This window comes from Chrysemys picta, unplaced genomic scaffold, assembly GCF_011386835.1.
Source record: "Chrysemys picta bellii isolate R12L10 unplaced genomic scaffold, ASM1138683v2 scaf342, whole genome shotgun sequence".
NCBI lineage: Eukaryota > Metazoa > Chordata > Testudines > Emydidae > Chrysemys > Chrysemys picta.
The window spans coordinates 240-67336 of NW_027053049.1; the positions used below are offsets into that span (position 1 = coordinate 240).

Here is a 67097-nt window from a genome sequence, read left to right on the forward strand (position 1 = left end):
GCACCCGCTAGAAGAGTGAGACTGGGACCCCAGCCAATTTCTCTCAGACTGACCCCGGCTGGAGGATGAGTCTCTCTATCTCTTTCTGTGTTCCACACCACGCCCTGCAATTCTGTTGGGCCAGGCACGCAGCGAGGACTCTGCCCACTGTGCAGCCACCAATGGGATTGGAAGGACACAAGCCCTGCAACCAGAAGGACAAATGTGTGTGTCTCTCTCTCCCTGTCACCTACTCCCTCCTGGGGGAAACCCAGCAGCTGATGGGGGAAAAGTTGAGCAGCTGCATTAGACTCAGGAGATTGGGGCGGGGCCCAGGCCTCATTCCCATCCTGTGGCCATTCGCTGGCCTGGCACAAGGAGCCTGGTGGGGAATGAAAGGGAGAGCAGGTGCTCCTGGGAAGGGAGATGAATTCACCTCCATGAGCAGGAGCGAGCCAGCTTGTCTCCGGAGCAGCTCCACCCAGCTCGTTAGCCAGGTTAATTAATGACAAGCTTTGCCTCATCCCAGACTTATGTTCTTAGGACAGGGTGCTATCACTCTTGGGAAGGGCAGGAGAGTCCCCCAAGTGCCCTCTGCGAGACTCTCCTGTCCCACAGGGCCGCACCCAATTCCTAGTGGTCTGGTGTCTGTGTCACCCGAGCCACCATCCAGAGTTGCTCCCATCACTGGCAGCCTGGGAGGCCAAGGACTGACGGGTGATGGCGTCTGACCAGGCAAGGCTGAGGCACATGGGCAGGGGACGCTTGTCCTGCTGCTGGCAAGGCTGGACCCCTTCTGGAGAGAACAGGAGGATTCAGTCAGCAGTAGGGTTACCATGTCTAATAAATAAAAAAAGAGGACCCTCCATGGGCCCTGGCCCCGCCCATTTCCCCACCCCTAGCCCCGCCTCAACTCCACCCCTTCCCCGCCCTAACTCAGCCCCCTCCTTCCTCCCACTCCCAGCCATGGGGAAAGGGCTGCCCCAGCGCTACCGGCTTCACGGTTTGCCGGGCAGCCCCCAGACCCTGCGCCCCCGGCCGGCGCTTCCCCAGCGCAGCTGGAGCCCGGGAAGGGAAGTGCCTGGCCCGTGGCTCGGGGTCCGGAGGCAGGGGGGGCTGCCCGAAGCCAGTAGCGCTGGCTCGGGCAGCTCGGCTCTTAAAGTCTGAGAGGGGAGGAGCGGAGCAGCTCAGCTGGAGCCCGGGAAGGGAAGTGCCTGGCCAGCGGCTGGGGGTCCGGAGGCAGGGGGGGCTGCCCGAAGCCGGTAGCGCTGGCTCGGGCAGCTCGGCTCTTAAAGTCTGAGAGGGGAGGAGCAGAGCAGAGCAGCCGCGGGAGGGGAAGTGCCCGGCCGGCATTTTCCCGGACATGTTTGGCTTTTCGGCAATTCCCCCCGGACGGGCGTTTGATTGCCGAAAAGCAGGACATGTCCGGGAAAAACCGGACGTATGGTAACCCTAGTCAGCAGGGGCTGCCGATCCGTCCCATTCACCAGGGCTGCCATCCTGCGGCTTCAGCATTAGTGGCTGGGGTGACTTGGGGAAAGGTCTCAACCTCCCCACATCCCACTTCACTGCTGCCAGAATCCCTCCTGCTCCCCCCGCTACAGTCCCCTCCCTACCCAACCTGGGTGGGGCTGGAGGAGAGGGGTCTGAGAACTTGAGCTGTGGATTGGAGGTGGAACAGCTGTCAGGGGCACTGAGGGGGAAGTGGCAGGAGCTCCCCGTACAAGGAGGGGGGTTGCCACTGGAGGTCACTAGGAAGGACAACAAGACTCCATCGTGGGGGTCAGGAGGGGGAATCCATCCCTCAGAGGTGGGCAGGGGCTGGGTGGAAATGCTGCTGGTTCCAGGGGCCGTTAATCCCCCCTGATTCCTCGGAGGCGTCTGAGTCTCAGACAGGTTCTCGTTCCCTTGCAGCAGGAGGACGTCACGGCCAATGTGATGCGCCAGCTCCGTATCATGCGGCACTTGCGCCAGGTTCCCGAGGCGCTGCAGGGCCTGTGCCTCTGAGGCCACCAGCAACTCCCGCTCCCTGCTGCAGGTACTGCTCTGGCTCTCTGTAAATGGGGAGCTAGTGGAAGGGGAAATGGAGCCCCCTGGCACTCACAGAAACCCTCTCCCCTCTCTGTGGAGCAGGGTCCTTTCCTCTGCCCCCAAATTCCTTCATCTGGGACAGGAGCTCTTTCCCTCACACCCATTCCCCTCTCCCCTTTCCTTGATCTACCCCCATCCCATTCCCCCTGCGCCCAGGCAGAGCTCTGCCTGCCCCATATGGTGCAGAAAGGCCTGTGATATGCAGGGGGTCAGATTAGATGCTCTAACGGTCTCTTCTGCCCATAAAGTCTACTCATTTCTGAGAAACCGAGTGTAGCATTGGGAGCAGCCTCTGCTGTTTTACTGTCTAGCCGGCTTGCTTCCTAGAATGAACACTCATTGAGCGGGGTGATCCACAGAGAGTAGCTCTGTGACATACTGGTGGAGCCCCCCAGCCACCTCCACCTTGCCTGCCTCATGGGGGTTTGTGTCAGAGGACACCTTCTCCTTCTCCTTTCTTTCTAACTTCTTAGGGCCCTGGCCCCTCGTTCAGCCACTCAGCAATTTCCTAAGCAGGCCGTGTCTTTTGATGTGGCCTGCTTCTCTGCCCCCAAAACAAAGAACTCTTGCTCCCATCTTGGCCTTAGGCCACGCTTGTACACTTTCTCATGCCCTTCTCCCTGGGCTAACCTTCTCAGCACAGCCCAGGCATGCTCTCCTTCTCTGCTCTTTTTGTCCATGGGCATAGCAGATCCTGGGTTGATTTCCCTTTGCAGGATCTCTCACAGGTATTGCTGCTGCTGCATCTGTAGCTCCACCTGCACTTCCTTCTGCGTCTGTTGGTTTTCTAGGAGCTGCAGGAGAAACCCCTAGATCTGTTTTGGCTGCTTAGCCAGTCCCTGGAACTGAAGTGGGAAATCCAGCGACCAGCTTGGTCCCTTGATACACCTGCTTGGGGGAGGGATAGCTCAGTGGTTTGAGCATTGGCCTGCTACACCCGGGGTTGTGAGCTCTATCCTTGAGGGGGCCATTTAGGGATCAGGGGAAAAAACTGTCTGGGGATTGGTTCTGCTTTTAGCAGGGGGTTGGACTAGATGACCTCCGGAGGTCCCTTCCAACCCTGATATTCTATGATTCCTTCAGCAACCAAGACTTCCCTCACGGATCACAGGGGGAACTCAATCCTGCCAACTATGCTAATCATAAATTAATCTACTCATCGTTAGGTGCCCCCCGGCGGCCAGGCATGGCATCACAGCCCTCTCGCTGGGCTAGCGTCCCCCATCCATGGTCGCTCCAGCACCACGGCAGTTTCTCTGCCTGGTAACTCCGGCCAGGTCACCACCTTTAGTCCACCCTTCTGGGGCCCAGCTTGCCTCACACTAAAAGTTCAAAGAGGTCTTTCCACAGACAGAAGTCCTTCTGCCATCGCTGGGGCACTTGCTCAGCCTGTAGCCCCCTTGCTGGGCTTGGGAACCCTCTCCAGGTGCGTGTACGCCGCCTCCTCTGGGGCCGGTAGGGGAACCCAGTCCCACCCTGACATTGATAGCAGCCCAGGGCCCTGGACCCAACAGCTAGGTCTGCTCCTTTCTCTTTGCTGCACTTTTCCAACCTCTCTTCTCAAGTTCCCCTCCAGGCTTTCCTTGCTGCTCTGAACTTCCTACCTCGTTCTCAATCCTGTTGCTACCCCGGTTGGGCTGTATCACCACTGAAGTCTGGCTCTTTAGGGGGGCGGATATGGTGCCTCTCAGTTCGGGCTCATTCTGTAATCAGCTTTCTGTGAGTGCCAGGGGGCTCCATTTCCCCTTCCACTAGCTCCCAATTTACAGAGAGCGAGAGCAGTACCTCCAGCAGGGAGCGGGAGTTGCTGGTGGCCTCAGAGGCACAGGCCTGCAGCGCCTCGGGCACCTGGTGCAAGTGCCGCATGATACGGGAGCTGGCGCATCACATTGGCCGTGACGTCCTCCTGCTGCAAGGGAACGAGAACCTGTCTGAGACTCAGACGCCTCCGAGGAATCAGGGGGGATTAACGGCCCCTGGAACCAGCAGCATTTCCACCCAGCCCCTGCCCACCTCTGAGGGATGGATTCCCCCTCCTGACTCCCAGGATGGAGTCTTGTTGTCCTTCCTAGTGACCTCCAGTGGCAACCCCCCTCCTTGTACGGGGAGCTCCTGCCACTTCCCCCGTCAGTGCCCCTGACAGCTGTTCCACCTCCAATCCACAGCTCAAGTTCTCAGACCCCCTCTCCTCCAGCCCCACCCAGGTTGGGTAGGGAGGGGACTGTAGCGGGGGGGCAGGAGGGATTCTGGCAGCAGTGAAGTGGGATGTGGGGAGGTTGAGACCTTTCCCCAAGTCACCCCAGCCACTAATGCTGAAGCCGCAGGATGGCAGCCCTGGTGAATGGGACGGATCGGCAGCCCCTGCTGACTGAATCCTCCTGTTCTCTCCAGCAGCGCCGGCTTTAGGAAGGACGGGGCCCAAATCGAACATTTTTGGCGGGGCCCCGGCAGGGATGACTAACAAAAAAAATAATGGAAAAAAAAGCCTTTAATTTCTTCCATGTATTATTTTACTTTCCATAACTATATAAAAAATAAAATTATATATTCTGTACATTGCATCATATATGCTGTTGATCGGTTATTAATGAGCTCCGTTTCTCGTGTGTGGTCCCCGCCACTCCCTGGGGGTGTGCTAGGGTGACCAGATGTCCTGATTTTATAGGGACAGTCCCGATTTTTGGGTCTTTTTCTTATAGGATCCTATTATCCCCCACCCCCTGTCCCGATTTTTCACACTTGCTGTCTGGTCACCCTAGTGGTGTGCACATGTGTGGGTCCCAGCTGCTCCCTGCCCCCCTCATTGAAGCAGGTGTGCAGGGTTACTGCCCTGGGAACTGCAGGGCACCAGTGGACATGGGGCTGGCTGGAGGCTGGGCAGGGGCTCACTGGAGGTAGGGTCTGGCTGCAGGCAGGGCAAGGGGTGCAGGGCTGGCTGGAGACAGGGGTGTGTGGGGCTGGCTGGCTTTGGGCAGGGCCGCAGGGGGGGCGGCAGGGGTTGCCTGGAGACAGGGCAGGGGGTGCAGCAGAGGCTGGCTGTGGGCAGGGGGTGCAGGGCTGGCTGCAGGCAGGGCAGGGGGGCGGGGGCTGGTGCGGGCAGAACAGGGGTGGCGGGGCTGGAGGTAGGGCAGGGGTGTAGCAGGGGCTGGCTGCGGACAGGGGGTGCAGGGCTGGCTGGAGACGGGGCTGGCTGCGGGCAGGGCAGGCGGTGCGGGGCTGGTGCGGGGACGGGGTGCAGCAGAGGCAGCTTTAAATAGCCCCCGAGTCCCCCGCTATCCCAGGGCTCTGGGGGCTATTTAAAGGGCTCAGGGCTCCCCTGCTTCTACCGCCCCGGCCCTTTAAATAGCCGCGGGAGCCCTGGGGAAGCAGCGGGGCTCCAGTGGCTATTTAAAGGGCCAGGGCGGTAGAGGCAGCGGGAGTCCCAGACTTTTTAAATAGCCCCCAGAGCCCCGCAGCCCTACCCCAGGGCTCCAGCAGTGGGGGTCTGGTGGCAATTTAAAGGGCCTGGGGCTCCGGCCCCTGCTGGGAGCCCTAGGTCCTTTAAATTGCCCCCTGGGGAAGCCGGACCACCCTGGTACAGCGCACTGGCTCTTGCCGGTACACCGTACCGGGGCTTGGGCCTGGGGCCCGATTCAGGGGAATTGGTTGAATTGGCCTAAAGTCGGCCCTGGTGGGGGTATGGCCACAGAGCCGCAGGGAGGGGAACCCTGAGGTGTGGGGGCTGGGTGGGTACTGGGAGTTCCTCCTGAAGGGACGGGGGTTGGCCAAGGTCACTCAGCCCCGGGGTGTGGGAGGGGGGACAGGCTGAGGGCACTCAGAGCCCCAGGAAGTGGGGGGGGGGCTGAGGGGAGGGACTGGCCAGGGGCACTCAGAGCTCTCGGGGGAGGGCTGTCCGGGAGGAGGGCACTCACAGCCCCAGGAGGTGTGGGGGGAGGAGCACACAGGATTTCAGGAATTCCCTGGCAGTGAAGAGCTGCTGGCGGCAGGGAGGAGCCAGCCGTGACAATCCCCACTTGGAATCCCTGGCTGGACTAGAGGGTATGGGGGCCCGTGGCCAAGCTGCAGCGGAAGGTGACCTGAAGAAAATGCCTCGGCCTCCAGCTAGGAAGGGCCTGGGCCAGACAATGACCCACCACGCAGTGTCCCAGCTCCCTGCCCCACACCTGTGGGGCACGGCCCCTCCTCTGTAGGGAGGTTGGCATGTACCTTAGTGCTGCTTCCTCCATCCCCAAAGGCCTCTCCCAGCCAGTCTCTGGCAACCCCTGCCGTTCAGTATGCACATTACCCTGCTGTGACATACCGGGGGGGGGGGGAACCCCTCGGGGATGGGGGGGCTGTCACACAGCTGGGCAATTTTACCCGGCTGGGCAGGAGTGACTGTGTCCCTGGAGCTGGGGTCTCAGCCCAGGTGTCTCTCTGCCCTTCCCCCCAGTAGCGCCCCACATTGAGTTCCAGCCCCACATTCACACCCACAAGTGCTGGTGGGTTCCAATCCCAGCTGAACACCCCCACCCGGCCCTAGTGCGGAGCAGAAGGGCCCAGCGCTGCCCCACAGACCCTCTGGCTCTCCGAGCCCGCTCTTACCCATCACCGCAGCACGTCTGGCCCATGCTGAACGCTGCTGCTCTGTGCAGAGAGGCTGGCACTTCTCGCTCCTGCCGTACGAGGAGCAGGTGCTGCTACCGACTGCTCCCCCTAACCCCCGCCCTGCTGCGCTCTGGGGATGCTGCCCTGCTGTGGAGCTCTCAGGTATCTTGAACTGGAATTTGTTTGGAGAGAAACTGCTAAGGAGCCTTATCAGCCCCGAGCAGAGAGTACCTGGGAGCCTGCCTGGGTCGGGCGGGTCTGGTACAGCCTCCCCCCAGATAAGGCTCTTCCCTGGACCTGCCACCCATTGGAATCTGGAACGATTCCCTCCGAGGTAACACCCGGGGCAGCCAGGGCAGGGTAGGGTACGGCCTGCTCCCCTGGAGCGTTAGGGCTTTCAGGAGTCAGAGGTGCCAGCAGAGCAGGTTGTACGTTAAAGCAACGAAGGCAGTTGGGGGGCAGAGGAATTGGGTGCTTTGCCATTGCACTTGATCAGCTCAATTTGAAAATTCTTTCAAAGGAAATCCAGATGTATACATCTGACTGGGGTACATGTACACACATACACACGCACACTCACATGTGCACACACTCATGTGCACATACACGTACACGCATACATACACACATGTACACATACACATATGTACAGATGTACACATACACGCACACACGCTGTCCCTGGAGCGCCCCAGGATGCGACTGACGGGGTGGCTGGCTATTATGGAGGCAGAAGGGGGTTGGGAGAAAATAATCAAGAAGAACTTTTGCTGAAAATGCAAACCTAAGCTGGAAATCTGTGCAGGGCTGGGTCAGCGAAAATGATCTTTTGAGCTGTTCTTATTAACTGTGGTCCTGTACTTCCTGGTTTGCGTCGGACCCAGGCAGGAGACTGGGCTGCTCTCAGCTGTAGAAGCCATTGGAATGAGCCAGGTCGGAATGAGCCAGGCCCTCAGAGCCTTCTGCCACCAATCGCCCCAGCAGTCACTGATCCACACCAAACCACGTCCTTCCAGTCAGGCAGTTTCATATGCACACGTCAAACCCTTGGTTTGCCACTCAGACACCACGGTGATGGGCACAGTAAGGACCGAGAGACGCTAAACAGGCAGACAGACAAGGAAATAGTGGCCCTGCCTACAGGTGTGTGTGTGGTGCAAATGGATGAACACCAGTTGCTGGCTGAAGGCACAACCTTAATTCCCACATCCCCTGTCTGTCAGCTATCGTTCGCTTGGCAGCCTGAGCTCCGATTTCTAACGCAGCGTTTTGCTCTGGCCTATTGTGGTTCTCATGTCCGGGGGCGCCTTGGCCCCTGGTATCAGGAGCGGTGCTAAGGAGGCTGCTTTTCAAAGGTCCTTAAGTAGGGTTGCCAACTTTCTACTTGCACAAAACCAAACGCCCTTGACCCAACCCCTTTCATGCCCTTCCCCAAGGCCCCACCCCCACTCACTCCAGCCCAGCCCACCTCTCTCAGTCGTTCGCTCTCACACCCTCACTCACTTTCACTGGGCTGGAGCTGGGGGTTGGAGTGCAGGGAGGGGTGAGGGCTCCAGTGGGGATGCGGGCTCTGGGATTGGGCTGGAGATTAGGGGGTTGGGGTGCCAGAGGGGGATCCGGGCTGGGACAGAGGGTTGGGGTGCGGACTCTGGGAGGGAGTTTGGGTGCGGGAGGGGGCTCAGGGCTGGGGTAGGGGATTGGGGTGGGGGTGTGGGGTCTGGGAGGGATTAGGGTACAGGAGGGGGTTCCGACCTGGGGCAGGGGGTTGGGGTGCCGGGTGTGAGGTCTGGGAGGGAATTTGGGTGTGGGAGGGGGTTCCGACCTGGGGCAGGGTTTCTGGGTGCGAGCTCCGGCCAGGCGGCGCTTACCTCAGCCAGCTCTTGGTCAATGGCACACCGGTGCTAATGCAGGCTCCTGACCCCTGGTCTCCCTCCGCTGGCAGGCTCTGAGCAAGGCCTGCCCAGAGAACATGGATGACGAGCTCTCGATCCTGCTGACAGCACCCCCCAGCACAGACAAACTCCAGCACATCTTGGAGGTGAGCAGAATGGGGAGGGGCCGCAGGGGTTTTACCTTAGCCCTGGGGACTCCTAGAAAGAAGAGACTGGAAAATCCATATTTCTATTAGATCCTTCCGAGTATGCATTGGTGATATAAACTCACTGGGTGACCTTGGGGTAACTCACTTCCCCCTTACGGCATCAGTCTTCTCCACTATCAAATCTACACTGGGGAAGAAGGACAGAAGCCCCGACAATCACCTTCACCTCTGGGTGTCTGGTCCTGGGAGCCGAAACCAACTGGACTATCTGCCCCATCTCCTAAACTGCCCTGTCTTTCCCTCCTAGGGCCTTGTCCTTAGTGCTCAGCCTGGCCCCTTCCCAGCTTGTCCCTGACCTTTAAAGGACTCTCCAAGCCCCTCCCATGCCTGCTTCCCTTGGGGTCTCTCTCCTGGCTGAGTACAGGCTGCCCTTCTATCTCTCAGCAGGCCTGGGTCCTAGTCACAGGCTGCGTCTTGTCACGTGACCCCCACACTTATTCCCTTCACCCTAGGGACCTGCATCACCTGGGCCAGGTGCAGTTGAGCTCCAACCCCTTTCCCTGCCATCTCACCCTGGGACAGGTTGAAACTGGTAACCTGTGGGTAACAGTAACTGGTTGCTCCCAAAGGTGCTGAAGACACAATGGAAGAGGAAATCCTTTGGCCTGGATTGAAATTATTCCGACTGAAAGTGAATGAGAGAAAATAGGTCCAGAGTTCTCTTCCTAGCAGCAGAAAATGTAGCGATTGATAGAGGTTCAGGTCAGAAAGGACCATTATGTGCATCTAGTCGCCCCTCCTGTATAACTCAGGGCTAGAATGTGACCACGTGGTTCCTTCAGCCAACCATAGCATGGGACTGAGTCAGAGCATGTCTTTTGGAACGACATCCACATGCAGGAGAGCCAGCTGGCTACCAGAAAATCTCTCTTCTGCAGTGACGTGGGGTTAAGGGACACGGGGGAAAAGACATGGTGGCTGTGACTAAACTTAGAGCAGCAAGGCCAGGAAAACCAGGGTTAGGTCCCAGGCCTGGCTATCAGATCTGCTGTTTTCTATTCCTGGCTTTGGGACCATGAGCGAGTCTCTGCACCGCTGGGTGCCTCGGTTTCCCCAGCTGTCAAGGAGCTAATCAAGGTTTTGTTTCTTCTCCCCATTTTACAGGGTGGGAAACCGAGACACAGTTGGGACCTGTCTACACTACAGGTCTGTCGTGCGTTTGTAATCTGCTGACCCCCACATGTTGTTCAGAGCCTATGGACAACACAGCTCCTAAAGGTACGTTTGTTCTGTGCTTATCCCCTCTGTACCAGCAGGGCTGGACAGCATTTCTCACTGTGATGTGGGGAGCAGGTCCTGGGTACTAAGGGTCTGAAGAAGCTCTCAAGGACTAATTTTTTAAAATAATTGTTATCAATGAATTGGGAGAAAACATACAATCACTGCGGATAAGATTGAGGGGTGACAAAATACAGGCAGAGTGGTAATTCCTGATGGGGAGAGGGCAGTGATACAGAGCGATCTGGCTCATTCGGCCAGCTGGACCCATTCAAAGAAAACAAGTTTGAGCAGAGCCCAATGCAAGGTCCTATACGTGGCAACAAGGCATGCCGGCCACACCTCCAGAATGGGGACGTGGATCCAGGAAAGCAGTGACTCTGAAAAGGATTTAGGGGCCAGAGTGGAGAAGCCACTCAACATGAGCTCCCAGTGTGATGCTGTGGTGAACAGGGCTAAAGCCATCATTAGACGTAGGAGCAGAGCCGTGAGTAGGATAGGGAGGTGACACAGCAGCAGTGAGACTGCTATTGGAATACTGCCTCCAGTCTTGGTGTCCTCCTTTGAAAAAGATGGTCCTAGAAATTGGAGCTGGGGCAGCAAAGAGCCATGAAATGTTCTGAGGGCTGGAGAAAAATGCCTTCTAGTGAGCTATGGAAAGAGCTCAACCTGTTTAGCTTATCAAAAGAAGATTGAAGGGGACTTCATTGAAGTGTTGAAGTGCCTTAATGGAGAGAAAATACTAGGTATTAAAGGGCTCTCTAGTCTAGCAGAGAAAGGCAGAACAAGACCCAATGGCTGGAAGGTGAAAAGAGACAAATTCCTATGACAAATAAGGCACAAATATTCAACAGCGAGGATGATTGACCACAGGAAGAAGCTACCAAGGAAAGTGGTGGATTCTCCATCTCTTGATGTCATTAATAAAGACTAGATGCCTTTCCGGAATGTGTTTGCCCCAAAAGTAGCTATTGTGGTAGACAGGAGGCCTGTGATATGCAGGGGGTCAGATTAGATGCTCTAACGGTCTCTGCTGCCCATAAAGTCTACTCATTGCTGAGAAACCGAGTGTAGCATTGGGAGCAGCTTGTGATGTTTTACTGTCTAGCCGGCTTGCTTTCTAGAATGAACACTCATTGAGTGGGGTGATCCACAGGGAGTAGCTCAAACCTCCAGAGTGTCAGCCCTGTGGCAGGACATTAGCACTGCAGGGGAGGGGTGTGTGTGGCAGTGACATCACAAAGGCCTTTTGCAGAACCTCAGCCTATTGGCCAAAGGTGCAGGGGAGGTGGTGACCTCACAGAGGGATGCTGACATCAGCCAGGCAGGACAGGGACGCAGGGCCAGGGAAACCTCAGAGACCCCTGTGGCTTTGCTTCAGCAAGTCCCCTTCTCGAGATCTCTCTTTGAGGTCTGAGAGAGTATTTGGGTTCATGTATGTGAGCACCAGGAGGAACCTCTTTTGAGTTTTCTCCTTTCTTTTTCCTGATTTCACTAGAAAACTGACGTCCCTGTTTAGAAGGTAAGAGCTTCCGAGAGGTTTGGAACCTGTTGAGTCTGATGCATCTGGCGCCAGCTGAATTTTAGGCATGGAAAACACTAGCTTAAGGTGGCCAAATTTTATTCCCCACCTGGGATTTTGTCCCTTAGAATCTCTGGGGACATTAAGGTTTGTCCTTTTTGTTTTACCTTTTCCTCCATCCCTCCCTCCTTTCTCTTCATCTCTTACTTCTTTTGTCCTTTCCCCGTTCCCCTCCCACCACCAGGAGGGGTGTGTGTGTGTCGTGGGGGGTGCTCTACAACTCCCATTGTGGGAGGTCCACCGAAAAATGTGGCGTTGAAATAGTGCTCAGACAGTGATCCCCAGCGGTGACCTGGGCCATCCTTTGGGCTCTCTGGTGAGAACCCTCATCCCCCCGCCCCTCGGTCTCTACCCTGATTGGCTGAGCAGGGGGTTATTGACAGGGAGGAGACTCAGGTCCCTGTTGTTTTCTTTTAAGAACAAGTAAATAGTCATAACCAGTCATATGTTCAACAAATTTTGCTGCTTCTCTGCAGTTCATTATTTTCTCTACCATTCCAGTTCTCCTAAAATACTTGCTGAATAATTACTATGAACTCTTGCTGGTCTGGAACTCACTTGAGAACACTTTATTCAGGTCATTCAATGTCTGAAATTCAAGATCCGATGGTTAGTTTGAAAATCAGGGCTCTTGGGTCCTATTCCCAACTCTGCCACGGACTGGCTGTGTGACCTAAGACAAGTCAATTCTCCTTTCTCAGCCTTAGCTTCTCCCTCTTTCAAGTAGGGATAACAATCCGCTCCTACCTACCTCCCGACAGGTGGAGGATGGGGATCTATTGGAGAGTGTCACTAGGAGCAGTGCATAAGATGAGGTGTCCTATCACGTTTACTCAGATCAGATTAGGACATAATAGAATGGCTGAAATAGTCTATTTTATTTGTATTTTATTATGTTGCAATTGTTAAGAGCAGCAACTACTTAGCTCAGACTGAAACATCTCATCTAATTTTTGAGATCTAAGTGTCTCTTCTTTGTGTAGCTCAAACCTCCAAAGTGTCTGCCCTGTGGCAGGACATTAGCACTGCAGGGGAGCAGTGGGTGTGGCAGTGACATCACAAAGGCGTTTTGCAGGATCTCAGCCTATTGGTCAAAGGTGCTGGGGAGGTGGTGACCTCACAGAGAGATGCTGACATCAGCCAGGCAGGACAGGGGCACAGTGCCAGGGAAACCTCAAAGTCCCCTGTAGCTTTGCTTCAGCAAGTCTCCTTCTCGAGGTCTCTCTTTGAGGACTGAGAGAGTATTAAGGGTCACGTACGTGAGCGCCAGGAGGAACCTCTTTTGAGTTTTCTCTTTTCTTTTTCCTGATTTTACTAGAAAACAGACGTCCCTGTTTAGAAGGTAAGAGCCTCCGAGAGGTTTGGAACCTGTTGAGTCTGATGCATCTGGCGCCAGCTGAATTCTAGGCATGGAAAACACTAGCTTAAGGTGGTCGAATTTTATTCCCCACCTGGGATTTTGTCCCTTAGAATCACTGGGGACATTAGGGTTTGTCCTTTTTGTTTTACCTTTTCCTCCATCCCTCCCTCCTTTCTCTTCATCTCTTACGTCTTCTGTCCTTTCCTCTGTTCCCCTCCCACCACCAGGAGGACTCTGTGTGTGTGTCGTGGGGGGTGCTCTGCAGTGGGAACAGGGACAATTCTCCAACTTTGGGCAGTCGAGAGCCTGGGTGAGATAAGGGGCGTTAAAGCCCTTTGTAAAGGAGAAAGGGGAGTTTCACGGTGTTGAGCACCAAGGAATTCTAAACTTTGCTAAAACATCTAGTCTGCAGAAACCAGAAATGGTTGGGGCCACATTGTAACCATTGTCTTTTTTAAAGCCCATTGAGGGATGTGAGTCCCACCCTTTTAGGTATCTGGGGTGCTGGGAGAAGAGAAGAGGTGCCTGTCTCCATTTTATGGCCTCAACAAACTACGTGCTGTGCCCCAGTTCTCGTCAGAGATCCCTGAAAAAGAACGTCTTCCCATCCATTAACATACCTGGAAAGATACTGGAACTCCTTATTAAACAATCAGTTTGTCAGCACCTACAGGACAATTTGGTTCTTAGGACTAGTGAGCATGGACTTGTCAAGAACAAATCATTCCAAACAAATCCTAGCTCCTTCTTTGGCAGGGTTACGGGCCTAGTGGAGGTGGGTAAACAGTAGATGTGATCCATCTTGGTGTTAATAAGGACATTCTCACAAACAAACTAGGGAGATGTGGTCTAGATGCAATTAGTATAATATGTGTGCACAGATGGTTGAAAGCCCGTACTCCAACAGCCCAGAACCAAACACTCCTCCTCCTGGGCAGTGTGCTCTGACCTCTAATGGTCAGATGCTGCTTAGCACTGTCAGAGCAGCTTTTGCTGGGGGATTCTCCCAGCACTTTCCAATAGTGGGAAAGTATGAAATCCCCATTTGACTGCTGGGGACAGAGCCTAGAGCGGGGAGCAACTTGCCCAAAGTCCCACAGGTCAATAGGAAACCAGCAATGTCCAGTGTGGCCCGAATCTCACACGCTCCTTTGTCTCCTTTGGGTCTCACAGGAGCTCATTGAGGAGCTGCCTGATAACTCTCCACCCGGCGCCGTCCTCGCTAACTCCCTGATTGCTGTGGGCAACCTCAGGTACCGAGACCCTCCGGCCCGGTTCCCCTAACCCCAGTGCTGCTCAGGCCCAGGGCTGGGAGTCACTGCCCCTCCCACTCCCACTCCCAGGTCACCGCCCAAGGGTGGCTCCTCTGGCAGAGGTGCGGGGAAGGGTCACTCTCTCCTGGCTGGGCTGTTCTTTTCACTCCAGTAACATTGCAACGGCTTTGGGGAGAGGCTCACTCCCAGGATCAGATACAGGAGGGGCAGCAGGGTGCAGGGAACAGGTGCTATTCCTGCCCTGCCACTGTCTGTCTGAGAAACCTTGGCCTTGTCATTCCCTGGCTCGGTGCCTCAGTTTCCCTTCTTGCCAGCCTGTGCCTATTTCCCTGCAGTTTAACCTGCGTGTTGGTGCCAGTCCCATCCCCGCACTGCACAGTCTAATACCGGCTCCTCTCTCTTCCAGCACCATGACACCTGCTGTGGAGCCAGAGCTGGAGACCCACCTCCTTCGAGCTGCCCTGCACGCCGTCTTCACCCTGGGCATGGAGAAGGACACCGCCCAAGTGCAGGTAGATCAGCTAAAGTCATGGATTGAAGAGCCAGCTGTCATCCTGCCATGAGTCCTTGCTAATTGCCTGCAGTGGGATGTGAAGGAGAGAGGCCAGGATATGTGTTTGGGGGTCACACCAGTGCTTCCCAGAGACCCCACTTCCCATCCTGTGGCAAGTTTAGCCCCAGTTTCCCTAACTCTGACCCATGGCTCTCCCTTGCTTTCAGGATCTGCCTAGGGTCTTGCCAGACCTCCTGGACGCCATGCTGGGGAACCTGCTGGCAGAGTCCCCAGACAGCGACAGGCTCCAGTACATCTTGGAGGTGAGCCCGATGAGAGGGGTGGGGGCAATTTTACCTTCACTCTTAGATCCATTTTCCAGTCTGTCCTCCTAGCCGGGCCCCCAGTGGGCATCCTTGGTCAGGGCAGTCAGTGCAATGCCTCCTTTCCCCACAGCACATTAACTACTGGATCGTGTCCAGGGTGCCGCGAGAGAGAGCCAGGGCCGTTAAGAGCAGCACGGCCCTGCTCAGATTCACCATCACCCTCCCTGAGTTTGACGTACGTGATCTCTGACCCCAGCTTCCTGACTCCAGGGGTAGGTGATCTGGCTCTGACGGGCTGTAGGATCTGCTGCTGCAGGGGCTGTGGGTTAGGAGTGTTCCTCTTGGGAAGGCAGAGTCAGAGCAGAGAGTGAGCCTGGCTTGAGTCAAGTTCTTCTTGTCCTAGTTAAGTGGTGACTCTGGGCTTTTAAGGGGACTGTGCTCCAGGTTCATGCCTCCCTGTCATCCTGGAGCAGCTGGGGAAGCAAGTCCTCATGGAGGGCCCTGTCCACAGCCCTGTGCTGCAGGCTTCCTTGGGGGCAGAGGAAATTAAGGGTCTGGCTCTAGCTCCTATCCTCTAGCATCTCCTGCAGAGGGGCTGAGGGGAAGGAGAGTCCTGGCCCGGGGGGACTGGGAGCTAACAGGAAAATGCTGATGGAGTCCCCTCTCCCTCTCCCGTCCATTAGAACTCAGCGGAATTCCCCAGGATGGGTCACCACATGGCACAGCTGGCTCTGTCCGTCAGTGACCCAGCCAAGGACATCAGCCGGCAGGCCAGGGATGGGGTTTACCGGCTCTACCAGCTGCTGCTGCACCAGAGGGATAAGGAACCCAGCTGGGAAATGGCACCCGCTAGAAGAGTGAGACTGGGACCCCAGCCAATTTCTCTCAGACTGACCCCGGCTGGAGGATGAGTCTCTCTATCTCTTTCTGTGTTCCACACCACGCCCTGCAATTCTGTTGGGCCAGGCACGCAGCGAGGACTCTGCCCACTGTGCAGCCACCAATGGGATTGGAAGGACACAAGCCCTGCAACCAGAAGGACAAATGTGTGTGTCTCTCTCTCCCTGTCACCTACTCCCTCCTGGGGGAAACCCAGCAGCTGATGGGGGAAAAGTTGAGCAGCTGCATTAGACTCAGGAGATTGGGGCGGGGCCCAGGCCTCATTCCCATCCTGTGGCCATTCGCTGGCCTGGCACAAGGAGCCTGGTGGGGAATGAAAGGGAGAGCAGGTGCTCCTGGGAAGGGAGATGAATTCACCTCCATGAGCAGGAGCGAGCCAGCTTGTCTCCGGAGCAGCTCCACCCAGCTCGTTAGCCAGGTTAATTAATGACAAGCTTTGCCTCATCCCAGACTTATGTTCTTAGGACAGGGTGCTATCACTCTTGGGAAGGGCAGGAGAGTCCCCCAAGTGCCCTCTGCGAGACTCTCCTGTCCCACAGGGCCGCACCCAATTCCTAGTGGTCTGGTGTCTGTGTCACCCGAGCCACCATCCAGAGTTGCTCCCATCACTGGCAGCCTGGGAGGCCAAGGACTGACGGGTGATGGCGTCTGACCAGGCAAGGCTGAGGCACATGGGCAGGGGACGCTTGTCCTGCTGCTGGCAAGGCTGGACCCCTTCTGGAGAGAACAGGAGGATTCAGTCAGCAGTAGGGTTACCATGTCTAATAAATAAAAAAAGAGGACCCTCCATGGGCCCTGGCCCCGCCCATTTCCCCACCCCTAGCCCTGCCCCAACTCCACCCCTTCCCCGCCCTAACTCAGCCCCCTCCTTCCTCCCACTCCCAGCCATGGGGAAAGGGCTGCCCCAGCGCTACCGGCTTCACGGTTTGCCGGGCAGCCCCCAGACCCTGCGCCCCCGGCCGGCGCTTCCCCAGCGCAGCTGGAGCCCGGGAAGGGAAGTGCCTGGCCCGTGGCTCAGGGTCCGGAGGCAGTGGGGGCTGCCCGAAGCCAGTAGCGCTGGCTCGGGCAGCTCGGCTCTTAAAGTCTGAGAGGGGAGGAGCGGAGCAGCTCAGCTGGAGCCCGGGAAGGGAAGTGCCTGGCCAGCGGCTGGGGGTCCGGAGGCAGGGGGGGCTGCCCGAAGCCGGTAGCGCTGGCTCGGGCAGCTCGGCTCTTAAAGTCTGAGAGGGGAGGAGCAGAGCAGAGCAGCCGCGGGAGGGGAAGTGCCCGGCCGGCATTTTCCCGGACATGTTTGGCTTTTCGGCAATTCCCCCCGGACGGGCGTTTGATTGCCGAAAAGCAGGACATGTCCGGGAAAAACCGGACGTATGGTAACCCTAGTCAGCAGGGGCTGCCGATCCGTCCCATTCACCAGGGCTGCCATCCTGCGGCTTCAGCATTAGTGGCTGGGGTGACTTGGGGAAAGGTCTCAACCTCCCCACATCCCACTTCACTGCTGCCAGAATCCCTCCTGCTCCCCCCGCTACAGTCCCCTCCCTACCCAACCTGGGTGGGGCTGGAGGAGAGGGGTCTGAGAACTTGAGCTGTGGATTGGAGGTGGAACAGCTGTCAGGGGCACTGAGGGGGAAGTGGCAGGAGCTCCCCGTACAAGGAGGGGGGTTGCCACTGGAGGTCACTAGGAAGGACAACAAGACTCCATCGTGGGGGTCAGGAGGGGGAATCCATCCCTCAGAGGTGGGCAGGGGCTGGGTGGAAATGCTGCTGGTTCCAGGGGCCGTTAATCCCCCCTGATTCCTCGGAGGCGTCTGAGTCTCAGACAGGTTCTCGTTCCCTTGCAGCAGGAGGACGTCACGGCCAATGTGATGCGCCAGCTCCGTATCATGCGGCACTTGCGCCAGGTTCCCGAGGCGCTGCAGGGCCTGTGCCTCTGAGGCCACCAGCAACTCCCGCTCCCTGCTGCAGGTACTGCTCTGGCTCTCTGTAAATGGGGAGCTAGTGGAAGGGGAAATGGAGCCCCCTGGCACTCACAGAAACCCTCTCCCCTCTCTGTGGAGCAGGGTCCTTTCCTCTGCCCCCAAATTCCTTCATCTGGGACAGGAGCTCTTTCCCTCACGCCCATTCCCCTCTCCCCTTTCCTTGATCTACCCCCATCCCATTCCCCCTGCGCCCAGGCAGAGCTCTGCCTGCCCCATATGGTGCAGAAAGGCCTGTGATATGCAGGGGGTCAGATTAGATGCTCTAACGGTCTCTTCTGCCCATAAAGTCTACTCATTTCTGAGAAACCGAGTGTAGCATTGGGAGCAGCCTCTGCTGTTTTACTGTCTAGCCGGCTTGCTTCCTAGAATGAACACTCATTGAGCGGGGTGATCCACAGAGAGTAGCTCTGTGACATACTGGTGGAGCCCCCCAGCCACCTCCACCTTGCCTGCCTCATGGGGGTTTGTGTCAGAGGACACCTTCTCCTTCTCCTTTCTTTCTAACTTCTTAGGGCCCTGGCCCCTCGTTCAGCCACTCAGCAATTTCCTAAGCAGGCCGTGTCTTTTGATGTGGCCTGCTTCTCTGCCCCCAAAACAAAGAACTCTTGCTCCCATCTTGGCCTTAGGCCACGCTTGTACACTTTCTCATGCCCTTCTCCCTGGGCTAACCTTCTCAGCACAGCCCAGGCATGCTCTCCTTCTCTGCTCTTTTTGTCCATGGGCATAGCAGATCCTGGGTTGATTTCCCTTTGCAGGATCTCTCACAGGTATTGCTGCTGCTGCATCTGTAGCTCCACCTGCACTTCCTTCTGCGTCTGTTGGTTTTCTAGGAGCTGCAGGAGAAACCCCTAGATCTGTTTTGGCTGCTTAGCCAGTCCCTGGAACTGAAGTGGGAAATCCAGCGACCAGCTTGGTCCCTTGATACACCTGCTTGGGGGAGGGATAGCTCAGTGGTTTGAGCATTGGCCTGCTACACCCGGGGTTGTGAGCTCTATCCTTGAGGGGGCCATTTAGGGATCAGGGGAAAAAACTGTCTGGGGATTGGTTCTGCTTTTAGCAGGGGGTTGGACTAGATGACCTCCGGAGGTCCCTTCCAACCCTGATATTCTATGATTCCTTCAGCAACCAAGACTTCCCTCACGGATCACAGGGGGAACTCAATCCTGCCAACTATGCTAATCATAAATTAATCTACTCATCGTTAGGTGCCCCCCGGCGGCCAGGCATGGCATCACAGCCCTCTCGCTGGGCTAGCGTCCCCCATCCATGGTCGCTCCAGCACCACGGCAGTTTCTCTGCCTGGTAACTCCGGCCAGGTCACCACCTTTAGTCCACCCTTCTGGGGCCCAGCTTGCCTCACACTAAAAGTTCAAAGAGGTCTTTCCACAGACAGAAGTCCTTCTGCCATCGCTGGGGCACTTGCTCAGCCTGTAGCCCCCTTGCTGGGCTTGGGAACCCTCTCCAGGTGCGTGTACGCCGCCTCCTCTGGGGCCGGTAGGGGAACCCAGTCCCACCCTGACATTGATAGCAGCCCAGGGCCCTGGACCCAACAGCTAGGTCTGCTCCTTTCTCTTTGCTGCACTTTTCCAACCTCTCTTCTCAAGTTCCCCTCCAGGCTTTCCTTGCTGCTCTGAACTTCCTACCTCGTTCTCAATCCTGTTGCTACCCCGGTTGGGCTGTATCATCACTGAAGTCTGGCTCTTTAGGGGGGCGGATATGGTGCCTCTCAGTTCGGGCTCATTCTGTAATCAGCTTTCTGTGAGTGCCAGGGGGCTCCATTTCCCCTTCCACTAGCTCCCAATTTACAGAGAGCGAGAGCAGTACCTCCAGCAGGGAGCGGGAGTTGCTGGTGGCCTCAGAGGCACAGGCCCTGCAGCGCCTCGGGCACCTGGTGCAAGTGCCGCATGATACGGAGCTGGCGCATCACATTGGCCGTGACGTCCTCCTGCTGCAAGGGAACGAGAACCTGTCTGAGACTCAGACGCCTCCGAGGAATCAGGGGGGATTAACGGCCCCTGGAACCAGCAGCATTTCCACCCAGCCCCTGCCCACCTCTGAGGGATGGATTCCCCCTCCTGACTCCCAGGATGGAGTCTTGTTGTCCTTCCTAGTGACCTCCAGTGGCAACCCCCCTCCTTGTACGGGGAGCTCCTGCCACTTCCCCCTCAGTGCCCCTGACAGCTGTTCCACCTCCAATCCACAGCTCAAGTTCTCAGACCCCTCTCCTCCAGCCCCACCCAGGTTGGGTAGGGAGGGGACTGTAGCGGGGGGGCAGGAGGGATTCTGGCAGCAGTGAAGTGGGATGTGGGGAGGTTGAGACCTTTCCCCAAGTCACCCCAGCCACTAATGCTGAAGCCGCAGGATGGCAGCCCTGGTGAATGGGACGGATCGGCAGCCCCTGCTGACTGAATCCTCCTGTTCTCTCCAGCAGCGCCGGCTTTAGGAAGGACGGGGCCCAAATCGAACATTTTTGGCGGGGCCCCGGCAGGGATGACTAACAAAAAAAATAATGGAAAAAAAAGCCTTTAATTTCTTCCATGTATTATTTACTTTCCATAACTATATAAAAAATAAAATTATATATTCTGTACATTGCATCATATATGCTGTTGATCGGTTATTAATGAGCTCCGTTTCTCGTGTGTGGTCCCCGCCACTCCCTGGGGGTGTGCTAGGGTGACCAGATGTCCTGATTTTATAGGGACAGTCCCGATTTTTGGGTCTTTTTCTTATAGGATCCTATTATCCCCCACCCCCTGTCCCGATTTTTCACACTTGCTGTCTGGTCACCCTAGTGGTGTGCACATGTGTGGGTCCCAGCTGCTCCCTGCCCCCCTCATTGAAGCAGGTGTGCAGGGTTACTGCCCTGGGAACTGCAGGGCACCAGTGGACATGGGGCTGGCTGGAGGCTGGGCAGGGGCTCACTGGAGGTAGGGTCTGGCTGCAGGCAGGGCAAGGGGTGCGGGGCTGGCTGGAGACAGGGGTGTGTGGGGCTGGCTGGCTTTGGGCAGGGCCGCAGGGGGGTGCGGCAGGGGTTGCCTGGAGACAGGGCAGGGGGTGCGGCAGAGGCTGGCTGTGGGCAGGGGGTGCAGGGCTGGCTGCAGGCAGGGCAGGGGGGTGGGGCTGGTGCGGGCAGAACAGGGGTGGCGGGGCTGGAGGTAGGGCAGGGGTGTAGCAGGGGCTGGCTGCGGACAGGGGGTGCAGGGCTGGCTGGAGACGGGGCTGGCTGCGGGCAGGGCAGGCGGTGCGGGGCTGGTGCGGGGACGGGGTGCAGCAGAGGCAGCTTTAAATAGCCCCCGAGTCCCCCGCTATCCCAGGGCTCTGGGGGCTATTTAAAGGGCTCAGGGCTCCCCTGCTTCTACCGCCCCGGCCCTTTAAATAGCCGCGGGAGCCCTGGGGAAGCAGCGGGGCTCCAGTGGCTATTTAAAGGGCCAGGGCGGTAGAGGCAGCGGGAGTCCCAGACTTTTTAAATAGCCCCCAGAGCCCCGCAGCCCTACCCCAGGGCTCCAGCAGTGGGGGTCTGGTGGCAATTTAAAGGGCCTGGGGCTCCGGCCCCTGCTGGGAGCCCTAGGTCCTTTAAATTGCCCCCTGGGGAAGCCGGACCACCCTGGTACAGCGCACTGGCTCTTGCCGGTACACCGTACCGGGGCTTGGGCCTGGGGCCCGATTCAGGGGAATTGGTTGAATTGGCCTAAAGTCGGCCCTGGTGGGGGTATGGCCACAGAGCCGCAGGGAGGGGAACCCTGAGGTGTGGGGGCTGGGTGGGTACTGGGAGTTCCTCCTGAAGGGACGGGGGTTGGCCAAGGTCACTCAGCCCCGGGGTGTGGGAGGGGGACAGGCTGAGGGCACTCAGAGCCCCAGGAAGTGGGGGGGGGCTGAGGGGAGGGACTGGCCAGGGGCACTCAGAGCTCTCGGGGGAGGGCTGTCCGGGAGGAGGGCACTCACAGCCCCAGGAGGTGTGGGGGGAGGAGCACACAGGATTTCAGGAATTCCCTGGCAGTGAAGAGCTGCTGGCGGCAGGGAGGAGCCAGCCGTGACAATCCCCACTTGGGATCCCTGGCTGGACTAGAGGGTATGGGGGCCCGTGGCCAAGCTGCAGCGGAAGGTGACCTGAAGAAAATGCCTCGGCCTCCAGCTAGGAAGGGCCTGGGCCAGACAATGACCCACCACGCAGTGTCCCAGCTCCCTGCCCCACACCTGTGGGGCACGGCCCCTCCTCTGTAGGGAGGTTGGCATGTACCTTAGTGCTGCTTCCTCCATCCCCAAAGGCCTCTCCCAGCCAGTCTCTGGCAACCCCTGCCGTTCAGTATGCACATTACCCTGCTGTGACATACCGGGGGGGGGGGGAACCCCTCGGGGATGGGGGGGCTGTCACACAGCTGGGCAATTTTACCCGGCTGGGCAGGAGTGACTGTGTCCCTGGAGCTGGGGTCTCAGCCCAGGTGTCTCTCTGCCCTTCCCCCCAGTAGCGCCCCACATTGAGTTCCAGCCCCACATTCACACCCACAAGTGCTGGTGGGTTCCAATCCCAGCTGAACACGCCCACCCGGCCCTAGTGCGGAGCAGAAGGGCCCAGCGCTGCCCCACAGACCCTCTGGCTCTCCGAGCCCGCTCTTACCCATCACCGCAGCACGTCTGGCCCATGCTGAACGCTGCTGCTCTGTGCAGAGAGGCTGGCACTTCTCGCTCCTGCCGTACGAGGAGCAGGTGCTGCTACCGACTGCTCCCCCTAACCCCCGCCCTGCTGCGCTCTGGGGATGCTGCCCTGCTGTGGAGCTCTCAGGTATCTTGAACTGGAATTTGTTTGGAGAGAAACTGCTAAGGAGCCTTATCAGCCCCGAGCAGAGAGTACCTGGGAGCCTGCCTGGGTCGGGCGGGTCTGGTACAGCCTCCCCCCAGATAAGGCTCTTCCCTGGACCTGCCACCCATTGGAATCTGGAACGATTCCCTCCGAGGTAACACCCGGGGCAGCCAGGGAAGGGTAGGGTACGGCCTGCTCCCCTGGAGCGTTAGGGCTTTCAGGAGTCAGAGGTGCCAGCAGAGCAGGTTGTACGTTAAAGCAACGAAGGCAGTTGGGGGGCAGAGGAATTGGGTGCTTTGCCATTGCACTTGATCAGCTCAATTTGAAAATTCTTTCAAAGGAAATCCAGATGTATACATCTGACTGGGGTACATGTACACACATACACACGCACACTCACATGTGCACACACTCATGTGCACATACACGTACACGCATACATACACACATGTACACATACACATATGTACAGATGTACACATACACGCACACACGCTGTCCCTGGAGCGCCCCAGGATGCGACTGACGGGGTGGCTGGCTATTATGGAGGCAGAAGGGGGTTGGGAGAAAATAATCAAGAAGAACTTTTGCTGAAAATGCAAACCTAAGCTGGAAATCTGTGCAGGGCTGGGTCAGCGAAAATGATCTTTTGAGCTGTTCTTATTAACTGTGGTCCTGTACTTCCTGGTTTGCGTCGGACCCAGGCAGGAGACTGGGCTGCTCTCAGCTGTAGAAGCCATTGGAATGAGCCAGGTCGGAATGAGCCAGGCCCTCAGAGCCTTCTGCCACCAATCGCCCCAGCAGTCACTGATCCACACCAAACCACGTCCTTCCAGTCAGGCAGTTTCATATGCACACGTCAAACCCTTGGTTTGCCACTCAGACACCACGGTGATGGGCACAGTAAGGACCGAGAGACGCTAAACAGGCAGACAGACAAGGAAATAGTGGCCCTGCCTACAGGTGTGTGTGTGGTGCAAATGGATGAACACCAGTTGCTGGCTGAAGGCACAACCTTAATTCCCACATCCCCTGTCTGTCAGCTATCGTTCGCTTGGCAGCCTGAGCTCCGATTTCTAACGCAGCGTTTTGCTCTGGCCTATTGTGGTTCTCATGTCCGGGGGCGCCTTGGCCCCTGGTATCAGGAGCGGTGCTAAGGAGGCTGCTTTTCAAAGGTCCTTAAGTAGGGTTGCCAACTTTCTACTTGCACAAAACCAAACGCCCTTGACCCAACCCCTTTCATGCCCTTCCCCAAGGCCCCACCCCCACTCACTCCAGCCCAGCCCACCTCTCTCAGTCGTTCGCTCTCACACCCTCACTCACTTTCACTGGGCTGGAGCTGGGGGTTGGAGTGCAGGGAGGGGTGAGGGCTCCAGTGGGGATGCGGGCTCTGGGATTGGGCTGGAGATTAGGGGGTTGGGGTGCCAGAGGGGGATCCGGGCTGGGACAGAGGGTTGGGGTGCGGACTCTGGGAGGGAGTTTGGGTGCGGGAGGGGGCTCAGGGCTGGGGTAGGGGATTGGGGTGGGGGTGTGGGGTCTGGGAGGGATTAGGGTACAGGAGGGGGTTCCGACCTGGGGCAGGGGGTTGGGGTGCCGGGTGTGAGGTCTGGGAGGGAATTTGGGTGTGGGAGGGGGTTCCGACCTGGGGCAGGGTTTCTGGGTGCGAGCTCCGGCCAGGCGGCGCTTACCTCAGCCAGCTCTTGGTCAATGGCACACCGGTGCTAATGCAGGCTCCTGACCCCTGGTCTCCCTCCGCTGGCAGGCTCTGAGCAAGGCCTGCCCAGAGAACATGGATGACAAGCTCTCGATCCTGCTGACAGCACCCCCCAGCACAGACAAACTCCAGCACATCTTGGAGGTGAGCAGAATGGGGAGGGGCCGCAGGGGTTTTACCTTAGCCCTGGGGACTCCTAGAAAGAAGAGACTGGAAAATCCATATTTCTATTAGATCCTTCCGAGTATGCATTGGTGATATAAACTCACTGGGTGACCTTGGGGTAACTCACTTCCCCCTTACGGCATCAGTCTTCTCCACTATCAAATCTACACTGGGGAAGAAGGACAGAAGCCCCGACAATCACCTTCACCTCTGGGTGTCTGGTCCTGGGAGCCGAAACCAACTGGACTATCTGCCCCATCTCCTAAACTGCCCTGTCTTTCCCTCCTAGGGCCTTGTCCTTAGTGCTCAGCCTGGCCCCTTCCCAGCTTGTCCCTGACCTTTAAAGGACTCTCCAAGCCCCTCCCATGCCTGCTTCCCTTGGGGTCTCTCTCCTGGCTGAGTACAGGCTGCCCTTCTATCTCTCAGCAGGCCTGGGTCCTAGTCACAGGCTGCGTCTTGTCACGTGACCCCCACACTTATTCCCTTCACCCTAGGGACCTGCATCACCTGGGCCAGGTGCAGTTGAGCTCCAACCCCTTTCCCTGCCATCTCACCCTGGGACAGGTTGAAACAGGTAACCTGTGGGTAACAGTAACTGGTTGCTCCCAAAGGTGCTGAAGACACAATGGAAGAGGAAATCCTTTGGCCTGGATTGAAATTATTCCGACTGAAAGTGAATGAGAGAAAATAGGTCCAGAGTTCTCTTCCTAGCAGCAGAAAATGTAGCGATTGATAGAGGTTCAGGTCAGAAAGGACCATTATGTGCATCTAGTCGCCCCTCCTGTATAACTCAGGGCTAGAATGTGACCACGTGGTTCCTTCAGCCAACCATAGCATGGGACTGAGTCAGAGCATGTCTTTTGGAACGACATCCACATGCAGGAGAGCCAGCTGGCTACCAGAAAATCTCTCTTCTGCAGTGACGTGGGGTTAAGGGACACGGGGGAAAAGACATGGTGGCTGTGACTAAACTTAGAGCAGCAAGGCCAGGAAAACCAGGGTTAGGTCCCAGGCCTGGCTATCAGATCTGCTGTTTTCTATTCCTGGCTTTGGGACCATGAGCGAGTCTCTGCACCGCTGGGTGCCTCGGTTTCCCCAGCTGTCAAGGAGCTAATCAAGGTTTTGTTTCTTCTCCCCATTTTACAGGGTGGGAAACCGAGACACAGTTGGGACCTGTCTACACTACAGGTCTGTCGTGCGTTTGTAATCTGCTGACCCCCACATGTTGTTCAGAGCCTATGGACAACACAGCTCCTAAAGGTACGTTTGTTCTGTGCTTATCCCCTCTGTACCAGCAGGGCTGGACAGCATTTCTCACTGTGATGTGGGGAGCAGGTCCTGGGTACTAAGGGTCTGAAGAAGCTCTCAAGGACTAATTTTTTAAAATAATTGTTATCAATGAATTGGGAGAAAACATACAATCACTGCGGATAAGATTGAGGGGTGACAAAATACAGGCAGAGTGGTAATTCCTGATGGGGAGAGGGCAGTGATACAGAGCGATCTGGCTCATTCGGCCAGCTGGACCCATTCAAAGAAAACAAGTTTGAGCAGAGCCCAATGCAAGGTCCTATACGTGGCAACAAGGCATGCCGGCCACACCTCCAGAATGGGGACGTGGATCCAGGAAAGCAGTGACTCTGAAAAGGATTTAGGGGCCAGAGTGGAGAAGCCACTCAACATGAGCTCCCAGTGTGATGCTGTGGTGAACAGGGCTAAAGCCATCATTAGACGTAGGAGCAGAGCCGTGAGTAGGATAGGGAGGTGACACAGCAGCAGTGAGACTGCTATTGGAATACTGCCTCCAGTCTTGGTGTCCTCCTTTGAAAAAGATGGTCCTAGAAATTGGAGCTGGGGCAGCAAAGAGCCATGAAATGTTCTGAGGGCTGGAGAAAAATGCCTTCTAGTGAGCTATGGAAAGAGCTCAACCTGTTTAGCTTATCAAAAGAAGATTGAAGGGGACTTCATTGAAGTGTTGAAGTGCCTTAATGGAGAGAAAATACTAGGTATTAAAGGGCTCTCTAGTCTAGCAGAGAAAGGCAGAACAAGACCCAATGGCTGGAAGGTGAAAAGAGACAAATTCCTATGACAAATAAGGCACAAATATTCAACAGCGAGGATGATTGACCACAGGAAGAAGCTACCAAGGAAAGTGGTGGATTCTCCATCTCTTGATGTCATTAATAAAGACTAGATGCCTTTCCGGAATGTGTTTGCCCCAAAAGTAGCTATTGTGGTAGACAGGAGGCCTGTGATATGCAGGGGGTCAGATTAGATGCTCTAACGGTCTCTGCTGCCCATAAAGTCTACTCATTGCTGAGAAACCGAGTGTAGCATTGGGAGCAGCTTGTGATGTTTTACTGTCTAGCCGGCTTGCTTTCTAGAATGAACACTCATTGAGTGGGGTGATCCACAGGGAGTAGCTCAAACCTCCAGAGTGTCAGCCCTGTGGCAGGACATTAGCACTGCAGGGGAGGGGTGTGTGTGGCAGTGACATCACAAAGGCCTTTTGCAGAACCTCAGCCTATTGGCCAAAGGTGCAGGGGAGGTGGTGACCTCACAGAGGGATGCTGACATCAGCCAGGCAGGACAGGGACGCAGGGCCAGGGAAACCTCAGAGACCCCTGTGGCTTTGCTTCAGCAAGTCCCCTTCTCGAGATCTCTCTTTGAGGTCTGAGAGAGTATTTGGGTTCATGTATGTGAGCACCAGGAGGAACCTCTTTTGAGTTTTCTCCTTTCTTTTTCCTGATTTCACTAGAAAACTGACGTCCCTGTTTAGAAGGTAAGAGCTTCCGAGAGGTTTGGAACCTGTTGAGTCTGATGCATCTGGCGCCAGCTGAATTTTAGGCATGGAAAACACTAGCTTAAGGTGGCCAAATTTTATTCCCCACCTGGGATTTTGTCCCTTAGAATCTCTGGGGACATTAAGGTTTGTCCTTTTTGTTTTACCTTTTCCTCCATCCCTCCCTCCTTTCTCTTCATCTCTTACTTCTTTTGTCCTTTCCCCGTTCCCCTCCCACCACCAGGAGGGGTGTGTGTGTGTCGTGGGGGGTGCTCTACAACTCCCATTGTGGGAGGTCCACCGAAAAATGTGGCGTTGAAATAGTGCTCAGACAGTGATCCCCAGCGGTGACCTGGGCCATCCTTTGGGCTCTCTGGTGAGAACCCTCATCCCCCCGCCCCTCGGTCTCTACCCTGATTGGCTGAGCAGGGGGTTATTGACAGGGAGGAGACTCAGGTCCCTGTTGTTTTCTTTTAAGAACAAGTAAATAGTCATAACCAGTCATATGTTCAACAAATTTTGCTGCTTCTCTGCAGTTCATTATTTTCTCTACCATTCCAGTTCTCCTAAAATACTTGCTGAATAATTACTATGAACTCTTGCTGGTCTGGAACTCACTTGAGAACACTTTATTCAGGTCATTCAATGTCTGAAATTCAAGATCCGATGGTTAGTTTGAAAATCAGGGCTCTTGGGTCCTATTCCCAACTCTGCCACGGACTGGCTGTGTGACCTAAGACAAGTCAATTCTCCTTTCTCAGCCTTAGCTTCTCCCTCTTTCAAGTAGGGATAACAATCCGCTCCTACCTACCTCCCGACAGGTGGAGGATGGGGATCTATTGGAGAGTGTCACTAGGAGCAGTGCATAAGATGAGGTGTCTTATCACGTTTACTCAGATCAGATTAGGACATAATAGAATGGCTGAAATAGTCTATTTTATTTGTATTTTATTATGTTGCAATTGTTAAGAGCAGCAACTACTTAGCTCAGACTGAAACATCTCATCTAATTTTTGAGATCTAAGTGTCTCTTCTTTGTGTAGCTCAAACCTCCAAAGTGTCTGCCCTGTGGCAGGACATTAGCACTGCAGGGGAGCAGTGGGTGTGGCAGTGACATCACAAAGGCGTTTTGCAGGATCTCAGCCTATTGGTCAAAGGTGCTGGGGAGGTGGTGACCTCACAGAGAGATGCTGACATCAGCCAGGCAGGACAGGGGCGCAGTGCCAGGGAAACCTCAAAGTCCCCTGTAGCTTTGCTTCAGCAAGTCTCCTTCTCGAGGTCTCTCTTTGAGGACTGAGAGAGTATTAAGGGTCACGTACGTGAGCGCCAGGAGGAACCTCTTTTGAGTTTTCTCTTTTCTTTTTCCTGATTTTACTAGAAAACAGACGTCCCTGTTTAGAAGGTAAGAGCCTCCGAGAGGTTTGGAACCTGTTGAGTCTGATGCATCTGGCGCCAGCTGAATTCTAGGCATGGAAAACACTAGCTTAAGGTGGTCGAATTTTATTCCCCACCTGGGATTTTGTCCCTTAGAATCACTGGGGACATTAGGGTTTGTCCTTTTTGTTTTACCTTTTCCTCCATCCCTCCCTCCTTTCTCTTCATCTCTTACGTCTTCTGTCCTTTCCTCTGTTCCCCTCCCACCACCAGGAGGACTCTGTGTGTGTGTCGTGGGGGGTGCTCTGCAGTGGGAACAGGGACAATTCTCCAACTTTGGGCAGTCGAGAGCCTGGGTGAGATAAGGGGCGTTAAAGCCCTTTGTAAAGGAGAAAGGGGAGTTTCACGGTGTTGAGCACCAAGGAATTCTAAACTTTGCTAAAACATCTAGTCTGCAGAAACCAGAAATGGTTGGGGCCACATTGTAACCATTGTCTTTTTTAAAGCCCATTGAGGGATGTGAGTCCCACCCTTTTAGGTATCTGGGGTGCTGGGAGAAGAGAAGAGGTGCCTGTCTCCATTTTATGGCCTCAACAAACTACGTGCTGTGCCCCAGTTCTCGTCAGAGATCCCTGAAAAAGAACGTCTTCCCATCCATTAACATACCTGGAAAGATACTGGAACTCCTTATTAAACAATCAGTTTGTCAGCACCTACAGGACAATTTGGTTCTTAGGACTAGTGAGCATGGACTTGTCAAGAACAAATCATTCCAAACAAATCCTAGCTCCTTCTTTGGCAGGGTTACGGGCCTAGTGGAGGTGGGTAAACAGTAGATGTGATCCATCTTGGTGTTAATAAGGACATTCTCACAAACAAACTAGGGAGATGTGGTCTAGATGCAATTAGTATAATATGTGTGCACAGATGGTTGAAAGCCCGTACTCCAACAGCCCAGAACCAAACACTCCTCCTCCTGGGCAGTGTGCTCTGACCTCTAATGGTCAGATGCTGCTTAGCACTGTCAGAGCAGCTTTTGCTGTGGGATTCTCCCAGCACTTTCCAATAGTGGGAAAGTATGAAATCCCCATTTGACTGCTGGGGACAGAGCCTAGAGCGGGGAGCAACTTGCCCAAAGTCCCACAGGTCAATAGGAAACCAGCAATGTCCAGTGTGGCCCGAATCTCACACGCTCCTTTGTCTCCTTTGGGTCTCACAGGAGCTCATTGAGGAGCTGCCTGATAACTCTCCACCCGGCGCCGTCCTCGCTAACTCCCTGATTGCTGTGGGCAACCTCAGGTACCGAGACCCTCCGGCCCGGTTCCCCTAACCCCAGTGCTGCTCAGGCCCAGGGCTGGGAGTCACTGCCCCTCCCACTCCCACTCCCAGGTCACCGCCCAAGGGTGGCTCCTCTGGCAGAGGTGCGGGGAAGGGTCACTCTCTCCTGGCTGGGCTGTTCTTTTCACTCCAGTAACATTGCAACGGCTTTGGGGAGAGGCTCACTCCCAGGATCAGATACAGGAGGGGCAGCAGGGTGCAGGGAACAGGTGCTATTCCTGCCCTGCCACTGTCTGTCTGAGAAACCTTGGCCTTGTCATTCCCTGGCTCGGTGCCTCAGTTTCCCTTCTTGCCAGCCTGTGCCTATTTCCCTGCAGTTTAACCTGCGTGTTGGTGCCAGTCCCATCCCCGCACTGCACAGTCTAATACCGGCTCCTCTCTCTTCCAGCACCATGACACCTGCTGTGGAGCCAGAGCTGGAGACCCACCTCCTTCGAGCTGCCCTGCACGCCGTCTTCACCCTGGGCATGGAGAAGGACACCGCCCAAGTGCAGGTAGATCAGCTAAAGTCATGGATTGAAGAGCCAGCTGTCATCCTGCCATGAGTCCTTGCTAATTGCCTGCAGTGGGATGTGAAGGAGAGAGGCCAGGATATGTGTTTGGGGGTCACACCAGTGCTTCCCAGAGACCCCACTTCCCATCCTGTGGCAAGTTTAGCCCCAGTTTCCCTAACTCTGACCCATGGCTCTCCCTTGCTTTCAGGATCTGCCTAGGGTCTTGCCAGACCTCCTGGACGCCATGCTGGGGAACCTGCTGGCAGAGTCCCCAGACAGCGACAGGCTCCAGTACATCTTGGAGGTGAGCCCGATGAGAGGGGTGGGGGCAATTTTACCTTCACTCTTAGATCCATTTTCCAGTCTGTCCTCCTAGCCGGGCCCCCAGTGGGCATCCTTGGTCAGGGCAGTCAGTGCAATGCCTCCTTTCCCCACAGCACATTAACTACTGGATCGTGTCCAGGGTGCCGCGAGAGAGAGCCAGGGCCGTTAAGAGCAGCACGGCCCTGCTCAGATTCACCATCACCCTCCCTGAGTTTGACGTACGTGATCTCTGACCCCAGCTTCCTGACTCCAGGGGTAGGTGATCTGGCTCTGACGGGCTGTAGGATCTGCTGCTGCAGGGGCTGTGGGTTAGGAGTGTTCCTCTTGGGAAGGCAGAGTCAGAGCAGAGAGTGAGCCTGGCTTGAGTCAAGTTCTTCTTGTCCTAGTTAAGTGGTGACTCTGGGCTTTTAAGGGGACTGTGCTCCAGGTTCATGCCTCCCTGTCATCCTGGAGCAGCTGGGGAAGCAAGTCCTCATGGAGGGCCCTGTCCACAGCCCTGTGCTGCAGGCTTCCTTGGGGGCAGAGGAAATTAAGGGTCTGGCTCTAGCTCCTATCCTCTAGCATCTCCTGCAGAGGGGCTGAGGGGAAGGAGAGTCCTGGCCCGGGGGGACTGGGAGCTAACAGGAAAATGCTGATGGAGTCCCCTCTCCCTCTCCCGTCCATTAGAACTCAGCGGAATTCCCCAGGATGGGTCACCACATGGCACAGCTGGCTCTGTCCGTCAGTGACCCAGCCAAGGACATCAGCCGGCAGGCCAGGGATGGGGTTTACCGGCTCTACCAGCTGCTGCTGCACCAGAGGGATAAGGAACCCAGCTGGGAAATGGCACCCGCTAGAAGAGTGAGACTGGGACCCCAGCCAATTTCTCTCAGACTGACCCCGGCTGGAGGATGAGTCTCTCTATCTCTTTCTGTGTTCCACACCACGCCCTGCAATTCTGTTGGGCCAGGCACGCAGCGAGGACTCTGCCCACTGTGCAGCCACCAATGGGATTGGAAGGACACAAGCCCTGCAACCAGAAGGACAAATGTGTGTGTCTCTCTCTCCCTGTCACCTACTCCCTCCTGGGGGAAACCCAGCAGCTGATGGGGGAAAAGTTGAGCAGCTGCATTAGACTCAGGAGATTGGGGCGGGGCCCAGGCCTCATTCCCATCCTGTGGCCATTCGCTGGCCTGGCACAAGGAGCCTGGTGGGGAATGAAAGGGAGAGCAGGTGCTCCTGGGAAGGGAGATGAATTCACCTCCATGAGCAGGAGCGAGCCAGCTTGTCTCCGGAGCAGCTCCACCCAGCTCGTTAGCCAGGTTAATTAATGACAAGCTTTGCCTCATCCCAGACTTATGTTCTTAGGACAGGGTGCTATCACTCTTGGGAAGGGCAGGAGAGTCCCCCAAGTGCCCTCTGCGAGACTCTCCTGTCCCACAGGGCCGCACCCAATTCCTAGTGGTCTGGTGTCTGTGTCACCCGAGCCACCATCCAGAGTTGCTCCCATCACTGGCAGCCTGGGAGGCCAAGGACTGACGGGTGATGGCGTCTGACCAGGCAAGGCTGAGGCACATGGGCAGGGGACGCTTGTCCTGCTGCTGGCAAGGCTGGACCCCTTCTGGAGAGAACAGGAGGATTCAGTCAGCAGTAGGGTTACCATGTCTAATAAATAAAAAAAGAGGACCCTCCATGGGCCCTGGCCCCGCCCATTTCCCCACCCCTAGCCCCGCCTCAACTCCACCCCTTCCCCGCCCTAACTCAGCCCCCTCCTTCCTCCCACTCCCAGCCATGGGGAAAGGGCTGCCCCAGCGCTACCGGCTTCACGGTTTGCCGGGCAGCCCCCAGACCCTGCGCCCCCGGCCGGCGCTTCCCCAGCGCAGCTGGAGCCCGGGAAGGGAAGTGCCTGGCCCGTGGCTCGGGGTCCGGAGGCAGGGGGGGCTGCCCGAAGCCAGTAGCGCTGGCTCGGGCAGCTCGGCTCTTAAAGTCTGAGAGGGGAGGAGCGGAGCAGCTCAGCTGGAGCCCGGGAAGGGAAGTGCCTGGCCAGCGGCTGGGGGTCCGGAGGCAGGGGGGGCTGCCCGAAGCCGGTAGCGCTGGCTCGGGCAGCTCGGCTCTTAAAGTCTGAGAGGGGAGGAGCAGAGCAGAGCAGCCGCGGGAGGGGAAGTGCCCGGCCGGCATTTTCCCGGACATGTTTGGCTTTTCGGCAATTCCCCCCGGACGGGCGTTTGATTGCCGAAAAGCAGGACATGTCCGGGAAAAACCGGACGTATGGTAACCCTAGTCAGCAGGGGCTGCCGATCCGTCCCATTCACCAGGGCTGCCATCCTGCGGCTTCAGCATTAGTGGCTGGGGTGACTTGGGGAAAGGTCTCAACCTCCCCACATCCCACTTCACTGCTGCCAGAATCCCTCCTGCTCCCCCCGCTACAGTCCCCTCCCTACCCAACCTGGGTGGGGCTGGATGAGAGGGGTCTGAGAACTTGAGCTGTGGATTGGAGGTGGAACAGCTGTCAGGGGCACTGAGGGGGAAGTGGCAGGAGCTCCCCGTACAAGGAGGGGGGTTGCCACTGGAGGTCACTAGGAAGGACAACAAGACTCCATCGTGGGGGTCAGGAGGGGGAATCCATCCCTCAGAGGTGGGCAGGGGCTGGGTGGAAATGCTGCTGGTTCCAGGGGCCGTTAATCCCCCCTGATTCCTCGGAGGCGTCTGAGTCTCAGACAGGTTCTCGTTCCCTTGCAGCAGGAGGACGTCACGGCCAATGTGATGCGCCAGCTCCGTATCATGCGGCACTTGCGCCAGGTTCCCGAGGCGCTGCAGGGCCTGTGCCTCTGAGGCCACCAGCAACTCCCGCTCCCTGCTGCAGGTACTGCTCTGGCTCTCTGTAAATGGGGAGCTAGTGGAAGGGGAAATGGAGCCCCCTGGCACTCACAGAAACCCTCTCCCCTCTCTGTGGAGCAGGGTCCTTTCCTCTGCCCCCAAATTCCTTCATCTGGGACAGGAGCTCTTTCCCTCACACCCATTCCCCTCTCCCCTTTCCTTGATCTACCCCCATCCCATTCCCCCTGCGCCCAGGCAGAGCTCTGCCTGCCCCATATGGTGCAGAAAGGCCTGTGATATGCAGGGGGTCAGATTAGATGCTCTAACGGTCTCTTCTGCCCATAAAGTCTACTCATTTCTGAGAAACCGAGTGTAGCATTGGGAGCAGCCTCTGCTGTTTTACTGTCTAGCCGGCTTGCTTCCTAGAATGAACACTCATTGAGCGGGGTGATCCACAGAGAGTAGCTCTGTGACATACTGGTGGAGCCCCCCAGCCACCTCCACCTTGCCTGCCTCATGGGGGTTTGTGTCAGAGGACACCTTCTCCTTCTCCTTTCTTTCTAACTTCTTAGGGCCCTGGCCCCTCGTTCAGCCACTCAGCAATTTCCTAAGCAGGCCGTGTCTTTTGATGTGGCCTGCTTCTCTGCCCCCAAAACAAAGAACTCTTGCTCCCATCTTGGCCTTAGGCCACGCTTGTACACTTTCTCATGCCCTTCTCCCTGGGCTAACCTTCTCAGCACAGCCCAGGCATGCTCTCCTTCTCTGCTCTTTTTGTCCATGGGCATAGCAGATCCTGGGTTGATTTCCCTTTGCAGGATCTCTCACAGGTATTGCTGCTGCTGCATCTGTAGCTCCACCTGCACTTCCTTCTGCGTCTGTTGGTTTTCTAGGAGCTGCAGGAGAAACCCCTAGATCTGTTTTGGCTGCTTAGCCAGTCCCTGGAACTGAAGTGGGAAATCCAGCGACCAGCTTGGTCCCTTGATACACCTGCTTGGGGGAGGGATAGCTCAGTGGTTTGAGCATTGGCCTGCTACACCCGGGGTTGTGAGCTCTATCCTTGAGGGGGCCATTTAGGGATCAGGGGAAAAAACTGTCTGGGGATTGGTTCTGCTTTTAGCAGGGGGTTGGACTAGATGACCTCCGGAGGTCCCTTCCAACCCTGATATTCTATGATTCCTTCAGCAACCAAGACTTCCCTCACGGATCACAGGGGGAACTCAATCCTGCCAACTATGCTAATCATAAATTAATCTACTCATCGTTAGGTGCCCCCCGGCGGCCAGGCATGGCATCACAGCCCTCTCGCTGGGCTAGCATCCCCCATCCATGGTCGCTCCAGCACCACGGCAGTTTCTCTGCCTGGTAACTCCGGCCAGGTCACCACCTTTAGTCCACCCTTCTGGGGCCCAGCTTGCCTCACACTAAAAGTTCAAAGAGGTCTTTCCACAGACAGAAGTCCTTCTGCCATCGCTGGGGCACTTGCTCAGCCTGTAGCCCCCTTGCTGGGCTTGGGAACCCTCTCCAGGTGCGTGTACGCCGCCTCCTCTGGGGCCGGTAGGGGAACCCAGTCCCACCCTGACATTGATAGCAGCCCAGGGCCCTGGACCCAACAGCTAGGTCTGCTCCTTTCTCTTTGCTGCACTTTTCCAACCTCTCTTCTCAAGTTCCCCTCCAGGCTTTCCTTGCTGCTCTGAACTTCCTACCTCGTTCTCAATCCTGTTGCTACCCCGGTTGGGCTGTATCATCACTGAAGTCTGGCTCTTTAGGGGGGCGGATATGGTGCCTCTCAGTTCGGGCTCATTCTGTAATCAGCTTTCTGTGAGTGCCAGGGGGCTCCATTTCCCCTTCCACTAGCTCCCAATTTACAGAGAGCGAGAGCAGTACCTCCAGCAGGGAGCGGGAGTTGCTGGTGGCCTCAGAGGCACAGGCCCTGCAGCGCCTCGGGCACCTGGTGCAAGTGCCGCATGATACGGAGCTGGCGCATCACATTGGCCGTGACGTCCTCCTGCTGCAAGGGAACGAGAACCTGTCTGAGACTCAGACGCCTCCGAGGAATCAGGGGGGATTAACGGCCCCTGGAACCAGCAGCATTTCCACCCAGCCCCTGCCCACCTCTGAGGGATGGATTCCCCCTCCTGACTCCCAGGATGGAGTCTTGTTGTCCTTCCTAGTGACCTCCAGTGGCAACCCCCCTCCTTGTACGGGGAGCTCCTGCCACTTCCCCGTCAGTGCCCCTGACAGCTGTTCCACCTCCAATCCACAGCTCAAGTTCTCAGACCCCTCTCCTCCAGCCCCACCCAGGTTGGGTAGGGAGGGGACTGTAGCGGGGGGGCAGGAGGGATTCTGGCAGCAGTGAAGTGGGATGTGGGGAGGTTGAGACCTTTCCCCAAGTCACCCCAGCCACTAATGCTGAAGCCGCAGGATGGCAGCCCTGGTGAATGGGACGGATCGGCAGCCCCTGCTGACTGAATCCTCCTGTTCTCTCCAGCAGCGCCGGCTTTAGGAAGGACGGGGCCCAAATCGAACATTTTTGGCGGGGCCCCGGCAGGGATGACTAACAAAAAAAATAATGGAAAAAAAAGCCTTTAATTTCTTCCATGTATTATTTACTTTCCATAACTATATAAAAAATAAAATTATATATTCTGTACATTGCATCATATATGCTGTTGATCGGTTATTAATGAGCTCCGTTTCTCGTGTGTGGTCCCCGCCACTCCCTGGGGGTGTGCTAGGGTGACCAGATGTCCTGATTTTATAGGGACAGTCCCGATTTTTGGGTCTTTTTCTTATAGGATCCTATTATCCCCCACCCCCTGTCCCGATTTTTCACACTTGCTGTCTGGTCACCCTAGTGGTGTGCACATGTGTGGGTCCCAGCTGCTCCCTGCCCCCCTCATTGAAGCAGGTGTGCAGGGTTACTGCCCTGGGAACTGCAGGGCACCAGTGGACATGGGGCTGGCTGGAGGCTGGGCAGGGGCTCACTGGAGGTAGGGTCTGGCTGCAGGCAGGGCAAGGGGTGCGGGGCTGGCTGGAGACAGGGGTGTGTGGGGCTGGCTGGCTTTGGGCAGGGCCGCAGGGGGGTGCGGCAGGGGTTGCCTGGAGACAGGGCAGGGGGTGCGGCAGAGGCTGGCTGTGGGCAGGGGGTGCAGGGCTGGCTGCAGGCAGGGCAGGGGGGCGGGGCTGGTGCGGGCAGAACAGGGGTGGCGGGGCTGGAGGTAGGGCAGGGGTGCAGCAGGGGCTGGCTGCGGACAGGGGGTGCAGGGCTGGCTGGAGACGGGGCTGGCTGCGGGCAGGGCAGGCGGTGCGGGGCTGGTGCGGGGACGGGGTGCAGCAGAGGCAGCTTTAAATAGCCCCCGAGTCCCCCGCTATCCCAGGGCTCTGGGGGCTATTTAAAGGGCTCAGGGCTCCCCTGCTTCTACCGCCCCGGCCCTTTAAATAGCCGCGGGAGCCCTGGGGAAGCAGCGGGGCTCCAGTGGCTATTTAAAGGGCCAGGGCGGTAGAGGCAGCGGGAGTCCCAGACTTTTTAAATAGCCCCCAGAGCCCCGCAGCCCTACCCCAGGGCTCCAGCAGTGGGGGTCTGGTGGCAATTTAAAGGGCCTGGGGCTCCGGCCCCTGCTGGGAGCCCTAGGTCCTTTAAATTGCCCCCTGGGGAAGCCGGACCACCCTGGTACAGCGCACTGGCTCTTGCCGGTACACCGTACCGGGGCTTGGGCCTGGGGCCCGATTCAGGGGAATTGGTTGAATTGGCCTAAAGTCGGCCCTGGTGGGGGTATGGCCACAGAGCCGCAGGGAGGGGAACCCTGAGGTGTGGGGGCTAGGTGGGTACTGGGAGTTCCTCCTGAAGGGACGGGGGTTGGCCAAGGTCACTCAGCCCCGGGGTGTGGGAGGGGGACAGGCTGAGGGCACTCAGAGCCCCAGGAAGTGGGGGGGGGCTGAGGGGAGGGACTGGCCAGGGGCACTCAGAGCTCTCGGGGGGGGGCTGTCCGGGAGGAGGGCACTCACAGCCCCAGGAGGTGTGGGGGGAGGAGCACACAGGATTTCAGGAATTCCCTGGCAGTGAAGAGCTGCTGGCGGCAGGGAGGAGCCAGCCGTGACAATCCCCACTTGGGATCCCTGGCTGGACTAGAGGGTATGGGGGCCCGTGGCCAAGCTGCAGCGGAAGGTGACCTGAAGAAAATGCCTCGGCCTCCAGCTAGGAAGGGCCTGGGCCAGACAATGACCCACCACGCAGTGTCCCAGCTCCCTGCCCCACACCTGTGGGGCACGGCCCCTCCTCTGTAGGGAGGTTGGCATGTACCTTAGTGCTGCTTCCTCCATCCCCAAAGGCCTCTCCCAGCCAGTCTCTGGCAACCCCTGCCGTTCAGTATGCACATTACCCTGCTGTGACATACCGGGGGGGGGGGAACCCCTCGGGGATGGGGGGGCTGTCACACAGCTGGGCAATTTTACCCGGCTGGGCAGGAGTGACTGTGTCCCTGGAGCTGGGGTCTCAGCCCAGGTGTCTCTCTGCCCTTCCCCCCAGTAGCGCCCCACATTGAGTTCCAGCCCCACATTCACACCCACAAGTGCTGGTGGGTTCCAATCCCAGCTGAACACGCCCACCCGGCCCTAGTGCGGAGCAGAAGGGCCCAGCGCTGCCCCACAGACCCTCTGGCTCTCCGAGCCCGCTCTTACCCATCACCGCAGCACGTCTGGCCCATGCTGAACGCTGCTGCTCTGTGCAGAGAGGCTGGCACTTCTCGCTCCTGCCGTACGAGGAGCAGGTGCTGCTACCGACTGCTCCCCCTAACCCCCGCCCTGCTGCGCTCTGGGGATGCTGCCCTGCTGTGGAGCTCTCAGGTATCTTGAACTGGAATTTGTTTGGAGAGAAACTGCTAAGGAGCCTTATCAGCCCCGAGCAGAGAGTACCTGGGAGCCTGCCTGGGTCGGGTGGGTCTGGTACAGCCTCCCCCCAGATAAGGCTCTTCCCTGGACCTGCCACCCATTGGAATCTGGAACGATTCCCTCCGAGGTAACACCCGGGGCAGCCAGGGCAGGGTAGGGTACGGCCTGCTCCCCTGGAGCGTTAGGGCTTTCAGGAGTCAGAGGTGCCAGCAGAGCAGGTTGTACGTTAAAGCAACGAAGGCAGTTGGGGGGCAGAGGAATTGGGTGCTTTGCCATTGCACTTGATCAGCTCAATTTGAAAATTCTTTCAAAGGAAATCCAGATGTATACATCTGACTGGGGTACATGTACACACATACACACGCACACTCACATGTGCACACACTCATGTGCACATACACGTACACGCATACATACACACATGTACACATACACATATGTACAGATGTACACATACACGCACACACGCTGTCCCTGGAGCGCCCCAGGATGCGACTGACGGGGTGGCTGGCTATTATGGAGGCAGAAGGGGGTTGGGAGAAAATAATCAAGAAGAACTTTTGCTGAAAATGCAAACCTAAGCTGGAAATCTGTGCAGGGCTGGGTCAGCGAAAATGATCTTTTGAGCTGTTCTTATTAACTGTGGTCCTGTACTTCCTGGTTTGCGTCGGACCCAGGCAGGAGACTGGGCTGCTCTCAGCTGTAGAAGCCATTGGAATGAGCCAGGTCGGAATGAGCCAGGCCCTCAGAGCCTTCTGCCACCAATCGCCCCAGCAGTCACTGATCCACACCAAACCACGTCCTTCCAGTCAGGCAGTTTCATATGCACACGTCAAACCCTTGGTTTGCCACTCAGACACCACGGTGATGGGCACAGTAAGGACCGAGAGACGCTAAACAGGCAGACAGACAAGGAAATAGTGGCCCTGCCTACAGGTGTGTGTGTGGTGCAAATGGATGAACACCAGTTGCTGGCTGAAGGCACAACCTTAATTCCCACATCCCCTGTCTGTCAGCTATCGTTCGCTTGGCAGCCTGAGCTCCGATTTCTAACGCAGCGTTTTGCTCTGGCCTATTGTGGTTCTCATGTCCGGGGGCGCCTTGGCCCCTGGTATCAGGAGCGGTGCTAAGGAGGCTGCTTTTCAAAGGTCCTTAAGTAGGGTTGCCAACTTTCTACTTGCACAAAACCAAACGCCCTTGACCCAACCCCTTTCATGCCCTTCCCCAAGGCCCCACCCCCACTCACTCCAGCCCAGCCCACCTCTCTCAGTCGTTCGCTCTCACACCCTCACTCACTTTCACTGGGCTGGAGCTGGGGGTTGGAGTGCAGGGAGGGGTGAGGGCTCCAGTGGGGATGCGGGCTCTGGGATTGGGCTGGAGATTAGGGGGTTGGGGTGCCAGAGGGGGATCCGGGCTGGGACAGAGGGTTGGGGTGCGGACTCTGGGAGGGAGTTTGGGTGCGGGAGGGGGCTCAGGGCTGGGGTAGGGGATTGGGGTGGGGGTGTGGGGTCTGGGAGGGATTAGGGTACAGGAGGGGGTTCCGACCTGGGGCAGGGGGTTGGGGTGCCGGGTGTGAGGTCTGGGAGGGAATTTGGGTGTGGGAGGGGGTTCCGACCTGGGGCAGGGTTTCTGGGTGCGAGCTCCGGCCAGGCGGCGCTTACCTCAGCCAGCTCTTGGTCAATGGCACACCGGTGCTAATGCAGGCTCCTGACCCCTGGTCTCCCTCCGCTGGCAGGCTCTGAGCAAGGCCTGCCCAGAGAACATGGATGACAAGCTCTCGATCCTGCTGACAGCACCCCCCAGCACAGACAAACTCCAGCACATCTTGGAGGTGAGCAGAATGGGGAGGGGCCGCAGGGGTTTTACCTTAGCCCTGGGGACTCCTAGAAAGAAGAGACTGGAAAATCCATATTTCTATTAGATCCTTCCGAGTATGCATTGGTGATATAAACTCACTGGGTGACCTTGGGGTAACTCACTTCCCCCTTACGGCATCAGTCTTCTCCACTATCAAATCTACACTGGGGAAGAAGGACAGAAGCCCCGACAATCACCTTCACCTCTGGGTGTCTGGTCCTGGGAGCCGAAACCAACTGGACTATCTGCCCCATCTCCTAAACTGCCCTGTCTTTCCCTCCTAGGGCCTTGTCCTTAGTGCTCAGCCTGGCCCCTTCCCAGCTTGTCCCTGACCTTTAAAGGACTCTCCAAGCCCCTCCCATGCCTGCTTCCCTTGGGGTCTCTCTCCTGGCTGAGTACAGGCTGCCCTTCTATCTCTCAGCAGGCCTGGGTCCTAGTCACAGGCTGCGTCTTGTCACGTGACCCCCACACTTATTCCCTTCACCCTAGGGACCTGCATCACCTGGGCCAGGTGCAGTTGAGCTCCAACCCCTTTCCCTGCCATCTCACCCTGGGACAGGTTGAAACTGGTAACCTGTGGGTAACAGTAACTGGTTGCTCCCAAAGGTGCTGAAGACACAATGGAAGAGGAAATCCTTTGGCCTGGATTGAAATTATTCCGACTGAAAGTGAATGAGAGAAAATAGGTCCAGAGTTCTCTTCCTAGCAGCAGAAAATGTAGCGATTGATAGAGGTTCAGGTCAGAAAGGACCATTATGTGCATCTAGTCGCCCCTCCTGTATAACTCAGGGCTAGAATGTGACCACGTGGTTCCTTCAGCCAACCATAGCATGGGACTGAGTCAGAGCATGTCTTTTGGAACGACATCCACATGCAGGAGAGCCAGCTGGCTACCAGAAAATCTCTCTTCTGCAGTGACGTGGGGTTAAGGGACACGGGGGAAAAGACATGGTGGCTGTGACTAAACTTAGAGCAGCAAGGCCAGGAAAACCAGGGTTAGGTCCCAGGCCTGGCTATCAGATCTGCTGTTTTCTATTCCTGGCTTTGGGACCATGAGCGAGTCTCTGCACCGCTGGGTGCCTCGGTTTCCCCAGCTGTCAAGGAGCTAATCAAGGTTTTGTTTCTTCTCCCCATTTTACAGGGTGGGAAACCGAGACACAGTTGGGACCTGTCTACACTACAGGTCTGTCGTGCGTTTGTAATCTGCTGACCCCCACATGTTGTTCAGAGCCTATGGACAACACAGCTCCTAAAGGTACGTTTGTTCTGTGCTTATCCCCTCTGTACCAGCAGGGCTGGACAGCATTTCTCACTGTGATGTGGGGAGCAGGTCCTGGGTACTAAGGGTCTGAAGAAGCTCTCAAGGACTAATTTTTTAAAATAATTGTTATCAATGAATTGGGAGAAAACATACAATCACTGCGGATAAGATTGAGGGGTGACAAAATACAGGCAGAGTGGTAATTCCTGATGGGGAGAGGGCAGTGATACAGAGCGATCTGGCTCATTCGGCCAGCTGGACCCATTCAAAGAAAACAAGTTTGAGCAGAGCCCAATGCAAGGTCCTATACGTGGCAACAAGGCACGCCGGCCACACCTCCAGAATGGGGACGTGGATCCAGGAAAGCAGTGACTCTGAAAAGGATTTAGGGGCCAGAGTGGAGAAGCCACTCAACATGAGCTCCCAGTGTGATGCTGTGGTGAACAGGGCTAAAGCCATCATTAGACGTAGGAGCAGAGCCGTGAGTAGGATAGGGAGGTGACACAGCAGCAGTGAGACTGCTATTGGAATACTGCCTCCAGTCTTGGTGTCCTCCTTTGAAAAAGATGGTCCTAGAAATTGGAGCTGGGGCAGCAAAGAGCCATGAAATGTTCTGAGGGCTGGAGAAAAATGCCTTCTAGTGAGCTATGGAAAGAGCTCAACCTGTTTAGCTTATCAAAAGAAGATTGAAGGGGACTTCATTGAAGTGTTGAAGTGCCTTAATGGAGAGAAAATACTAGGTATTAAAGGGCTCTCTAGTCTAGCAGAGAAAGGCAGAACAAGACCCAATGGCTGGAAGGTGAAAAGAGACAAATTCCTATGACAAATAAGGCACAAATATTCAACAGCGAGGATGATTGACCACAGGAAGAAGCTACCAAGGAAAGTGGTGGATTCTCCATCTCTTGATGTCATTAATAAAGACTAGATGCCTTTCCGGAATGTGTTTGCCCCAAAAGTAGCTATTGTGGTAGACAGGAGGCCTGTGATATGCAGGGGGTCAGATTAGATGCTCTAACGGTCTCTGCTGCCCATAAAGTCTACTCATTGCTGAGAAACCGAGTGTAGCATTGGGAGCAGCTTGTGATGTTTTACTGTCTAGCCGGCTTGCTTTCTAGAATGAACACTCATTGAGTGGGGTGATCCACAGGGAGTAGCTCAAACCTCCAGAGTGTCAGCCCTGTGGCAGGACATTAGCACTGCAGGGGAGGGGTGTGTGTGGCAGTGACATCACAAAGGCCTTTTGCAGAACCTCAGCCTATTGGCCAAAGGTGCAGGGGAGGTGGTGACCTCACAGAGGGATGCTGACATCAGCCAGGCAGGACAGGGGCGCAGGGCCAGGGAAACCTCAGAGACCCCTGTGGCTTTGCTTCAGCAAGTCCCCTTCTCGAGATCTCTCTTTGAGGTCTGACAGACTATTTGGGTTCATGTATGTGAGCACCAGGAGGAACCTCTTTTGAGTTTTCTCCTTTCTTTTTCCTGATTTCACTAGAAAACTGACGTCCCTGTTTAGAAGGTAAGAGCCTCCGAGAGGTTTGGAACCTGTTGAGTCTGATGCATCTGGCGCCAGCTGAATTTTAGGCATGGAAAACACTAGCTTAAGGTGGCCAAATTTTATTCCCCACCTGGGATTTTGTCCCTTAGAATCTCTGGGGACATTAAGGTTTGTCCTTTTTGTTTTACCTTTTCCTCCATCCCTCCCTCCTTTCTCTTCATCTCTTACTTCTTTTGTCCTTTCCCCGTTCCCCTCCCACCACCAGGAGGGGTGTGTGTGTGTCGTGGGGGGTGCTCTACAACTCCCATTGTGGGAGGTCCACCGAAAAATGTGGCGTTGAAATAGTGCTCAGACAGTGATCCCCAGCGGTGACCTGGGCCATCCTTTGGGCTCTCTGGTGAGATCCCTCATCCCCCCGCCCCTCGGTCTCTACCCTGATTGGCTGAGCAGGGGGTTATTGACAGGGAGGAGACTCAGGTCCCTGTTGTTTTCTTTTAAGAACAAGTAAATAGTCATAACCAGTCATATGTTCAACAAATTTTGCTGCTTCTCTGCAGTTCATTATTTTCTCTACCATTCCAGTTCTCCTAAAATACTTGCTGAATAATTACTATGAACTCTTGCTGGTCTGGAACTCACTTGAGAACACTTTATTCAGGTCATTCAATGTCTGAAATTCAAGATCCGATGGTTAGTTTGAAAATCAGGGCTCTTGGGTCCTATTCCCAACTCTGCCACGGACTGGCTGTGTGACCTAAGACAAGTCAATTCTCCTTTCTCAGCCTTAGCTTCTCCCTCTTTCAAGTAGGGATAACAATCCGCTCCTACCTACCTCCCGACAGGTGGAGGATGGGGATCTATTGGAGAGTGTCACTAGGAGCAGTGCGTAAGATGAGGTGTCCTATCACGTTTACTCAGATCAGATTAGGACATAATAGAATGGCTGAAATAGTCTATTTTATTTGTATTTTATTATGTTGCAATTGTTAAGAGCAGCAACTACTTAGCTCAGACTGAAACATCTCATCTAATTTTTGAGATCTAAGTGTCTCTTCTTTGTGTAGCTCAAACCTCCAAAGTGTCTGCCCTGTGGCAGGACATTAGCACTGCAGGGGAGGAGTGGGTGTGGCAGTGACATCACAAAGGCCTTTTGCAGGATCTCAGCCTATTGGTCAAAGGTGCTGGGGAGGTGGTGACCTCACAGAGAGATGCTGACATCAGCCAGGCAGGACAGGGGCGCAGTGCCAGGGAAACCTCAAAGTCCCCTGTAGCTTTGCTTCAGCAAGTCTCCTTCTCGAGGTCTCTCTTTGAGGACTGAGAGAGTATTAAGGGTCACGTACGTGAGCGCCAGGAGGAACCTCTTTTGAGTTTTCTCTTTTCTTTTTCCTGATTTTACTAGAAAACAGACGTCCCTGTTTAGAAGGTAAGAGCCTCCGAGAGGTTTGGAACCTGTTGAGTCTGATGCATCTGGCGCCAGCTGAATTCTAGGCATGGAAAACACTAGCTTAAGGTGGTCGAATTTTATTCCCCACCTGGGATTTTGTCCCTTAGAATCACTGGGGACATTAGGGTTTGTCCTTTTTGTTTTACCTTTTCCTCCATCCCTCCCTCCTTTCTCTTCATCTCTTACGTCTTCTGTCCTTTCCTCTGTTCCCCTCCCACCACCAGGAGGACTCTGTGTGTGTGTCGTGGGGGGTGCTCTGCAGTGGGAACAGGGACAATTCTCCAACTTTGGGCAGTCGAGAGCCTGGGTGAGATAAGGGGCGTTAAAGCCCTTTGTAAAGGAGAAAGGGGAGTTTCACGGTGTTGAGCACCAAGGAATTCTAAACTTTGCTAAAACATCTAGTCTGCAGAAACCAGAAATGGTTGGGGCCACATTGTAACCATTGTCTTTTTTAAAGCCCATTGAGGGATGTGAGTCCCACCCTTTTAGGTATCTGGGGTGCTGGGAGAAGAGAAGAGGTGCCTGTCTCCATTTTATGGCCTCAACAAACTACGTGCTGTGCCCCAGTTCTCGTCAGAGATCCCTGAAAAAGAACGTCTTCCCATCCATTAACATACCTGGAAAGATACTGGAACTCCTTATTAAACAATCAGTTTGTCAGCACCTACAGGACAATTTGGTTCTTAGGACTAGTGAGCATGGACTTGTCAAGAACAAATCATTCCAAACAAATCCTAGCTCCTTCTTTGGCAGGGTTACGGGCCTAGTGGAGGTGGGTAAACAGTAGATGTGATCCATCTTGGTGTTAATAAGGACATTCTCACAAACAAACTAGGGAGATGTGGTCTAGATGCAATTAGTATAATATGTGTGCACAGATGGTTGAAAGCCCGTACTCCAACAGCCCAGAACCAAACACTCCTCCTCCTGGGCAGTGTGCTCTGACCTCTAATGGTCAGATGCTGCTTAGCACTGTCAGAGCAGCTTTTGCTGGGGGATTCTCCCAGCACTTTCCAATAGTGGGAAAGTATGAAATCCCCATTTGACTGCTGGGGACAGAGCCTAGAGCGGGGAGCAACTTGCCCAAAGTCCCACAGGTCAATAGGAAACCAGCAATGTCCAGTGTGGCCCGAATCTCACACGCTCCTTTGTCTCCTTTGGGTCTCACAGGAGCTCATTGAGGAGCTGCCTGATAACTCTCCACCCGGCGCCGTCCTCGCTAACTCCCTGATTGCTGTGGGCAACCTCAGGTACCGAGACCCTCCGGCCCGGTTCCCCTAACCCCAGTGCTGCTCAGGCCCAGGGCTGGGAGTCACTGCCCCTCCCACTCCCACTCCCAGGTCACCGCCCAAGGGTGGCTCCTCTGGCAGAGGTGCGGGGAAGGGTCACTCTCTCCTGGCTGGGCTGTTCTTTTCACTCCAGTAACATTGCAACGGCTTTGGGGAGAGGCTCACTCCCAGGATCAGATACAGGAGGGGCAGCAGGGTGCAGGGAACAGGTGCTATTCCTGCCCTGCCACTGTCTGTCTGAGAAACCTTGGCCTTGTCATTCCCTGGCTCGGTGCCTCAGTTTCCCTTCTTGCCAGCCTGTGCCTATTTCCCTGCAGTTTAACCTGCGTGTTGGTGCCAGTCCCATCCCCGCACTGCACAGTCTAATACCGGCTCCTCTCTCTTCCAGCACCATGACACCTGCTGTGGAGCCAGAGCTGGAGACCCACCTCCTTCGAGCTGCCCTGCACGCCGTCTTCACCCTGGGCATGGAGAAGGACACCGCCCAAGTGCAGGTAGATCAGCTAAAGTCATGGATTGAAGAGCCAGCTGTCATCCTGCCATGAGTCCTTGCTAATTGCCTGCAGTGGGATGTGAAGGAGAGAGGCCAGGATATGTGTTTGGGGGTCACACCAGTGCTTCCCAGAGACCCCACTTCCCATCCTGTGGCATGTTTAGCCCCAGTTTCCCTAACTCTGACCCATGGCTCTCCCTTGCTTTCAGGATCTGCCTAGGGTCTTGCCAGACCTCCTGGACGCCATGCTGGGGAACCTGCTGGCAGAGTCCCCAGACAGCGACAGGCTCCAGTACATCTTGGAGGTGAGCCCGATGAGAGGGGTGGGGGCAATTTTACCTTCACTCTTAGATCCATTTTCCAGTCTGTCCTCCTAGCCGGGCCCCCAGTGGGCATCCTTGGTCAGGGCAGTCAGTGCAATGCCTCCTTTCCCCACAGCACATTAACTACTGGATCGTGTCCAGGGTGCCGCGAGAGAGAGCCAGGGCCGTTAAGAGCAGCACGGCCCTGCTCAGATTCACCATCACCCTCCCTGAGTTTGACGTACGTGATCTCTGACCCCAGCTTCCTGACTCCAGGGGTAGGTGATCTGGCTCTGACGGGCTGTAGGATCTGCTGCTGCAGGGGCTGTGGGTTAGGAGTGTTCCTCTTGGGAAGGCAGAGTCAGAGCAGAGAGTGAGCCTGGCTTGAGTCAAGTTCTTCTTGTCCTAGTTAAGTGGTGACTCTGGGCTTTTAAGGGGACTGTGCTCCAGGTTCATGCCTCCCTGTCATCCTGGAGCAGCTGGGGAAGCAAGTCCTCATGGAGGGCCCTGTCCACAGCCCTGTGCTGCAGGCTTCCTTGGGGGCAGAGGAAATTAAGGGTCTGGCTCTAGCTCCTATCCTCTAGCATCTCCTGCAGAGGGGCTGAGGGGAAGGAGAGTCCTGGCCCGGGGGGACTGGGAGCTAACAGGAAAATGCTGATGGAGTCCCCTCTCCCTCTCCCGTCCATTAGAACTCAGCGGAATTCCCCAGGATGGGTCACCACATGGCACAGCTGGCTCTGTCCGTCAGTGACCCAGCCAAGGACATCAGCCGGCAGGCCAGGGATGGGGTTTACCGGCTCTACCAGCTGCTGCTGCACCAGAGGGATAAGGAACCCAGCTGGGAAATGGCACCCGCTAGAAGAGTGAGACTGGGACCCCAGCCAATTTCTCTCAGACTGACCCCGGCTGGAGGATGAGTCTCTCTATCTCTTTCTGTGTTCCACACCACGCCCTGCAATTCTGTTGGGCCAGGCACGCAGCGAGGACTCTGCCCACTGTGCAGCCACCAATGGGATTGGAAGGACACAAGCCCTGCAACCAGAAGGACAAATGTGTGTGTCTCTCTCTCCCTGTCACCTACTCCCTCCTGGGGGAAACCCAGCAGCTGATGGGGGAAAAGTTGAGCAGCTGCATTAGACTCAGGAGATTGGGGCGGGGCCCAGGCCTCATTCCCATCCTGTGGCCATTCGCTGGCCTGGCACAAGGAGCCTGGTGGGGAATGAAAGGGAGAGCAGGTGCTCCTGGGAAGGGAGATGAATTCACCTCCATGAGCAGGAGCGAGCCAGCTTGTCTCCGGAGCAGCTCCACCCAGCTCGTTAGCCAGGTTAATTAATGACAAGCTTTGCCTCATCCCAGACTTATGTTCTTAGGACAGGGTGCTATCGCTCTTGGGAAGGGCAGGAGAGTCCCCCAAGTGCCCTCTGCGAGACTCTCCTGTCCCACAGGGCCGCACCCAATTCCTAGTGGTCTGGTGTCTGTGTCACCCGAGCCACCATCCAGAGTTGCTCCCATCACTGGCAGCCTGGGAGGCCAAGGACTGACGGGTGATGGCGTCTGACCAGGCAAGGCTGAGGCACATGGGCAGGGGACGCTTGTCCTGCTGCTGGCAAGGCTGGACCCCTTCTGGAGAGAACAGGAGGATTCAGTCAGCAGTAGGGTTACCATGTCTAATAAATAAAAAAAGAGGACCCTCCATGGGCCCTGGCCCCGCCCATTTCCCCACCCCTAGCCCCGCCCCAACTCCACCCCTTCCCCGCCCTAACTCAGCCCCCTCCTTCCTCCCACTCCCAGCCATGGGGAAAGGGCTGCCCCAGCGCTACCGGCTTCACGGTTTGCCGGGCAGCCCCCAGACCCTGCGCCCCCGGCCGGCGCTTCCCCAGCGCAGCTGGAGCCCGGGAAGGGAAGTGCCTGGCCCGTGGCTCGGGGTCCGGAGGCAAGGGGGGCTGCCCGAAGCCAGTAGCGCTGGCTCGGGCAGCTCGGCTCTTAAAGTCTGAGAGGGGAGGAGCGGAGCAGCTCAGCTGGAGCCCGGGAAGGGAAGTGCCTGGCCAGCGGCTGGGGGTCCGGAGGCAGGGGGGCTGCCCGAAGCCGGTAGCGCTGGCTCGGGCAGCTCGGCTCTTAAAGTCTGAGAGGGGAGGAGCAGAGCAGAGCAGCCGCGGGAGGGGAAGTGCCCGGCCGGCATTTTCCCGGACATGTTTGGCTTTTCGGCAATTCCCCCCGGACGGGCGTTTGATTGCCGAAAAGCAGGACATGTCCGGGAAAAACCGGACGTATGGTAACCCTAGTCAGCAGGGGCTGCCGATCCGTCCCATTCACCAGGGCTGCCATCCTGCGGCTTCAGCATTAGTGGCTGGGGTGACTTGGGGAAAGGTCTCAACCTCCCCACATCCCACTTCACTGCTGCCAGAATCCCTCCTGCTCCCCCCGCTACAGTCCCCTCCCTACCCAACCTGGGTGGGGCTGGAGGAGAGGGGTCTGAGAACTTGAGCTGTGGATTGGAGGTGGAACAGCTGTCAGGGGCACTGAGGGGGAAGTGGCAGGAGCTCCCCGTACAAGGAGGGGGGTTGCCACTGGACGTTACTAGGAAGGACAAGAAGACTCCATCGTGGGGGTCAGGAGGGGGAATCCATCCCTCAGAGGTGGGCAGGGGCTGGGTGGAAATGCTGCTGGTTCCAGGGGCCGTTAATCCCCCCTGATTCCTCGGAGGCGTCTGAGTCTCAGACAGGTTCTCGTTCCCTTGCAGCAGGAGGACGTCACGGCCAATGTGATGCGCCAGCTCCGTATCATGCGGCACTTGCGCCAGGTTCCCGAGGCGCTGCAGGGCCTGTGCCTCTGAGGCCACCAGCAACTCCCGCTCTCTGCTGCAGGTACTGCTCTGGCTCTCTGTAAATGGGGAGCTAGTGGAAGGGGAAATGGAGCCCCCTGGCACTCACAGAAACCCTCTCCCCTCTCTGTGGAGCAGGGTCCTTTCCTCTGCCCCCAAATTCCTTCATCTGGGACAGGAACTCTTTCCCTCACACCCATTCCCCTCCCCCCTTTCCTTGATCTACCCCCATCCCATTCCCCCTGCGCCCAGGCAGAGCTCTGCCTGCCCCATATGGTACAGAAAGGCCTGTGATATGCAGGGGGTCAGATTAGATGCTCTAACGGTGTCTTCTGCCCATAAAGTCTACTCATTTCTGAGAAACCGAGTGTAGCATTGGGAGCAGCCTCTGCTGTTTTACTGTCTAGCCGGCTTGCTTCCTAGAATGAACACTCATTGAGCGGGGTGATCCACAGAGAGTAGCTCTGTGACGTACTGGTGGAGCCCCCCAGCCACCTCCACCTTGCCTGCCTCATGGGGGTTTGTGTCAGAGGACACCTTCTCCTTCTCCTTTCTTTCTAACTTCTTAGGGCCCTGGCCCCTCGTTCAGCCACTCAGCAATTTCCTAAGCAGGCCGTGTCTTTTGATATGGCCTGCTTCTCTGCCCCCAAAACAAAGAACTCTTGCTCCCATCTTGGCATTAGGCCACGTTTGTACACTTTCTCATGCCCTTCTCCCTGGGCTAACCTTCTCAGCACAGCCCAGGCATGCTCTCCTTCTCTGCTCTTTTTGTCCATGGGCATAGCAGACCCTGGGTTGATTTCCCTTTGCAGGATCTCTCACAGGTATTGCTGCTGCTGCGTCTGTAGCTCCACCTGCACTTCCTTCTGCGTCTGTTGGTTTTCTAGGAGCTGCAGGAGAAACCCCTAGATCTGTTTTGGCTGCTTAGCCAGTCCCTGGAACTGAAGTGGGAAATCCAGCGACCAGCTTGGTCCCTTGATACACCTGCTTGGGGGAGGGATAGCTCAGTGGTTTGAGCATTGGCCTGCTAAACCTGGGGTTGTGAGCTCAATCCTTGAGGGGGCCATTTAGGGATCAGGGAAAAAAACTGTCTGGGGATTGGTCCTGCTTTGAGCAGGGGATTGGACTAGATGACCTCCGGAGGTCCCTTCCAACCCTGATATTCTATGATTCCTTCAGCAACCAAGACTTCCCTCACGGATCACAGGGGGAACTCAATCCTGCCAACTATGCCAATCATAAATGAATCTACTCATTGTTAGGTGCCCCCCGGCGGCCAGGCATGGCATCACAGCCCTCTCGCTGGGCTAGCGTCCCCCATCCATGGTCGCTCCAGCACCACGGCAGTTTCTCTGCCTGGTAACTCCGGCCAGGTCACCACCTTTAGTCCACCCTTCTGGGGCCCAGCTTGCCTCACACTAAAAGTCCAAAGAGGTCTTTCCACAGACAGAAGTCCTTCTGCCATCGCTGGGGCACTTGCTCAGCCTGTAGCCCCCTTGCTGGGCTTGGGAACCCTCTCCAGGTGAGTGTACGCCGCCTCCTCTGAGGCCAGTAGGGGAACCCAGTCCTACCCTGACATTGATAGCAGCTCAGGGCCCTGGACCCAACAGCTAGGTCTGCACCTTTCTCTTTGCTGCACTTTTCCAACCTCTCTTCTCAAGTTCCCCTCCAGGCTTTCCTTGCTGCTCTGAACTTCCTACCTCGTTCTCAATCCTGTTGCTACCCCAGCTGGGGTGTATCACCACTGAAGTCTGGCTCTTTAGGGGGGCGGATATGGTGCCTCTCAGTTCGGGCTCATTCTGTAATCAGCTTTCTGTGAGTGCCAGGGGGCTCCATTTCCCCTTCCACTAGCTCCCCATTTACAGAGAGCCAGAGCAGTACCTGCAGCAGGGAGCGGGAGTTGCTGGTGGCCTCAGAGGCACAGGCCCTGCAGCGCCTCGGGCACCTGGCGCAAGTGCCGCATGATACGGAACTGGCACATCACATTGGCCGTGACGTCCTCCTGCTGCAAGGGAACGAGAACCTGTTTGAGACTCAGACGCCTCCTAGGAATCGGGGGATTAACGGCCCCTGGAACCAGCAGCATTTCCACCCAGCCCCTGCCCACCTCTGAGGGATGGATTTCCCCTCCTGACCCCCAGGATGGAGTCTTGTTGTCCTTCCTTGTGACCTCCAGTGGCAACCCCCCTCCTGGTACGGGGAGCTCCTGCCACCTCCCCGTCAGTGCCCCTGACAGCTGTTCCACCTCCAATCCACAGCTCAAGTTCTCAGACCCCTCTCCTCCAGCCCCACCCAGGTTGGGTAGGGAGGGGACTGTAGCGGGGGGGGCAGGAGGGATTCTGGCAGCAGTGAAGTGGGATGTGGGGAGGTTGAGACCTTTCCCCAAGTCACCCCAGCCACTAATGCTGAAGCCGCAGGATGGCAGCCCTGGTGAATGGGACGGATCGGCAGCCCCTGCTGACTGAATCCTCCTGTTCTCTCCAGCAGCGCCGGCTTTAGGAAGGACGGGGCCCAAATCGAACATTTTTGGCGGGGCCCCGGCAGGGATGACTAACAAAAAAAATAATGGAAAAAAAAGCCTTTAATTTCTTCCATGTATTATTTACTTTCCATAACTATATAAAAAATAAAATTATATATTCTGTACATTGCATCATATATGCTGTTGATCGGTTATTAATGAGCTCCGTTTCACATGTGTGGGTCCCCGCCACTCCCTGGGGGTGTGCTAGGGTGACCAGATGTCCTGATTTTATAGGGACAGTCCCGATTTTTGGGTCTTTTTCTTATAGGATCCTATTATCCCCCACCCCCTGTCCCGATTTTTCACACTTGCTGTCTGGTCACCCTAGTGGTGAGCTATAAAAGCCACCCTGCCCTTAAAGAGTCTAAAGATGCTATACGGCCCCTTTGACGATCCTATTCATATACCTCAGCCGCTAAACAAAACGCTGTGGGGGCGGCGGGGGAGAGAGAGATGGGCCTTCTGCAGCAAAATCCAGATTTCAGGTTGCAATAGGTGGCGTAGGCAGGTTAATAACCAGCCTCCAGGGAACTGTAATGATACCCCAGAGGGTGAGAACATAAGAACATTAGAATGGCCGTACTGGGTCAGACCAAAGGTCCATCCAGCCCAGTATCCTGTCTACTGACAGTGGCCAATGCCAGGTGCCCCAGAGGGAGTTAACCTAACAGGTAATGATCAAGTGATCTCTCTCCTGCCATCCATCTCCACCCTCTGACAAACAGAGGCTAGGGACACCATTCCTTACCCGTCCTGGCTAATAGCCATTAATGGACTTAATGCAGAAGGGCGGTATGGATGGACTATGTAGAAGCTGTGACTATGTATGGAGGCATAACTATAATGTGGAGATGCAGAGCAGCTTTCATTGCACGGGATCCCGATGCATTTTACAAACGGTCTGTATAAAACTCACTATACCCACAAGAGAAGTCCGACCACCTCTTCCAGGGGGGATGGGACATAGCAGGCGTTTAACAGCACCATAGTTAACCTCAGGTAAGCAAGCGTGCAGCATGCAGGTGGAATGTAAGCTAGGGTGACCAGATAGTAAGTGTGAAAAAAAGGGATGGGGGTGGGGGGGTAATAGGCACCCATATAAGACAAAGCACCAAATATTAGGACTGTCCCTTTAAAATCGGGACATCTGGTCATCCTAATGGAGTGCAAACCTCCAAATTAGATGCTACGTTCCCATGCTTGGAGAGAGTCCCAAGGATCACGACTTTGGTTTTATGCCCCGTCTGAAAGATGGAACATCAGAATGGAGCTGCCACATGCTCCTGGTAGAGCGCCCCTTGCTGGAGTGTTTGGGCACCACGTGCTTTAAGCTGCCTGAGTCTGAGCAGAGTTCAGGCACTGCCTCTGTTTGAATGCAGAGGGTGTCTCTATGCAAACTCTTGGGGTGCACATGCTCTGTCTAGCATCCCTTTCTGGGAGTGGAGACCCCACAGTCCAAGTGCCTAGGCACAGAGACTAGCGCCAGCTCCCCGGTCGCGTAAGCACACCCTTTCCAGAGCCCCAACCCTGGAGATCCTCACCCCTGTAGCTGAACCACGTAAGACAGAAGCTTTGCAAAAAGGGCTTCTAAAGCAGCTACTCTTTACTTTAGACAGGACACAAGATATACAGCTCCAGACCCAACAATCACCTTCCCTCCCTCAGTTCCCTCCCCACTCTCAAGTGTTTTTGGGCCAGGCCAGAGTCTTTTAAGGAATTCAGGGTCCCTCCCCCCTACAGCTCATGGCTTCTCTGAATCATGGAATCTCACTCTTTTCTCCTGCCAATTTCCTTTGCCCTTGGTCGGCCCCCGCATCCTTTGTTTTTCCTGGGAGCCCCCTCCTCACCCTGTCTCTGGTGCCCTACACCCCAGCCCCCTGCACAGAAGTTAGAGAAAACTGACCCTCCTCATTTCAGGGTGCTCCCATATGAATGGGAGCCATTCAGGTTAACGACTCTCCATTGTCTCTGCTCTGGGAGAGATGAGGGTGGAGCCCACGTACACCAGTGAACTCCCTTACACAACAATTTCATGAAGATCAGCCAGAATTCTGAAGTTTCACCTAGATTCCCCAAAGCGTCCCATCGGCACTGGCTCAGTGCTGACCCAGAGGGAAGAGCGCCACCTATTGACTCACCACCACCACTTCTGGCGGCACCCTGGGCTTTCCTTGGCGCTCTCCCATCCAATACTAGCGACAGTAGAACCTCAGAGTTACGAACACCAGAGTTATGAACTGACCTGTCCACCGCACACCTCATTTGGAACCGAAAGCAATCGGACAGCAGCAGAGACACACACACGCACAATATCAACTACAGAACCGTACAGTATTGTGTTAAACGTAGACTACTACAAATAAATAAATAAATAAATAAAGGGAAAGCGGCATTTTTCTTCTGCATAGTAAAATTTCAAAGCTGTATGACGACCATGTTCCTTTGTGAACTTTTCAAAGAACAGCCATAATGTTTTGTTCCGAGTTATGAACATTTCAGAGTTATGAACAACCTCCATTCCTGGACTCCCAATCCTGCATCCCTTGCGACAAGGTCACAGGCAGGGCTACCTGTTCTGGGCGAGTAGATCTCTGGACCCAAAGCTTGGTAAGCAGCATGGACATGTGGGCACGGTTGTGGTGGCGTAAAACTGCCCATTCCCAGCAGACTCGTCCTGTCCCCCAGCTGTGCAGAACAGAAGTACTCTGCTGACACCTCCTCTGGGCCTGTATGATATTGTTGCCAGCACAGAGTGCCCGAGGCAAAGCAACAGTGGGGTTCGTTGCCCGGTGTGCTTCGCGCCAATAAACACACCAGGGGGAGAAGAAAACAAAGTTTATTTGGGATCCCAAAGTGGTGCAAGGAGACTGGCAAGTCTCAAATCAAGCACATTAACAGGAACAGTTTTTCTTCTTTTATACATTTTGCAGTTAAGCCTCACCCCCCCCCCCTTTCCGCTCTAGCCCTCCCTTTCTCCCCCCCATTCCTCCCTCTACCCCTCCCATCCCTGGTAATAGTTAAGTCATTCTTGGCAGCTATAAGCCTAGCTTGTTAGTAACTTCTTTAAACCGTTATCTTGTCCTTTTTCCCTTCAGCCAGAAACATGCAGGCCTCATTATTACTTCTTGAGCAGGGGGTTGCACACAGATAACTGGTTGCTTACATATTCCAATTGCACCTGGCTTTTGAGGTTGATCAGAGTTTAAACATGGAAGGATAGAGTTTGGTTCACTTAGGCCTAGTGCAGGAAGGCTTCATTGACACTTTGTGGCCTTTCACCCTCCCGAGTTACCTAGGGTTATGCCTAGTGACGTCAACAATATCCTCAACTGATTAGAATTGCACCTGGCTGCCAAACTCTCTAAACCTAATGGTGAACCTCCTCTTCCCCCCCCCCACCCCGATTAGCTCCCCAGGGCAGCGGCTAAAGCTTTGCAGACAGTGACAGCCTGTTATACAAGACTTAGGCATTGTTTCCTCTCTCTCTCTCTCTCTCTCTCTCTCTCTCTCGGCAGGTTGGCATCACAAAGCAGGCACCAGGCTGCAGAGCGGAGATAACAGAGACCATTAATTCCATCAGGGCTGGGACGACAGCTCATTAGCGGCCGGAGAGGAGACTAATGGTTCCCTTTGTTCCTGCCATTTCCTTCCCTGAGCGGTGACCTTTCTGGAAGAAAGCCCCTGGCTTGGGGAACGCCACCCCCTTTGAGAGAGCATCTCAAATTTAATGGTGTACCATTAAATCGCTGCCTTCCCCCAGGACACCTTCCCCCCCAGAGCTGCTCTCCCAGCCTTGTGAAGAGTCCAGGGCCCTGTCTGTGCGAAGCCCCATCTCCTCTAGCCAGAAGGAGCAGCTCAGTAACTCGGCTCAGGAAAGCTCCCTGCAGCGGGTTCCCAGCTTTGTGACTCATCCCACACAGGATTTCAGGACAGACTGAGCATTGCTTCCCCCTGGCACTACATTGAAACGGTCTCTGATTTGCAGAGCACGCGGCTGCCTCTCCGTGGGTGCAGGCTCTGGGACAGAGTTTGGGGGCCGGAGAAGGGGTGGTGGGTGCTGGGGGGGAGGGGACTGCCATCACATGTGGCTTCCTTCCTCCCCTGCTGCCCCTCACCATAGCCTCGGTGGGGGATGGGGCTGCCCCTTGCCCAGTGTTTGCAGGAGTGGTGGCTGGGGGGAAACCCAGTCAAACTCTGGTTTTACTCTTTCATTGATGGGTCACTTTAACCCCTTACAAACCCATTCCCACCTCTCTCACCCCCCTTTTCTACTGGGCTTGTTTGATCTTTTCAGTGGAGCCAGATGAAAACCACAAACCCCAGCGAGAACAACAGGCTGGAAGACTAGACTGAACCCACCACCCACCCAGTCTAGTCCATCCCAGAGCCCAGGACTGAGGGCAAATGTCCCCCCACCCCCGGGCCACGTGCTTCCACTCCTGGCCTCTCCTAGCGCCGCCAGAGATTCTGTGTGGCTGCATCAGGTGGGATTTCAACCGGACCCCCCCCTGCTAAATTCACCCCTGTTTTGTGACCACTCTGCACCAAGAGCCCCTTCCTTCCCTACCCTAGAGCTGCTGGATGGCTAGAAAGCTGAGCTGGGCATTTGATCGATCTGGAATGTTATCGTGCCCCCCCCCAAAAACCTTAATGTCCACACAGCTTGGGGGGGGGGGGAATATTCCTCCCCCCCAAGCCAGTCTATTTTATTGTTGTAGGGCAAATGAAGGAGCCAGAGTTTAATGGAAATATTCAGCCCCTACAGCAGTCTTGCAGCAGGGGAAGCAGAGTTGATGGGAAGGGAACTGGTTTGGATAGGAGCCCCCCGTCCCCCTCCTTTGCAAAATAATTTGGGGAGGGGAATCAGATCACTCCGTGCCTCAGTTTCCCCTCTCTCGGGGGAGAAGGGAGAGATAAAAGTCTCAGCCTGCCGTGTTGCAGACCTTTCGCATTCTCCCCTCCTGATGTATTTGATTTCCTCCTCCAAACCTCCCTGTCTCTCTCTCTCTCACCTGGAATTCACAGCACTAAGTACTGGCTCGGGGCTTTCTTCCTGGGTTACATGATCCCGAGTTTAGTTTTGAAACAGACGCAGGCAGGCACAACTCACCCTCAAACAGCAACACCACCGAAAACCACAAAACCAACCCAATATTACACACCTAGGGGGAATCACGGGGTCAAACTCTCACCGACCGAAGCCCCAGCAGCTGCTAAGGTGAGTGAGGTCCACTGCAGAGATTCCTGTCTCCCACCGGACCGGAAGCCCCCTCGGTGTCTCCTCCAGGTGAGTGCTGGGGGGGAGGGGAGGGGAAGGCTGCAAAGCACATGTGCCTTCTCCTCCCCTCCCCCCTCCTGACCTGCAACAGCCGCTGCTGCCTCTGCCTCAGGCCCCTGCCGGCCAGCGTCTCTCCCTGCCTAGCAGCAACAGCTGCTGCTTCCGGGAGAGCCACAGAGCTTTGCTTCAGGCAGGGACACTGCCCGATCTGCACGGGGCCCTCTTAGGGGCGGGGCCCAATTCAGGGGAATCGGTGGAATCGGCCTAAAGCCGGCCCTGCACAGCCGGTTCCTCGGACATGTTAGCGGACGGGGAAGATGAGGAAGGAGATGAGGAGGACGAGGCAGTCGACAGCGCTTACAACGCTGATTTCCCCGACAGCCAGGATCTCTTCATCACCCTTACAGAGATCCCCTACCAACCGTCCCCAGCCGTTAACCCGGACACAGAATCTGGGGAAGGATCAGCCAGTAAGTGTTTTAAACATCTAAATATTTATTTTTAACAGAACAGGAATATTAAGAATAACAACAATGGGTTTCTCATGATTAGTTTGCCCTAGGCGCTTAACGTTTCAGTCCTGGGCAGTGCAACTATTGAAAAAAAATCTAACAATGTCCGGTTTAGCATGATTGTTCTGCACAAGCCGCTCTACTGTTTAGTCCCTGCCAGTGCAGCTACAGTAAAATGCGGTCTATATGTCCGGGGATAGAGCAGAAATCCTCCTGGGACATCTCGAGGAAGCTCTCCTGGAGGTAATTGGAAAGCCGTTGCATCAGGTTCCTGGGGAGAGCGGCCTTATTGGGTTCTCCGTAGTATGACACGTTTCTGCGCCACGAGACAATCAAGTACTCAGGGATCATTGCCCTGCAGAGCAGGGCGGCATACGGCCCTGGTCTTTGGAGGCTTTCCCGAAGCATTCTTTCTTTCTCACTGTCTGAGATCCTCATCAGGGTGATGTCGCTCATGGTGACCTGCTTTGAATTAGGTAGGGGAATGTTAGTGTTGGGACTGCTTGCCCGTTCCTTTACAGAACTGTAACCGCTGGTTTGCAGCCACGCGGTGGAGGCGGGAGAGGGGCAGCATACAGGGATCTTTCCCGGGGACAGCCGCGAGGGGGTGGGACAGGGGCAGAGTTCCTGCTTGCCGGATTGCTGGCAGCAGGGACTGGCATTGCTTTCAATGTGAAAGGAGGCCAGTGCTACTATTAAAGTTTTAAGCTGCCACAAGTCTACGGCTTACCATGTCTGCCTGCTACACAAATTCCGGTGTCCTGTCCCGCTTCTCAGATCTTCAGTGCAAGACCCCAGGCAGTGAATGCGAAGGCCGAGAATTCGACCTTGTCCTGAGTGCGCATGTGATAGGTGCTGTGCATGGTCTTGTTCACAGAGAAAGACTATGTTCTTTGTTCACAACTACATTTATCTTTCTGAGAAATTCACTCCCTTTTTCCCATTCCCACAGCCACAGCTGCAACTGTCTCACAACCTAGCCTGGCATCACACTCCCAGAGGCTAGTGCAGATTAGGCGTAGGAAGAAGAGGACACGGGAGGACATGTTCTCGGAACTTATGGGCTGCTCCCGAGCCCAGGCAGCACAGCGGACCCAGTGGCGGGAGAACTTGTCCCAAATGCACCAAGCACAAATGGAACGGGAGGAGAGGTGGCAGCAGGAAGACCAGCAGGCGACTCAAATGCTGCTTGGACTAATGAGGGAGCAAACGGACACGCTCCGGCGCCTTGTGGATGTTCTGCAGGAACGGAGGCAGGAGGACAGAGCCCCGCTGCAGTCTATCTGTAACCGCCCTCCCCCCGCCACCAAGTCCCATACCCCCCTCACCCAAAGTGCAAAGAAGGAGGGGCGGCAGAGTCCGTGCAAACTCTCACTCCACCCCTGCAGACAGCTCTAGTAGTAGAAGGCTCTCATTCCCCAAAATTTGACAAGTTCTTTCCTTCCCGCCTCACACAAGCCCCCGTCCAAGTTTCACCTCCCAGTTTCATGTGTAGTTGCTAATAAAAAAAAACCGTTTCTGTTAATTACTGTTTCCATCATGTTCTTTTGGAGGAGGGGGAGGAAGGGGGTTGGTAATTGGACAGGACAGTCACCTTTAGCAGGGTACATAGGCGGGGGCAGGTCCAGCAGCAGGGCACATACACAGTGCAGTCACTAGTTACCCTGGTCAGTCTGGGAGGTGGTTTTCATGTTCTGTGGTGGGGGGTGGGTTGCTCTGTGACTTTGTGGCGGGGGAGGGCAGTTACAGATCTTATGCGGCGGTCCTTATCCTGGATCACAGAGCCACGCAGCAGGGGATCTGTAACCGTCCTCCCCCTGTCACAAAGTCACATAGCCCTCCCATACACACAGTCCCGATCAGGAGGGGTGACAGGCTCCGTTGAAACAACCAGTCCACCACAGCGGAGCCTGTTAATCCTGGAGTTTAGAAGCGTCATTTGCATCACTACACTACACCCGCTCCCCACCACAGTCTGCGTCCCAGGTTTAAAACATTCCTGCGAAAACAGTGATAAAAAAAACGGTGTTCATTAACAAAGTAGAAGTGATTTTATTTCTAAACGTGTGTTGGAAGGGGGTGAAGGGGGTATGTAACTGGAGAGGATAGTCAACATTAACTGGGTAAAGAAACGGGGGCAGGTTCAGCTTCTCTGTACACAAACTTAAAAGTCACAGGTTACCCTGCTCAGTCAGGAACCTAGCTTTCAAAGCCTCCCGGATGCACAGCGCGTCCCGCTGGTCTCTTCTAATCGCCCGGCTGTCTGGCTGGGCGTAATCAGAAGCCAGGCTATTTGCCTCAACCTCCCACCCCGCCATAAAGGTCTCCCCCTTGCTCTCACAGAGATTGTGGAGCACACAGCAAGCTACTATAACAATGGGGATATTGGTTTCGCTGAGATCACAGCGAGTCAGTAAGCTTCTCTATCTCCCCTTGAGACGGCCAAAAGCACACTCCACCACCATTCTGCACTTGCTCAGCCGGTAGTTGAAGAGTTCTTTTTCACTGTCCAGGGTGCCAGTATAGGGCTTCATGAGCCAGGGCATTAGCGGGTAGGCTGGGTCCCCGAGGATGACTATAGGCATCTCCACATCCCCAACAGTTATTTTGTGGTCCGGGAAGTAAGTACCTTCCTGCAGCCGTCTAAACAGACCAGAGTTCCTGAAAACACGAGCATCATGAACCTTGCCCGGCCATCCAACGTAGATGTTCGTAAAACGTCCCCTGTGGTCCACCAGTGCTTGCAGCACCATGGAAAAGTAGCCCTTTCTGTTAATGTACTGGCTGGCCTGGTGCTCCGGTGCCAGGATAGGGATGTGAGTTCCATCTATGGCCCCACCGCAGTTTGGGAATCCCATCGCTGCGAAGCCATCTATGATCACCTCCACGTTTCCCAGGGTCACTACCTTTGACAGCAGTACATCAACGATTGCCTTGGCTACTTGCATCACAACAACCCCCACGGTAGATTTGCCCACGCCAAAGTGGTTCGCGACTGACCGGTAGCTGTCTGGCATTGCAAGCTTCCAGAGGGCTATGGCCACTCGCTTCTGGACAGTCAGGGCTGCTCGCATCCGGGTGTCATTGCGCTTCAGGGCAGGGGACAGCAACTCACAAAGTTCAAGGAAAGTTCCCTTCCGCATGCGAAAGTTTCGCAGCCACTGGGATTCATCCCAGACCTGCAGCACTATGCGGTCCCACCAGTCAGTGCTTGTTTCCCGGGCCCAGAATCGCCGTTCCACAACATCCACATGACCCATTGCCACCGTGATGTCCTCGGCGTTGGGTCCCGTGCTTTCTGACAGGTCTGTGCTACTCTCAGACTTCAGGCCCTCACCGCGGTGCCGTAGCCTCCTCGCCTGACTTATCTGCATCTGCTTCTGGGAAAGGTGGATGATAAGCTGCGAGGCGTTGAGAACGGCCACAACTGCAGCGATGGTCGCAGCGGGCTCCATGCTCGCAGTGCTGTGGCGTCCGCGCTGTCACTGACTAGAAAAGTGCGCAAACTGATTTCCCGCCGGCGCTTTCAGGGAGGGAGGGCAGGAGTGATGGACGGATGACGACAGTTACCCAAAAGCACCCTCGACACATTTTTTTACCCAGAAGGCATTGGCGGCTCCACCCACAATTCCAATGGGCAGCGAGGACTGCGGGAACTGTGGGATAGCTGCCCACAGTGCACCGCTTCCAATGTCGACGCTTTCCCCGTTAGTGTGGACTCACAAAGTCGAATTACTGTCCTTAGTGTGGACACACACGTTCGAATTTGCAATATCGATTCCAAAAATTCGATTTAAGTAAAATCGAACTACTCTCGTAGTGTAGACATACCCTAGGACTCCCTACAACTAAGATAACACAAAGAATAACTGCTTGGTTGTTAACACAGCATAATGGGGATGAACCCCAGAGCCCAAACCCTTGCACAGTGGGGTTTTGCAAGAATAACAGAGAAGGACTATACCATGTCTTGCAGACACTGGACAGAAGAACAGGAACAGGAATGCAGACAGGAACCAGGACCTCACAGACATGTGGAAGGATCAGGAATCTCTGCAACAGGTAAGTAGATCTTCAGCGAGAGGTCTTCTGCCTTCTACTCTTGACCTCGATGCCCTGCATGCTGAATGTGGACACTACACCGTATGATGGTTTAACGGGTGAGTGAGGGTAAATCCATGGAACCTTATTAGGTGTTGCTGGTGCACCTTCGGCCTTATTCCCTCAGCTAACAGCAAGGCTGGTGCTGTGGGAGGACTTCTATGCCTCACTGGAATGACCTGTTTTCACAGCACCCAGAGACACAGAAAGAACCAACCCTCAGGGCTTGAACACACCCTTATATATGTTCCCTGTTGCTGGGCAGATTTTACTATCACGTGACACTATCTTTCCCTCTGCTTTGGCACCAAGCTTGAAAAAGAGCACCAAAAGAGCTGAAGGAGAAGGGGTGCCAAGATGGAGGACAGGTTGTCCTTTCACCAAATCAAAATGGCGACTATGTACACTTAATAAATTGACCCTTTTCTACCCAACAACACTGACACTTTTTCCTAAAATACTTCATTAACTTTAGGGAAAATAAATAAAAATGCCCAAATACACATCCAAATCATTGTAATTTATTTATGTTTTTTAATATTTTTCAATAATAAAAATAATGCTGTGAAAATTGATATTTGTATGTTTGTTAACATCACTTTTTGCAGGACACTTAGTAGCTCCCTGGGAGGCTGTGAAAAGTGATGTGATATTAACAAACATACAAGTATCACTTTTTACAGCCTCCCAGCTAGAACATAAGAACGGCCATACTGGGTCAGACCACTGGGGGTGATGGATGCAGGGCCAGGAAGACAGCGGGGTCAGGGGCATGGGGGGCATGGATACGGGGCCAGGGGAGGTAGTGAGGGCCAGGAGCGATGGGGGTGGGCAGTGAGCCCTGCAGCCGTGCGGCTGGAGCCTGGGGTAGGTGCCCAGGTGAGTGTCTGCTGCTGCACGCCAGAAGCCTGAGCCAGCGCCTGTCACTGCATGGCCGGAGCTGGCTTTTGCTGCTGTACGGCCAGGGGTCGGCACCTGGGACTAGCACCACTGGAGCCTGAGCTCAGCACCCACTGCTGCATGGCCAGGGCTGGGGATCCGCGAGTGGGGCCAGCAGCCACTGCCGCATAGCCAGCACCCAGGCTTAGCGTCCAGGGCCAGTGCCCGGGATCAGCGTCTGAGGCCAGGGGTCAGAGCCCACCGCCATGGGTCTGCACCAGAGGCCAGTGTCCGCTGCCACACGGCAGGGTCCAGGGATCAGCAGCTGGGGCTGCCGCCTGCTGGAGCCCAGGGTTAGCCCCCACTGCTGAACGCCAGGGGCTAGGGGTTGGCGGCCAGGGCCAGGGCTCGTGGTCAGCGCCCACTACCTGCAGTCAGGGCTGGGGGGGGGGGTCAGCAGCCAGGGCTGGGAAATTTGCGCTCAGGGTCAGCGCCCGCTGCAGCATGGCAAGGGCTAGGGGTCAGTGGCTGGGGCTAGCACCTGGGTCAGCGGCCAGGGCTGGGGGTCGGAGTGTGCGGCTGTGGGTCAGCACCCAGGGTAGGCAGCCGCCATCGGGGGTTGGCGCCGCGCAGCCAGAGTTGGGGATCGGAGCCTGCCGCTGCGTGGCCAGGGGTTGGATGGAGCCTGAAGCCCCATGGCCGAAGGCTGGGGGCCACATGGTGAGAACTGGGGGGTCAGCGACCGAAACACCGTGGCTGGAGCGGGGTGTTGGTGCCCAAATCCCCATGTCTGGAGCCCTGGTCCACACAGCCAGGTTCCCTAAGTCCCACTGTCAAGCCCACCGCCAACCACCCCAGGGCTGAAGCCTCAGCCTCACTGCCCACTCCATCCCCATAGGTCGAGAACTCACCTTGCTCCTTCAGCATTGTGTCTCCAGAGGTGGTGCAGGGCGGTGCATCCAGGAGCAATAGGGAGGGAGGAGGAGGGAGTGATTCTTTGCTCCCCCCACCCCTCAATCACTGCCCAGGAGGTCTATGGCTGCATGAAAAGTCCCTGGTGGATGCATTTGGCCATGGTGGCCACATTTGAGAAACACTGAGCGCGCTATCCAGATAACAATACTACAACAACACTCAGCACCTAGTTCTGCAGTCTGTACTACACAAGTAGTCCAAATGGCCCCGATTCTTGGGTCTGCCTAAACTGTGTTCAGCATGGGATTTGAACGAAGCGGTAAAGGTGGTTTTATGCCACCTCTGTGTTCTCCTGATCCTGGTGCCAGCCAAGGATCAGTTCAGTATCTGGCACAATTTCGAGTAGCCAGAGATTTTCTAAAGTGAACCCCAGCTGCCCACAGCTTCAAGGGGTCATTCCAACAGCCAGGGTCACTGAAGTACAGCTGCACTCTAAGCAGGCTTCTTTGCCGTAGCCAACACCCTTATGCCAGGGACTTCATACCACCTGGTACATAGCTAGCTACGTGGGGATATTTGAGCATGCTAGGGGAATCCTCAAGAGACAGAGTAAAGTGGATTTACAGCTCCTTTGTGCTAACAGAGCTGTAAAAAAGGGCTGTAGCAGACACAAAAATCTGGCCCAGTGACTTTAATGGGATTACTCATGTTAGTAAAGGCTGAAGGATTAAATCCTAAGAAAATAATACTTAGCACGTACCTAACAGTTCACATCTTCAAGGAATTTTGCCATCTAAGGCTCCTTCCTGCAAACAGATCCGCTAGCATGGACCCTGCACTCACGCAGAGTCTCATTTACTTCAGTGGGGCTCAGGGGTCTGTATTAGCAGGCTTACTTGCAGGATTGGGCCCTAAATAATTAATTATTCCAAATTATATCCGTCATGTCTCAGGCTTGTTTTAATATGAAAGAACAAACACTGTTAAACTGGAAGACCTGGTATGTTATTTTGTGATGGGGAATGTATTGTATACCTCTTTCCTTTTCCACATTTTCTGGACTTGTTTTTGTTATAGTCCATATTTCCCTTGATCATTAACAGCTTTGTTAGCACAGCTTACCTGCTGGTTGTTGGTTTATAGCATAAATATTGAGCTGTGAAAGTCACAGAATAGCACCCCCAGAGACATATAGAATTACCCTGGGGTGGTTGTCAGCAGGCTTACTAGGTAATTGCTTGCTGCCACTGCCATCTAAACAGTGCAATGGTAAATCACTGGAGGGTTCAGTGAAGCCCTCTGAATAGAAATAATCACCAAAATGAATAGAATGCACTGCAGGATGCAGGGAGAAATACTTCTCGTATGTCTCCAGACTCCAATGTTTGTTTCTTTACTTGACATCATTTTAAATCAGTTATTCTAGTAGCCTATGGGACTTCTCGGTCTTGGCAACTGAGCTGGAGTTGTTCATACTGATTATTCCTTCAAGTAAGAGTTGAGCTACACCTTGTTTTTGTACCAATTTAACTATATTGGTTTAGAAGCTGATACAGTTAAATGGGTGCAATGCCTTAGTGTGGGCACAATTATGCAAATGATACAGTTCTATAAAGGTGTATAGCTACCACCTTTAAGCACTATGAGCACTTTTCTAAACGGATATAATTAAAATGGTACAAAAACCATGCACAGACGTTCCTAATTTGCTGGTGTTCACATACTATAGCATATTAGAAATGGATTATATATTATAACTGATTTGTTCTATTAATTACATTTAATTATAGTTAGATTAGGGACTGTGAGTAAAGGGAGTGGAAATTAGGAGACCAAGCTTCTGTTCCCAGCTGTCACTGACTTGCTGCGTGACCTTGGATGAGACAGTTAACCTCCCGGTCCTTCGGTGTCCAATGTATAAAATAAGGATATTATATAGCCAGCAGCAATTGAGATCCCATGATGGAAAGTACAACATGAATGCAAATTATTAGAAAGATACTGGTTTCTTTGTTTGTTGAGTCTTTCATTGTGGGCCAGATTGTGAATCTCTTACTCCCAGAGGTGACACAATAGGAATCATTTCAGGGAAACATCCTATTACATAAAAACACGGACCAGTTGAGTTTGCATCTAGTTTAAAATGAAAAGACATTAAAGTTGCATGAACGTTTTGTAATGATAAACTGCAAGAAAGAACAATTCTGGATCATTCTTCTTGAATTTGGCTTTTCACACATAAAATAGGGTCTGATCCAGGCCCTAAAAGAAATATTTCATAAATGGTCTTTGCGCTAGTATTACTGACAGCACAGCTGTGCCTGACCGTGAAATTTCAGCCAATATAGGCCACGTGTGTATCACCAATGACTGAACCGCTGGTAGAGATGAAGTCTAATCATTTGAGCAGAAGACTCAAGGAATTTAGGAATTCTAAACCAAGCGATCATACTGACTTTCCCTATGGCTTCATACAAGATAAATAACTACCTCAACTTTGCCATCTGCAAAATAGTCAAGTATGATTATTCCCATGCCACGAGGGCACTGTGTGAAGAGTCATTCATGTTTAAGTGCTCAGAATTTTGATACATTGTTTGTCAAACTTTGCTGTGAGCTTTCTTCAATCCTTGATGACTCAACCCCTCGGTCTGTTGGCCAGCCTGTTTCCTCCCTTTCTCCAATAGGCTAGCCCCAGTGGCCAGACAACAGAAGTTAGTTCCACCTAGCAACTGGTATGGCTAGAAGGGGCCTGGCTTCCATTACTATTGTAGCAAGATCAACTGTAGCACTGCTTTTGCAGTTGTGAAACCACAAACAGAAGTCTTAAGATAAGTGGATACAAAAAGAGGCCATTTTAAACAAAAAATTTATGTTAGACCATCTCAGCAGATGAGCTTTCAAGCACTGGGATTGAGATCCAAGCCTCTCTTCACAAACGCAGTATTTTAGACGATCTGGTAATACCAGCAGCACTGAACTCGGCACATTGGTTCTGGAATCCTAGCAGCTTTTTGTAAGCTTTTGTATGTACCCAATAAATGAGTCATTAGCTTATTTTAAATATTTATTTTTAATCTTTAAACATTAGCAGAATTAACAATAACACTGTATTAGAAAGGAGAAGGATAGGCTTTGTGGCTGAAGCACAGTAACGGAAGGCAAGAGATTTGTGTTATGTCTGCAGACTTGAGGTAACTGCATTGAACACATACCTGGAGTTATCTACACTTACTGTGTTGTAGGTGAAACTGCGTTATACCTATCTCATAGAACTGGAAGAGACCTTGAAAGGTCATCGAGTCCAGACCCCTGCTTTCACTAGCAGGACCAAGTACTGATTTTTGCCCCTGATCTCTAAGTGGCC

General features: G+C 55.0%; 4 protein-coding genes and 2 long non-coding RNA genes across 9 annotated transcripts; 5 read left to right on the forward strand and 1 right to left on the reverse strand.

The window, feature by feature from the left end:
* The first annotated feature begins 12771 nt into the window (after positions 1 to 12771).
* On the forward strand, positions 12772 to 17268 carry LOC135978617 (maestro heat-like repeat-containing protein family member 1). Of its 2 annotated transcripts, none has more exons than XM_065579496.1 (3): positions 12772 to 14704; positions 14913 to 15008; positions 15142 to 15666. In XM_065579496.1, the coding sequence occupies exons 1-3, from the start codon at positions 14603 to 14605 to the stop codon at positions 15259 to 15261; spliced, it is 318 nt and encodes a 105-aa protein (XP_065435568.1). In that variant the 5' UTR covers positions 12772 to 14602; the 3' UTR covers positions 15262 to 15666. The 2 variants fall into 2 exon arrangements, with proteins under 2 accessions (XP_065435568.1, XP_065435567.1); XM_065579495.1 differs by lacking the exon at positions 15142 to 15666 and adding an exon at positions 15695 to 17268 and having other exon boundaries at positions 14495 to 14704.
* Positions 17269 to 24318: 7050 nt separating this feature from the next.
* Positions 24319 to 28185, forward strand: LOC135978616 (uncharacterized). Its single transcript, XR_010596001.1, has 3 exons — positions 24319 to 24543; positions 25711 to 25824; positions 27323 to 28185. It is a non-coding gene; the product is annotated as an uncharacterized LOC135978616 (long non-coding RNA).
* Positions 28186 to 29774: 1589 nt separating this feature from the next.
* Positions 29775 to 33113, forward strand: LOC135978615 (maestro heat-like repeat-containing protein family member 1). Of its 2 annotated transcripts, none has more exons than XM_065579494.1 (3): positions 29775 to 30552; positions 30761 to 30856; positions 30990 to 31514. In XM_065579494.1, exons 1-3 carry the CDS (start codon positions 30451 to 30453, stop codon positions 31107 to 31109), a joined length of 318 nt encoding a protein of 105 aa, XP_065435566.1. In that variant the 5' UTR covers positions 29775 to 30450; the 3' UTR covers positions 31110 to 31514. The 2 variants fall into 2 exon arrangements, with proteins under 2 accessions (XP_065435566.1, XP_065435565.1); XM_065579493.1 differs by lacking the exon at positions 30990 to 31514 and adding an exon at positions 31543 to 33113 and having other exon boundaries at positions 30302 to 30552.
* Positions 33114 to 43173: 10060 nt separating this feature from the next.
* Positions 43174 to 48949, forward strand: LOC135978613 (maestro heat-like repeat-containing protein family member 1). Of its 2 annotated transcripts, none has more exons than XM_065579492.1 (3): positions 43174 to 46399; positions 46608 to 46703; positions 46837 to 47361. In XM_065579492.1, the coding sequence occupies exons 1-3, from the start codon at positions 46298 to 46300 to the stop codon at positions 46954 to 46956; spliced, it is 318 nt and encodes a 105-aa protein (XP_065435564.1). In that variant the 5' UTR covers positions 43174 to 46297; the 3' UTR covers positions 46957 to 47361. The 2 variants fall into 2 exon arrangements, with proteins under 2 accessions (XP_065435564.1, XP_065435563.1); XM_065579491.1 differs by lacking the exon at positions 46837 to 47361 and adding an exon at positions 47390 to 48949 and having other exon boundaries at positions 46181 to 46399.
* A 3135-nt stretch (positions 48950 to 52084) lies between these two features.
* LOC135978614 (uncharacterized) lies at positions 52085 to 57363 on the reverse strand. The gene is made up of 2 exons (XR_010596000.1): positions 57208 to 57363; positions 52085 to 54839 (listed from the first exon to the last, which is right to left on the reverse strand). It is a non-coding gene; the product is annotated as an uncharacterized LOC135978614 (long non-coding RNA).
* Positions 57364 to 57476: 113 nt separating this feature from the next.
* Positions 57477 to 59360, forward strand: LOC135978612 (uncharacterized). The gene is made up of 2 exons (XM_065579490.1): positions 57477 to 57793; positions 58788 to 59360. The coding sequence occupies exons 1-2, from the start codon at positions 57622 to 57624 to the stop codon at positions 59231 to 59233; spliced, it is 618 nt and encodes a 205-aa protein (XP_065435562.1). The 5' UTR covers positions 57477 to 57621; the 3' UTR covers positions 59234 to 59360.
* Positions 59361 to 67097: the final 7737 nt, after the last annotated feature.

Excerpts from the sequence above, each read along its gene's own strand:
- LOC135978615 (XM_065579493.1), top strand. The coding sequence starts at position 30,451 with ATGACACCTGCTGTGGAGCCAGAGCTGGAGACCCACCTCCTTCGAGCT. Across the intron at positions 30,553-30,760 it reads AGGACACCGCCCAAGTGCAG|GATCTGCCTAGGGTCTTGCC; the intron begins GTAGATCAGCTA and ends CCTTGCTTTCAG. Across the intron at positions 30,857-31,542 it reads GGCTCCAGTACATCTTGGAG|AACTCAGCGGAATTCCCCAG; the intron begins GTGAGCCCGATG and ends CCCGTCCATTAG.
- LOC135978617 (XM_065579495.1), top strand. The coding sequence starts at position 14,603 with ATGACACCTGCTGTGGAGCCAGAGCTGGAGACCCACCTCCTTCGAGCT. Across the intron at positions 14,705-14,912 it reads AGGACACCGCCCAAGTGCAG|GATCTGCCTAGGGTCTTGCC; the intron begins GTAGATCAGCTA and ends CCTTGCTTTCAG. Across the intron at positions 15,009-15,694 it reads GGCTCCAGTACATCTTGGAG|AACTCAGCGGAATTCCCCAG; the intron begins GTGAGCCCGATG and ends CCCGTCCATTAG.
- LOC135978613 (XM_065579491.1), top strand. The coding sequence starts at position 46,298 with ATGACACCTGCTGTGGAGCCAGAGCTGGAGACCCACCTCCTTCGAGCT. Across the intron at positions 46,400-46,607 it reads AGGACACCGCCCAAGTGCAG|GATCTGCCTAGGGTCTTGCC; the intron begins GTAGATCAGCTA and ends CCTTGCTTTCAG. Across the intron at positions 46,704-47,389 it reads GGCTCCAGTACATCTTGGAG|AACTCAGCGGAATTCCCCAG; the intron begins GTGAGCCCGATG and ends CCCGTCCATTAG.
- LOC135978612 (XM_065579490.1), top strand. The coding sequence starts at position 57,622 with ATGTTAGCGGACGGGGAAGATGAGGAAGGAGATGAGGAGGACGAGGCA. Across the intron at positions 57,794-58,787 it reads ATCTGGGGAAGGATCAGCCA|CCACAGCTGCAACTGTCTCA; the intron begins GTAAGTGTTTTA and ends CCATTCCCACAG.